At 34.2% G+C, this 72,089-nt stretch overlaps 1 long non-coding RNA gene across 1 annotated transcript; it reads right to left on the minus strand.

The window, feature by feature from the left end:
- Positions 1–9,120: 9,120 nt before the first annotated feature.
- On the minus strand, positions 9,121–23,518 carry LOC139702236 (uncharacterized). Its single transcript, XR_011704826.1, has 4 exons — positions 23,448–23,518; positions 22,641–22,778; positions 18,183–18,299; positions 9,121–9,193 (listed from the first exon to the last, which is right to left on the minus strand). It is a non-coding gene; the product is annotated as an uncharacterized lncRNA (long non-coding RNA).
- Between the last annotated feature and the right edge of the window lie 48,571 nt (positions 23,519–72,089).

A 72,089-nucleotide genomic window follows, 5' to 3' on the forward strand; every position in this document is an offset into this window, starting at 1 on the left:
AATGACTTTGATATTTTTTACTTTATTGGAGTACAAATTTTCAGAATAATTTCTGATTATCCTCTATATTTCTGTAGTGTCCATCATGATATTTCCTTTTTCATCACAGATTTTAGTAATTTGAATTTTCTCTTTCTTTTCTTTGTTAACATGCCTAAGCATTTATCAATTTTATTTATATCTTAAAAGAACAAATTTTTGTTCTGTAAATTTTTTCAGTTGTTTCAATTTCATTGATTTCTGCTCTAATTTTAATTATTTCCTGTCTTCTACTGCTTTTAGTGTTGACTTGTTCTTCTTTTTCTAGGGTTTTGAGAGATAATGTGAGGTCATTTGTTTGTTGACCTTTTCTTCTTTTATGGAATGAACTACATGCAATGAACTTTCCTCTTCTTATAACTTCCTTCATAGTGGCCCAGAGATTTCAATACCTAGTATCAGTGTTCTCATTCACTTCCAATAATTATTTAATCTCCTCTTTCATGTCTTCTGCAATCCATTGTTCATTCAATGGATTTAGTTCATTCAATTTATTTAGTCTCCAATTGTTGGAGTAGCTTCAATTTTTCATTTTATCATTGATTTATAATTTTATTCCATTATGATCTGATGGAATGCAAGGTAGTATGTCCACTCTTTTCTATTTGCTGAGAGTTGCTTTGTGGCATAATATATGATCTATTTTCGAGAAGGATCCATGTGTTGCTGAGAAGAAAGTGTTATCACTCATTGGTGGATAAAATATTATACATATGTCTATCAAGTACAGTTATTCATTGTATTAGTGAGTTCTGTAGTTTCTTTAACTTTTGTTTTGAAAATCTAGCCAGTGGGAAAAGTTGGTGTAATAAATTCACCAAGTATTATTGTGTTGTGGTCTATTTGACTCTGGAAATTGAGAAGAGTTTGTTTGATGAACATAGATTTTTGATTATTTGGGGCATATATATTTACAATTGTTATGTCTGTTGATATATGATTCCCTTAAGCAGTATGTAATATCCTTCTTTATCCCTTTTGATTAACTTTGGCTTGAAGTCTACTTTATTTGATATGAGGATTGGAACCCCTGTTTGTTTATATGGCCCATGTGAGTGGAATGATTTTTTCCAACCTTTCACCTTTAGTCTGTGCATGTCTTTTCCTATGAAATGAGTTTTTTGATGGCAGCATATTGTTGGGTCTTTTTCTAATTCAATATGCTAGTCTATGTCTTTTGATTACCACTCAGGGTAATTATTGAGACATGGTTTGTATTTGCAGCTATTTTTTGGTATTTAACTTGACTTTGTTTCTGCTTTGATTTTTTTTCTTTTATATAATACCTTCTTTTGCTGATTTTCATTTTTATTTTTCATTTCCTCCTCATGGAATATTTTGCTGAGGATGATGTGTAGTGTAGGTTTTCTAGTTGTAAATTCTTTTAACTTTTGTTTAAAATGGAAGGTTTTTATTTCATCCTCAAATCTAAAGCTTATTTTTTCTGGAGATAAGATTCTTGGTTGGCATCCATTTTCTTTCATAGCTTGGTATATGTTATTCCAGGATCTTCTAGCTTTCAGGGTAGAAGATATCTGCAGATATCCTAATTGGTGTATTACTATATGTAACTGATTCCTTTCTCACATGGCTTTTAAAATTCTCTCCTTATTCTCTATTCTAGGCATTTTCATTATTATGTACCTTGGTGTAGATATGTTGATTTTGTATATTTGTTGTCCGGTAAGTCTCTTGTATTTGATTTTCCAATTAATTCTTCGTGTTTGGAAACTTTTCTGATATTATTTATTGAATAGATTGTTAATTCATTTGGTTTATAACTGTAATGCCTTCCTCTACCCCAATAATACTTAAATTTCATCTTTTGATGATATCCCATAATTCTTGAATATTGTGCTCATAGTTTCTTACCATTTTCACCATGTGATCAATTTTATTTTCAAGATTATATATTTTGTCTTCATTGTCTAAGGTTCTGTCTTCCAAGTCATCTAATCTGTTGGTTATTATTATTGAGTTTTTAATTTATTGTTTTCTTTATTTCAAGGATTTCTGTTTGCTTGTTTTTTCAGAGCCTCTATCTCCTTACTGAAGTAAATTTTTGCTTCCTGTATTTGCTTATGTAGCTCTTTATTGAAATGATCTTTTGCTGTCTGTGTTTGCTCTTGTATATCATCCTTTAATTCACAGAACATTTTAATTATGTATATCCTGAACTACTTCTCTGTCATTTCTTCTGCTGTGCTGGTCATGATTCTAATAATGTCATATTTTGCTTTGTTTGGGGCATTTTCTTCCCTTATTTTTCATGTTGTTTGTGTGTCTTCCCTTCTAGAACTGAGGATGTGAGGTGTCACAGTTTTTACCTTATAGGCTTATAGTGTCCCTGCAGGGTTCCAATATCTCTCCTTTAAAGGGAGATCAATGTCGATAGATCCCAACACAAACAATATACAGTCTTAAACCAAATAGCTGCTATTAAGACGTTTACGGTTTTTTCAAAATATATAAAAATGGAGAGTTCAATTATTATTTACAATATAGACAGTAGGTTTGCAAAAGGGTCTACAGTTTCTAATGGTGGACAAAGAGAGAAATGGGGATGGGGTGTAGGATGAGATGTTAAGGATGTAGGAGTGAGAATATAGCATTATTTGATCTTAAGAAATGTGAAAAAGGAATCTAAAGAAGTTGGTTAGTAGTAGGAAAAAGAGAGAAACTGATTTTTGGGCGACAAGTGGGAAAACAATAGAGTACAACAAACAAACATAAAGATTAAGAAAAATAATAAAAATGCAAAAATAGAAGTTAAAAGAATATATAACACAACTATAATATGCCAGACCTCAGTAGCTTAATTTATGAAAAGTTCTTGGCTTCATAAATGTTGGAGATATGAGGGCAGGAGAAGAGAGGAGAAAAAAGAAAAGAAAATTTAAAAAGGAAAGGAAAAATAATTCTTGAAGGAAAATGCAAGGATTGTTTTTGTTGGAGTTCAGTGTCTTTCCTGTTTCCCTTCTCATCCAATAGGTGGGGTTGTCTGTTGTTTGCTGGTATCTCCACCCTTAGGATGGGGAAGGTTAATAGGGTGGGAGGGTTGGTCTTGGGGACAGAGCTCCTGCATGGTATAGCACTTCCCAATCCCTGATAGGAGACTCTACCCCAAGGATCTCCTTTGAGGCCAGCTGGTGTGATGTAGGTTCCTGGTCTTATCTCCTGATATCGCCTGTACACCTCACAATTCCTGGTTTCTAATTTAGTCTCTAAACTGTATCTCTTTCACCTCCTCCTTTTCTATGTCCCAATCAGTAACCTCTCTCTCTTGGAGCCCTATGGACTGTGCTCTGGGGCCCAAGCACCTGTCGCCTTGTTGCGGACAGCTGTTTTATATTGGGCGGTTTAAGACCAGGCTTTGCAAGCTAAGGACTGGCTAAGTAGCCACAGTCACTATGCTGAGTTAGTGGCTGTGGAGGAGAGAGGATAGTTGAGGACTTTTGGGTATTTTGATATTATTTTTAGGCCCCATCTAGTGTCCCAAGCTGGGAGTTGCCCCAACTAAAGACGACAACAATGGTGTCCCAAGATGGAGACAGCTGTTTTCAAAGATGAGGTGTCAGGTCAGGTGCGTCCAAGTGGTGACATTTTCAGAGATGCAGCTCTGTGGTGTGCAGTTTTGTGTGGGCAGTCTCAAGTCCCTGTCCAGTGTCCCCAGGTGCAGGTTACCATGTGTAGAGGACTATGGCAATTTTTGGTTGCAGTGTCCCAAGATGGAGGCAACCAGAGGAGACCCAGGTTGGTAGATGGGTGTCCACCCAGGAGTGGCAGCCAGAGTTTCTGCATGTGGGCAGTGCCCGGGATTCCTAAGGGGGTGGGTGGCCAGGGGTCCTGTGCAGGCGCTGATGCCAGTGGGCCTGCTAGGGAATGGCTGCAAGGGGTCTTACATGAGTGAGCAGCCAGGGGTTCTGTGCTGACGCTAAGGCCTGGAGACAGCTTAGGCACAGTAGCAGGGATTCTGCATGGGAGGATCAGTGGGGGGTGGGTCCTCTTATATCTTGTAGAGGAACAGTATTCCCACTGCTTAAGTCCCAAGTCACAGAGTGACACTTGCTCTCTAGCCTGCCATCTTGGATCTGACATTCAGTTTTTCTACAAGCACTTATTCAGGCATTTGTGACCATGTGGGTGAACCTAGAGGGTATTATGTTAATGTATGTAGGACAGGTATAGAAAGGCAGAGACAATGTCATGTCAGTCACTTGAAATGCATTCGTGTAAGAAAATATCACACTTACCCCACGTATCTGTACAAATGTTATGAGACAATTGAAAGCAAAAATAAAACTTTAAAAACATTTTGTTGTTTATCTGAAATTCAAATCTGAAGCAACAAGAAAAAAGAGAAAAACAAAAGATGCCCCAAATTTCTTAAGATACCTTATTTCCGTCTGCTGGAAAATTGATACATCATTCTAATCTCCCATTGCTGCCTTAATAAATTATCAGAAACCTAGCAGATTAATCCAGAATCGTTTATTAACTCACAACTGTGTTGTTCAAAAGTGTGTGCCCAGAGCAGCTTGGCTAATTTCTCTGCTCTTGGTCTCACAGTGTAGCTATCAAGGAGTCACCCTGCAGAGCTCTTGTCTGGAAATTGTAGAAAAGATCTATTTCCAACCTCATTCAAGTTGTTGGAGGAATCAAGTTTCTCATGGCAGTTGGACTGAAATCCTTCTTTTCCATGGTTTCTATCAACTGCACTCCCCCACCATTTTCTAGGGGCCTCTCTTTAGTTCTTGCATGTGGATCAGTACAACTCTGGCCCAGGGACCATACACCTAATCTTTCTCATGCTTAGAGATGGAATTTCCTTTTTGTTGCAACTTTCTTTCCTATTCCTAATCATCCAATTCTTGAATTATAGTCAGATACATTTTCCTGCTTTTAAGGTTTCTTGTAAGTAGAATAACATCATCTGAGTAATCCAGAAAATCCCCTATTTTAAGTTTGGTAAATGTTTATTTCATAAACAAAGTCCATTTGGCATATAACATAAGATACACAGTTTCCAGAGGTCATGAGCATTTTTGGAAGAGGAAATTCTTCCTACCACGTTTCTTGACCTATTAGAACAAAAAACAGAATGTCAGAAAAATTTTGAATAACTAAATAATTATATAATAACTAAAACATAAAAGAAGCCCCCTTGCATGTTATGTAGTCATTAAGTTGAGCATTATGTACAGCTCAACTGTGCACATCAGCCCTAAACTCCAGACAATTCAACAAAGTCTTGGATTCACCCCTGAAGCTAAGAGGGTTGGGGACCTAATGCAGCCTAGGTTTATGTAATTATCTTCTATTCTCATGCCATTTCCCAGAATAACTTGGCAAATCACACAGCTAATAAATGACAGAGCTAATATTTGAACTTAAGAAGCTTTCTTTTCACAATGCCAAACCATGTGACTCTGCCCTATGGCATTAATCGTTTTTCTTTTTTTCTTTCAATAAAATAATGGTCAATAGTGAAGTAATAATAATGTCAGCTTTCCAAATGCTCTTTTTATAATAGGTCAGTATTTATAGGATAGATACAATAATGCTTTACGAAAAACCCATCAAGAAACTAATAATTAAATCAGGTAACATCATTTTTCCAGAGCTTACCAGTAGAGTTTACTCTTTAAACTCTTTGAAATTGAATGGCATGTTTCCATTACACGATGTTTAGAATACCAAAACATTAGGTAAACAACCCAACAAATGAGGTCATTAGAAAGCAGGATACATAGATGTAGCTAGCAAGGGACAAACTCAATAATATAGCACAAATTTCTTTATTTCACTCATTCACAATACACCAATTCTACACCATTTATTCTTCACTAAAATGAGGTTGTCCCCAAAATATGTGTTAGTTTTCTAGGACAGAGGAATATCCTGTTATGCATATTAAGAAGTATGTTTCTAAGGAGGTCATCAGCATTTTTCTTTTCTGTAGAAAAAAACTCTGAACAAAGGGGAGAACATAAGAATTGATGCTATCCATCTACTCCCAATTATAAGAGAGAAGAAATTAGATGAATAACATAGTAAATTATTATTACCAGTGAGCAATTAATTGTTTGGGTTCCCCATTTTTCTCTTAGTTACAGGATCTATTTGTTTGTGCAAGGCAGTACCTAAAAACATTGAACTTTTCAAAACTTTCTTTTTTTTTTTTTTTTGCGGGGGCGGGGGGGGGTTGGTAACATCATTCATTGGTCTTATTAAAAATATCAGCACATGGACTTCTTCAGATCTTCCCAATGCTTACACATTTCCTTATATGATATTTTAAAAATCACATTAATAATATCATCATTCATCTCACCAGAAAAGTATTTTACTACTGGGAAACTGCCAAACTCATCATGGTGGATACAAATTTCCAAACTTCTAATACTTTCTATATATTGCTATATCATATTACTACAGAAAAAAATAATTAATTTCAAGATCTACTGAGCCTTTATACAGTTGCCTCTTTTATGGCTCTTTTAGGAAAACATATAGTAGATACTGAAGAATTATACTAGTGGAAGGGATGTGCAATTAGTTACTTGATAAAGTCCAGATTCAGAGCCACATTCTCTACAGAGCTTTCTTGAACTCTACCTCCCCACTCCTGGGTTTCCCCAAACATACAGCCTTTTTTTCCCCTCCAGATGCCTGTCATTTATATGTACTTTTCTTAAGTCCTATTAGTTAAAAGAGATGGAGAATATACAATAAATTAGAAAATAGGAGAGGGGGAAGCTAGAGAACAGAACAATCATCTTCCCCTACTAGATTTTGTGACGTTTTAGTGAGGCCCTGAGGTGCATCTTGATTTAGCACAGAACCTATAAGAGAGCAGGAAGTAAGAAGCTCAGTGAAGGCAATACTTGAGTCCTTTCTGTCATCTTTCACATTGAGAAGCAAAAAGTCTTGACAACAGTTATTTGTAAGAAATATTCTAAATGTGAACAAAACTCAGTCATGATTGAGTTTGGAGTCCTGGATGACTACAGTGGACAAGAAGTCATCTATTCCTGTCAAACATGCATGAGCACAGTCAGACACAGGGTCTCCATGAGGTAAACAAACAAAAAAATACCTAGTGGCAAGGGGAACAGAATTCAGGTGTTTGGACATTAATAATCTTTCAGCAATAGTACCTTGCTTTGTCACTAAAAGTAGAGGAAGTATTTTCAGAAAGCAAGCAATGGTGTCTACAGGATCTAACACTTCCAAATCATTTTTATTTACATAATTTTTCCATTATTTCCTTAAAATTAACATTTCTATAAACCTCGGAAACAAGAGAGACTGTAATGTAGTAGCTCCAGGAAATGGCATTCTGAAACACCTCAGGTGTTTGCTTCAGCTGCCAGTGCATATGTTTCTGCAAGTTGATGGAGAGTCTTATCTCATCTGCAATGCTCTAAGGATCTGACAACCTGAGAAACAGGAGAGTCAGAGGTGTTTTACATTGCAATAAGTTTATTGTCAATTTTTTCAGATTGCAAACACCTTTTAAAACTTAGGAAGAGAAACAAGTCAACTTGTATGCTATAAAAGGCAAGTTGATTTGCATTCTTCCTACTTACTTACCTTAAAGTCCTTAGGTAGTGAATATTACACACAAGCACATGTTCATGTTTAGTTTAGAATACATATTTACCATTGAGTAGAACAATTATCACTAGATATTTTAAAATGTATTTTTAAATTCAGTTTAAAGGGCATTCTTAAAAAAAATCCCAGCATTATTTGAATAGTGATTTTGTTAAATTATACTATCCTAAAATTTGACATTGTAGTGCATGAATTAGAAACACTATGGAATATGATTTATTAAGGAAATAGAGAAATGTTGTACTGAAAAAACTTATGTTTCCTAGTGTCTATTCTATTTGGCAATAATATAGTTTGTTATAATTTGTTTTCAATACATAATTTGATAAAAACTTTTTATTACTTAATACAATCAGCAGTTGTTTAGAGAAATCCTTTTTTTGGTAGGACTGTATATTTTATTGAATATTTCTTCTTACTGCATATTATTTCAGATTAAATGACTGAGAATTGTGTTTTAGTTTGTTTTGCTGCTTGCACTTTCTTTTTATTAGAATTATTTATTCAGGCAAGAGAATTCCTTTTATAACCTTCTATATGTTTGAAAAATTAAGTGTATCACTACAGAACAGAAAGTTGAGATTTACTCCATGTGGTGGAAAGGGAAAATAAACAAAAGAAAGAAAAACTAATGAAATTTTAGGAAGGAAATGCATAGCATGGAATTGTACTGACTGAGAGGGAGGGTGCTTTGGGCTACCTCATAGAGCATGTTCCAGGAAACTTCTCTCTGACAACTTTGTATTCAATACAGAAAATTGAGAATAAGAAGTGACCAGTAATAAAAAGAAATTGGGAACGAGTATCTTAATCCCAAAGAATAAGGAAAAGAAAGTACATTATGTAAGTGAATTATGTTCTGATGAGAATTTTCTGATTTACCCAAGTATATCTACAAAATATCTAGAAACCTACCTACAGCCCCTCCCACACACCCACAGATACAACCTACCATTACACATATGATCATAGAAGCTTGGGAAATATTGTAGAGACACGTGTTCTTTAGCAGATTAAAGAAACTAAGACATTTTTTTCAGGGAAACAAAACTTCATTTTTGTCAACTTTCTCAAAATTTCTTTAGCTATGAAGTTTCCCCAACATTTTGAAAATTATTACAGGTTCAGATCTGAGATAAGGCTCTTCTAGGGTGGGGTTTGGGAAAGGAGTCATGGTAGAAGTCATTTCAAAACAATCAAATGTATCAAAACAAGATGAACCAGCTGAATCACATCACCGCCTGACTGTGAGAGCAGAACATGTGAAGGAAACAGAGGGTCCAGGGGAAGACCCTGAAATACCTAGATAAGAATTAGAACAGGGAGCTACAACTTCTCTAAGGAAGCTCATAAAAGCGAGTGTGTCATCATCGGATTCTAATGGCAATCCTGCCCTTCCATGCACACTGTGCTGGGAGTTCTGTACTTTACCCTCCTCTTAAGAAATTTCTTGCTTGCTTGCCTTGGCATTGGTGGTGTTCATTCTTCGACTCCATGAAACTTGGTCCTGAATCAATCTCTGCTGGTAACACATCTAAGGAAACAGAGAAAGCACGCTGGTGTGCCTGTTGTCACCATCATTGTCATCATTTCATTTTGGCTGTGTGAATGCTTCTGTGCCAGGTCAATTCAAAGCAGGAAGATTTTAATAAAAAACAGACAAAGTTTACTGCTATACAGTCAGTCAAGTGCTATCAAGGCCCTGCTGTAGTCACATAGGTTTTCTCTCAGGTATTTTCCCACTGATCCATACCTCCTGGCTTAAGCACCAGTTCCTTCACTTCTCTCTTCTTCCCTAGAGGATTGTAACCATTCCCCCAATCTTTACTTCTATTTATTTTCTTTCTTAAATGTATCCTTTGCCACGTTCCAGAGTCATGTTTTAAAGATGCTAATATGACCAATAATTTTCTTCCTTTGAAACATCTTGTTGAAACTGAAGTTTGAGATGAAACTGGATTTCCCATGTCTGTTCAAGGATGGGGTTTGTGCAGGCTGCAGCCTTCACCAATTTCCTTCTGCATTCTTATAAAATTTCTAAAAATTATTTATTTTTTCTAATTTGTTATACATGAAAGCAGAATGCATTTCAATTCATAGTACACATATAGAGCACAATCTTTCATCTCTCTAGTTGTACACAAAGTAGATTCACACCTTTCATGTATTCATACATGTACTCAGGGTCATAATGTCCATCTCATTCCACCATTTTTCCTATCCTTATATCCCCTCCCTTCCTATCCCTTTCCTTTGCCCTATCTAAAGTTCCTCCAATCTTGCCATGTCCCCCACACCCTATTCCCATTATGGATCAGCATGCTCATATCAGAGAAAACATTCAGCCTTTGTTTCTGGGGGTGGGGATTGGCTTATTTTACTTAGTATAATATTGTGCTCCAACTCCATCCATTTACCTGAAAATGCCATGATTTCATTCTCTTTTAATGCTGAGCAATATTCCATTGTGTATATATACCACACTTTCTTTACCCAATCATCTGCTCAAAGACATATAGGTTGGTTCCATAATTTTACTATTGTGAGTTGTGCTGCTATAAACATTGATGTGGCTCCATCCCTATAGTATGGTGTTCTTAAGTCCTTTTGATATATAACAAGGAGTAGGATAGCTGGGTTAAATGGTGGTTCCATTCCCAGTTTTCCAAGGAATCTCCATACTGCTTTCCATATTGGCTGCACCAATTTGAAGTCCCACCAGTAATGTATGAGTGTGCCTTTTCCAAATCTGAAGAATAAAATCATGGACAATAACAGAAGGCAAGAGTAAACACAGCATGATGTATTTAAGTGAAAAGAGAAGAGATAAAACTCTGAGAGTGTGGAGGGGATCTGATAGCTGGATAACACTTTTTTTTTTTTTTTTGCATGTGAGAGTACAAACCTAGAGGCTTGTATGGTTTGGGGGTATGATCATTGATCAAAACCTAAGTTAAAAAGCACTGGGGAAAAAAGAATAGAAGAAAGATCAGTCAAGTACACAACGGAAATGACAGGATGGGAGAAGGGATGGGATAGGGAAAGACAGTGGAATGAATCTGACTTAGCTTTCCTATATACATATATGAATATACCACAGTGAATCTCACCATCACATACATCCACAAGATGCTAGTTAAAAAAAATTTTAGAAAAACTATAAGAGCAGAAATATTAGTAGACACTGGGAAGGGAAGAGGGGGAGGGAGGGAAAGGAAAGTAGCATGGACTGATTTAAAGCAAATTATATTCCATGCTTTTATAATTATGTGTAAAAATGAATCCTATTGCTATGTATAACTAAAAAGAACCAATAAAAAAGTGTTCAAAGTTCTTGTGCTATGTCAAAGGACTAAAACCCAAAGGATAAAGAGACTTTGAGTTTGAATCTTCCCTGTAACTCACATTTTGGGTTCACCCCACCTTTCATTTTTCAAAATTTTGTAACAAAGAAGTTAGCTGGACTGTTTCCACAGGTTGTCCTCATGGTGTGGTCTTTACATATGAGCAAGACCTAATTTGAGCCCATTCTCTGATTGCCTGACCATGTATCTATTGACTATCTATTCTTATCATTGTCACTTCTGTTAAATCCTCATTCTTTATCATGTTACATTTGTCTGCATGAGCCTGTGGGACACACCTCTCTCCTCATCCAGTGATTCTAGGAACTCTGGACACATTTCACAATTCCTTGTGCACACACCTCTCCTGCTTCTGTGCTCCCATCTGCTAGGAACATACTTCAGGACAGTTTTCCCTACCATTTCCCAATATAGCTAATCTCTTCTGACCTATCATAATCAGCAGCAGCATTGTCATTAATATGTACATTGGTGGGTTATGTAACAGATCCACAGGGGTGGTGCAGTGAATTGATTACAAACCAAGCTCTAGCTTCAGACTCCCTGTTCAAACCACAAATCTATCTTACTTAACTCCCACTTACCTATGTTTCTTGACTTGTAACAGGGGACATAGTATATTTTCTACATAAGGATGTGTTTAATAAATTAAATAAAATAAACACGCAAAAATTTAGAAGAATACTTGGCATGTATTTACAAGTTACTATTATTTTTCTAAATTCTTTATATGCTTTATTCTGTTTCATCCAATTATAGGCATGCAATTGATTGATCTTTGCAAATGAGGAGGTTTAGCACTTTCCCAAATGTTAGGGTGATTATGTCGTAGATAGACCTAGGTTAAGAACCTGGATCCAACTAATGTCAAAACTCGGGCCTGAAACTTCTTTATTGTCCTTGAGATGACATTCAGTTTTAAGTTGTTTCATGCAGAAAATGTTTTCTAATGTGTTTGTCTTCTTGACTTCTGCAAGCTTTGACCATAGCCTATTATTCATTGCATCATAATAACTATAATTATCTAATTGTGTGACTGTCTCCATCAAGGATATTTTAGTCTTGAGAGTAAGAGCAATGTTTTTTTTTTTTTCTTTTCTGTGCTCTCCTCAGATAATAAAGCAATGTACTCGTAGTAAGCAGTCAATTTACTATTTAAATTAATGAATGGATGAAGGGTTTGATGAATGAATGGATGGCTGGTTCAATAAAGTTATCAGGAATCAGCCTTCAGGGTAAATGAGGAGTTTGTTAAGGGTTGTGCATGTGTGTGTGTGTGTGTGTGTGTGTGTGTTGTTTGAACTTAGCATAAATATCTTTCTGTAAAAAAATACTACCTTTTCAAGTTGATTTATGAAATGTTAGTTATTACAGAAAACATTTATTTTTACATGAGCTTGTATTTAGCTTCATTACATCTATATAGAAATTACCCCTAACATTCCCCAGAGGTGCACAGTCAAAACAGAATTTCCATTGTATTAAATGATAATTTCCTGAACAAACTCAGGCATTTTTAAAAGAAGACTAATTAAGTTTTTTTTTTCATTTTTAACCTACTTCACCTACTCTAAATAATAATCTTTTATAACCTTGCCAGTACTGTGAATGTTAACAAGCTTAAGAGTGAAATAGAAATGGAAACCTTTATTCAATAGTGGAAAAATCTAATACTCAGCATAGTTTTCTAATTATATTCAGGCTTTTTATAAAGTAAGATACTCTGAAAATACCACCAGTTACATACTATAAGTTGGCTGCACTATATTTTTTCCTCTGAACTCTGTTGTTATCAGTTCTATTTTTTATCTACATACACTTCCTTATTATGAAAATTAATTTCTTGAATTTCAACGAGAGGGCATGTTAAGTGAGACGATTCAGTAATGTTAGCTCCCTCCCTTCATTTCTGACCTTGATAATGTAAAAATTCCCTACATTGGTCAGTTTTCAATGCATTTTTGATGCTTAATTAATAGAGACATCCAAAAATGTCATAAAACTATGGAAGTTTGCAGAAGTACTGTATTAATTCACTTAGTTACCAAGTAAAACATCTTTTCTGATCAATATTTCATGTAAGACAAGGAGCATTTGGCATAGAATGTAACACCCTAAGTGGCTGCCATTGTCAATGGCCTTCAATAAATCTGAGACTTCCTTAATGAACATAAATAAGTTATGGCACCTGCTCTTGATTTCTTTCAGGCCTTGCCACCCATGATAATAACATTATTTCATTAAACAGAATGATAAGTTTGAATACTGCCTAATCCAGTGCAATAATTATTTTAAGTATACAACTTTATCAGTTACATATTATCATAGATAATACAGATATTCCTGAGATCAATTTTTGCAAAGAAATACTTTACATCCTTTAATCCAGCAAATAGGTATGTCTGTTATAACACTCAGGTCATGTATCAGGAAAATTGCCAATAAGTATACACAAAATATTTAAAATGTTTATGTAGATAAAGGTGGAATCAAGAAAATGTCTCCCAATAGTACTGCAGCATGCTATACAACAGTGAGAATTAATGAACTACAATTAGACACATCAACATGCATCTCAAATTATAAGCAGAGCATCTATGCACCGTGGCTGGAAAATGTATACTTTCTATTATGGCCTGAGTCCTAAATGTCTCTCAAAGATTCACATGTTGCAGGTTTGGTCCTCAGGGCAACAATGTTCAGAACCAGGGCTTTGGGAAGAAGTTGGGTAATGAAGGCTCAATCTCATCTCATCAATGGATTAACCCATTGATGGATACATAGCTGAATGGACTACTGTGAGGTGTTGCAAACTGTAGGACGCAGCACCTACTTAAAGGGTCATGCCCTTGGGGACTATTTCTTATCCCTCTCCCCTAGCCTCCTGGGCTCCATAAGCAGTTTTGATTTCCACATGCTCTCTGCCATGATGTTCTCCATCAATGAAGTTGATTAACAGCAGAGTCAAGTAATCATGGACTGAAACCTATGCAACTGCGAACCAAAAATACATATTTTCTCCTTTTAAGTAAATGTTCTCAGATATTCTGTCACAGCAATAAAAAACTGACTAACATATGCCTTTTCAAACAGGAAAAAAATATCAGTGGTATGAGAAATACCCATAGCACTTGTTTCTGAGAGGGGAGAGATTTCAAGGAGGCAGGAAGCACTGTGGATTATTAGAATGCTATTTTCTTGACCTGAATGCTGGACAGGTATGCACACTTTGAAAAAACTTCTACAACTACACATCTTTGATCTTTGCACTCTGTGCATATATGCTATATTTTGAAAAATGTATTATAATACATACAACTAGCTCAAGAAAGAGACATCAGTTAATTTAGATGTTTATAATAAAAAAAAACTTCTTACAAGTTAAGAGAAACAATGTACATTTATATAATCATTAAACTCCTTTGTCTGTTCTCTTTCAGAAAATCCTATCTGTTAAAGACCAAGTGAACATTTCATACCACATCTTCTGGATTTTTGAGATATATAGTACATTATTGTTATATATGTTCTACCTTCTTGTGGATTAGCATAGCATAACTTCTAAGTTCTACCTAATTGCAACTTAGCACCATTGATAAACATTTCCCTCCTCTCCACTCTCCCCAGCCTCTGGGTACTGCCATTCCACTCAGATGAGAGTGGTTAAGGAGACAGGTATTTAAACATTGCACAATGTATACATATGTCAAAACATAACATGGTTCCTCATTATTGTGTATAACATTTTATGCCTACTAAAAATTTAATCAATTAAGATATTAATGCTAAGAAAAGTGATAATATTTGAAACAAAAAACTGTCATTCAGAAAATAAAATGAATCAAAAATGTAGAAATTAAGAATCATATTTCAGTATTTTGTTTATCGACTTGAGTACAAACAAAAATTGTTTGTCCTTATATTATTATGCTGAACTGCAGAGATATGAGATGTCTTTCTCATGTTCCACCCAATTGACTTCTAGATTAGTAGATTGACCTCATTTTATTAGAAAACAAATCTTTTTATGGTGCATTAATTTTTATATTTTGTGAGTTTGCATGTGATTTCTAATTAATTCCTCATAAATGCACTGACCTACTTTTTATTAAATGACATATATTTAATGTGTTTACTGAGTAGCATTTTTACAAAGAATGATCTAAAAAACAGTGATATTTCATTGAATTTACTTTTTAAGGTTTGCAAGTCAAATTTTCATTTAAAATAATTCTTCTTTAGAAATATATTAGAGATTTAAATAAGCTTACTAAACATTTAAATATTGAGTCTAACAGTAAATGGCCAGACTAATAGCAATTTTCTTCCAGTAGAATGAAGAAAATACACATAAAATACATACATGTATCTATATTATCCACATATATTACATATGCATTTTGTATTATATTGACAAGGTATGTTAATAACTAGGTAAGAATATGCTCATCAGAAATGGAATTATCAATGATATGATATTTGTGACTCAATTTCTAGAAAGGTCTAAGTTTCCAAATAATTTTCTTTGCAGAATTTCAGGAGGAAGAGACTAATAATCTCAAAAATTTCCATCCACTTCAGAGATCATACAGTTAACATGGTGAAACCAGTTTCTTCCATTTATTTGGTTTCAATTTTGAAAATATTAATTTTATTTAATGCAGCTGTAATTGTCTATTGCAATTTCATGTTCTTCTTTTCATTATGTACTCACTCTTTTGTTTATAGTAGTGACCATTTTGCCCAAAATATTTTGAAAATATTTAATCAACATGCTGCTAAAGTCAAGAAATCACAAAAACTCTATAGGGATCTCAAACATTTTTTTAACCCAACATTTATTAGTGTTTATTTTTCTAAGGTAAGGACCTATTTTTTAGTGATACTACTGCAGATTAAAGTTCTGACTCATCTCCCAAGCATCCATCATCCATAGTTCATCATCTATAATTTCTAGTTTTGATTTCTTTAAAGTGATGTGTGAGTGTGTGCAATTTGCCCTTCAAAAGTTGTGTATCACAACTAGTTTAACAATTTTAAAATCACTGTCATGGTTTATTATGAATTTGTAAATGCTTCAGCCTTTCAAAAATGAATAATTTTATTCTTTATCTTTTTATTTGGTTCATATAAGATTTAATCATGTAATCAAAACAACAAGAACAGCTGTCATTAGCAAGTTTAAGTACAAATATGAGTAACTTTCCATAACCATCCAAAGCAAATGCAGAGAACAAAGGTCACCAGCACGTTTGAGAGGGACCCTTGAGCCCTAAAGCAGCTGGTCAAAGCCTCTTTCCACTTGCTTTGCAGAAGAAATGGAAGGGCAGGTTGATCCAGAGATTCATTATGCCAAGGTCAGGTAGGACTAGTTGCAACCTAACAACTCATTTTCATTAAAATCCAAATTTGTGTTTCTCCCTTTGGATCAGAAATGTGACTATATTGCCCTACAATATGTCTCAAAATCCTAAAAGGATAAGGAGGATTTTATAAAATCTTTACATGTCAGCTCCTGTGTCTGACAGATCTGTTAGTGTTAAGTGACAGTGGAAAATTGAGAATCACCTTGAGAGTCAAATCCATGTTCACCAATAGGTTTGGTTGATTCTGTCATCTCAGGGATTGGTTGATTCTGTCCCCACACACAGCAGGGTGAGAATCATGACCAGGCCAGCACAACTCTAAGGAGGCACTGCCAAGAGATCAGTGTGGTCTGGAACACTTCCTGCAGAAGAAAACCTCTGCTCTCCTCCTTGTTTGCCCTTTATACTTCTGCAGATAACAATTTAGAAGACATAGCCAGAGGTGCAGCCACATGACATTCTAAGGAAACACTATCACAAGGTAGTACTGTCTGGTAGTTAAAAAAATAAAAAAAAATAAAAATAAATAAAAAAATAAAGCAACCATGAAAACACCACCAAGTCTAAAAACACATTTTAAAATATTTGTTATGTTGTCAATATTGTAATTTGTCTAAGACCAGAGAAATTGAACAAAATGGCAACATTGCTACATAGTGGCAATCTAGAGATATAACTTTAGTAGACTGCAGATATTATAAATTAAAAGTAGAAGCAATATCCATAGAACTCAATGTGTAGAATAAGGCTCCAAAAGGATTCTGTGCAAATCTATGCAATGGTTCTTTCAAGATATAATAAATTTCTTGGGTATTCGTTCTTACCATCTAGAAAAGAACATCTTCATACAAGCAATTCTTTTTTCTCTGAATCTCTGAATCTTCAGTATATACTTTAATGCATAATAGATGCTTGTTTGCATAAAGAAGAAATTAATTCTTGGATATCTTATCAAGACATTCAAGGACAAACCTATATCTGTTGAAAGCTTAGTAATGCTATTATAATATTCTAGGACTTTCCTAAAAAGATGAACAATTTATGTGAAAACTCATTGTAGACTTGAAGAAAATTTAAATCATAATGTTTTTTAAAATTATATGTGTGTAAAAGTTCACACAAAGCACTCATATTATCAGCTCTTATAAAGTAACAAAACCAAAATAACTTCAGAACAACAAATAAAATATAAAGTCAATTAAATATATTAACTTAATATAATTTTCAAAATAATAATTTTAATAGAATTTAAATTAATTAGTTTGATAAAAGCATTCAATTTATTAGTTCAATTAAAAATTAATGTGATCAGCTGGGATTTATTACAATTTAATCACAAATATCCCTTTGTATTTATATATATATATATATATATATATATATATATATATATAATATGCATCTGAGTTTTAGATTTCTTTTGCTTTCAACTTTTACTCACAGAGTTATTTATATTAACATTATTTTATTTCTTCTTTACAATGTCATGTTTAACTATTAAGCCATCTGTTAATTCAATAGTGCTTTAAAAAATATGGCATTGAAAAACCATTATTTCATAAATTAATAATTTTAGGATAATAAGATTGCATATGTAAATGAATTATGAAATTATTTAGCAAAAATATAATACTTGTACTCACACTTTTCTTGTAATGGTAGGTATTACTTTTTGCATTTTAAGATGAGAAAACTGAAACTTTTGGGATTTGGTAGAACACACTCATAATCCCAGCTACTCTGGAGTAGGAGGCAGGAGGTACCAAACTGGAGGACAGCCTGGGCAACTTACCAAGAATCTGTGTCAACATTTAAAAGAAGAAGAAGGAGGAGGAGGAGGAGGAGGAGGACGATGATGACGACGAGGACTAGGGATGCAGCTCAGTATTAGAAAGTCCCTGGATAAAATCTTCAATAAGGAAAAAAAGAACACAAAGAAAACTAAGACTTAAGAAAGTGACTTAAGTAAGCTAATAAGTGCCTAAACTGAAATTACAAACCAAATTAAAATGACTTAAAATGGATTTTTTTTATGAGTAATTCTCTGTAATACCTTAATACTTAGCTTCCCAATATCACACTGCCAATAAAGAATAAAGAGCTTTTGTCTCTAAACTTTGAAACCAATACTCTCCCATACACTGTCTTCTGATCTAATTTATTTTATAGTACTTTTATGGCAGCTGAGTTATGAATATGCCCTTTTTATTTGGTCTATTTGTTCTCATGGAACAGAAATTATTTGCTAATTTTATCTGAAATGACATTTGCAAATAGGATACTAGAAATAGTGGTAAAAGAATACAATAATCAGCTTTTGGCAGTAATGGAAAATGTATTTAAATTTCAGAATATGTTTCATTACAAAATGTTAACATAAAATATCAAAGCACACCAAATAGTCTTTTTATTTGACTTAATGCTACTGTCATTGGTCATCCACATGACTCACTAAAGTGTATAATAAATGTGTAAAATTTGAGATGAGAAATTTACATAGCATCTACTATGTTGTGTCTGTTTCTATAACAGAAGTCATTGTAAACACATGTCAAACAGTGGTTGAGTGTGAGTATAATTTTTATTACTTTTATTGAGAAGAATTAAAAATTCTAAAGTGAAAAGAAATGAAAAGAGAAAATGAATTTCTAAATAAGGCCAAATAAATTTATAGTTCAGTTTGAGGATGTGTGAATGAATCAGGTAAGCTTGCATGGAAGTTTAAGGATAAATGAATGAATTCATGAGTTCCCATTTTATATAATATGTCAAAGAGGAAGAATTATAGTTTTAAGTAGATCTAAATATAAAATAGTTCCCAAGAAGATGAGAAAGTGGAGCAATGAAGTGGGTTTAAAGGAAGTGAATGGGAACAACTAGGTGTCCAAAACATGGTCTCAGATGCTTCATCGATATTATCTAACTTAATGGACATAAAAAGAGAAATTAAGATTTTGTGATGTAGCTTCTTCTCACTAAAGCGATATGGCAGAAAATTATAAAGCATACAATCAATAGTAAATGTACATAATATCTCCCATGGTTTTTGTTACAAACTACTTCCCGTTGCCTTTCTTTGTTTATAGTGTAAAAGCCTTGTGGAGTCAAGCTTCCTAGGGGCTGGGGTTCAGGATTAGATGTGATCTCTAAGACAAGACTGTGAGCACATCCTTGTATAGAGATGGAGGACAGGCTGGAGAGCAAGGCACTGGAGAGGAAACCAAGTAAGACAGGATCAGAGGAAGACGGGGACAACCAGGAGCAGAAGCAAAGAACAACCATTTTAACTGAAGATACACAAATTAATGAAAATGTGTTTTAAATAAACAAAATAGAACCCTTTGACTTCTATCCCCACCATGTTAAAATCATTTTACCCTGATCAGTCCCATGTCCTAGTAATTCAGGTCTTCCACCATGACACATTTTTGGATTTTACAGATTTCTAGTCACAGTTTGAAGGACTATTACCTCTAGACTCTCAGTTTGTGACCCAGATGTCACTATAGGAAGATATGTTAATCACCTCATACCTTTTTCTGTTCAAACCTCATCATATAAAAACATTTTAAATCTCAGCCATACAGCCTTTCTATGAATAGAAGCTAAGCAGATGACAACATTTTTCCTTGCAAATTTTTGGCAAACCACTACCTTTAGAAAGCCAGGAAGCAGAGTTCTGAATGTATTTCATGCCCGTTCAACCTTGTTCTTCTTTTGCTGAGAAGTTAATCTTGCCCTCGTTGTTATTATAAGTCTGTGTTTAAAAGGGTTTTTTGAACTGGTACATCACTCATTATACAATTCATATTAGAAGTACATCTAAGCTTATTAATGGTAATTTAGGGGAGAAAAATTTGTGTTTTGGAATATTAGTGAGCTCTATGCCACAAAACTCAATTTTAAAAAATCTGCTTTTGTTATTCATCTAAAGAAATACTCCAAAGGACAAAGAAGCAAAATGGTTCTCTTTGGAGAAAACATACTTGATGCCAGCTTCTGAAATGCTTGCCTTATATACAGGTAGGCTGGAAGTTGGGTAAAAAGAGAAGTAGGTAGTTGGGGTGGTGTTATTTACATAAGCTGCCATAGGCAACAGGATTCCATAACCCAAGTCTCTTTGCATGATTATATTTTGTGGTCATGTGTCACAATAAAAATTAATTAAAATTCCCCTTTCCCTTTTCCAGATAGCTCAATTCTTTTTCTTTGAGTTGTCCTTTGCATATACAATGTCATTTCATGAAGGAAGAGTCACATTGATTCAAAAAAAAAATAAAAAGGTATATTTAAATAACACAATGCCTCAGTACCAGCGATTTAAGAGACCAAAATGCAAATAAAGTCAGAAAAACAACTGAAAATGCTAGAAATATATAATTAAAAGGCCAATGTTTTACTACAATGTATAACTCAACATATTAGAGTTTAACTGATTAAAGATCAAAAGCAGCAAAAAAAAAAAAGAATTCTACTGAGAAGTTATTTTTGTTTCTTCTATATTCTTGTAAACTAAGAGTTACTTGCTAAAAATACTATGACAAGCTTGACTGAATTGAGGGCCATGATTGTTTGTAAAGAATACAGTTTTGTTATTAGTAAAATTCAAAAGGATGTCTTTAGTGGCTGAGTTGCCAACTATTTAATTTTCTTTTCATTCTAATCCTCAATCCAATTTAGCGTTCATCAAATTGGCAAACAGCATAATTAATAAGGAAAATAAACCACGACAGTCTATTAACATAACATGCAACGGAAAAATGGCCAGAAACATGCTAATTTGAGCCTATATCAAGGTTTCAGAGTGACATATCATGATGTTGTTATTTAATCATTTTAATCTGTATTCAATAGTCCCATTATCCATAGGATATAGTGATCTATCTAGGTGATGGCTAGTGGCCCAATTCATCAAATTTGAAAATCCAAGAAATGTTGTGTCATCAGATTAAGAGAGAGATGAAAACATTTGTACAGGAAGTTGTCCTTGTTGGTAGTGCTGGGGATCATGAATCTATTACACCAGAATGCACATGAGAGAGATTTAAAGAAAGAACAATCACTGGTTTATGTCATTTGTACACATAAAAAATTAAGGCAATGCATTTGTCTGACATTGGGATCATGCTCAAGGAAGCTGGGTTTTACAGACTCTAACCGTGTAGGTAAATAAGGCTTAATAAACATTTGTGAAATCAAGTTAGACACTAATAAGACAAAGAAAGTGATTCAAGACTACAAAATGTGTACTGGTGTTTTGAAAGTAAGGAGAGGAGATAAATGAGAGGGAGTAATTACTGCATGCATAAATAGGCAATTGATTCCAAGGAGCTCTAGATTAAAAATGAAGAGACATTGTTGGAACACAAAGTAGATGAGAGTCTGTGCATGTTGGGATGTAGCCATTAGCACACTGGTTTCCCAATGCCCAACTGCTGGAAAACAAATTATTATCGAAACTTATGCATCCAATTGGAATTATGTCTTTGTGACCAGATCAGACACTTCAATACAAAACAAAGCTGCTGTCAATTGCTATGAATTCATGGCATAATAACAATAATGCAGAGTACTGAGCATTTGGCCACGGCCCCCCTGTTGTGTGCTTTAAGACATCTTCTTTCTCCATGGGTAATGTAGAAATGCTATTGATTTTTTTTTCTTTGAATTCTATGTAGATGACCTATATTTACTCAGTTACTTGTGGGGGTGTTGGATGGTCATGCAGGGAAACAAAGCTAGTGGAGGATGATTCACAGCTAAGAACAAAACTGATGAAATCATTCTGAAAGCAGGGTTCTCTGTAAACCTGAGACTTAAGAAGTCCATGTTTTGTTAAGGTTTCATGGGGGCATTTTGCTGAAATTGCTGAAGAACATTTGGAAATCTACAACACCAGGTTTTAAAAATCCATGAGTCTGAAACCTGTGAACAGAGCATAACTTCTCACCAATAATGGAATTGAAAATACCCAAATCAAGTATAAAGGAATGTCTGTCTCTATAACAGCAGGAGGGCTGAAAGTATCCATAAGCCAATTAGTTTCTCTGTGCTGTAGATTTCCTCTGCTTTGCTATTTCAACAGCTCATTACTACATTAATGAATATGGCTTCAGAGCCAGGCATTTGTACAATTGGTGATAGTCTGACCTCTCCAAAAGTGAGCACCTAATTACTTCTTCACATAGAGTACAGTTTAAAGGTTATTGTTCATTCTCTAAGCCTGTTATAAAATTTCTTATTGACTCACCTGGTTTTAAAATAACAATCAGGGTTGCTTGTGCTTAATTAGTAGATTCTCTTGTTACTAAAATATATTTGAAGTATTGAAAGCTGACCAATCTCTGTATAGCAATTAAGTTCCAAGTCTAGTATTTGGTTATTAGGCCTGAGAAACAAAAATGCAAATTTTCAGAGTGTATGACATGTACCAGGCAAATAATATTTTTAAATGAAATTATGAAAGCTAAGTTAAAGACAAAAATAAATCATACAAAAGAAAATAAATTATAGTTATTTTGTATATTATAAAATGTGATTGAAAATATAAAAAGTTTCTATAAAAACAACAAAAAATTGAGTGGGAAATTCAAGAAATAAAGAGCATTGTTATGTCAGTTATTTGGGTTTTTCTAATTTAAAAAAAAATTACTATCACAGAGTTTTTATTTATTTTCTTTCTTGAAGTGTTACAGGGCTTTACACTCTACCCTGAACCACAAACACCCTGCCCTACTATTTCTTTTTCTTTTGATCCTCTTATTTTGAATCATATGTGTCCTTTCATATCGTCTTACTTCTTTTCTAAACCAAAGGTTATGACAATATAAACATTTGGGATTGTTTTCCTATAATTGTTAATGAATATAATGAAGAATTCACTGTAATAAACCACTTATCAGAAGTTAAAGACCATGTCCTTTTCTGAAATACTTTGTATTAAAACCTTAAACATTAATGAGTAAAGTGAAAATGCTTCAATGAAATTTTATTTATTACCATAACTTTGAAATTCTTAAAACAAAGTGATTTCTACATCAATATTCAATCTGCTTACCTTATTTTTTTGGCATTCAAATGATCTGTGCTGAAGAGTACAATTTTGCTGACCCCTGGCTTACCTCCAAGCCTTCAGAGTTAAAGGAATCAAGTCCAATTGCAGATTTCAAGTCAGTGGCCTTGAACCAGCTATCGCAGTGCTTATTGCCTGACACATCCATCAGGCACTACATGTGACTGATTGGGCTGTTTCTGAGGCTTTGGAACTGAGCACCAGAGTGAAGGATTTTTCCGTCTGCATTAAAGCACAAAGTCATTTTAAAGACCAATTTTAGAAAGGTGAGCAATAACTGTCATCAACAACTAAAATTTTACAACCACTTGAAAAGTGGTGCAAGAGCCTAAAATATGAAAGGAAGAACAGACTTTCAGGTGGCTGTCTGACACCTCTCCTTTACTGGGAGTTCATGATGCATTTATTAATATTTATTAATACACTTAATTAAAGTCTCTTTTTATAATGAGAGCTTTTCATTTTGTGATTTTAGCCTGATGTTTTTTCCCTGGGGGAATATTGGATACTTTCTTGAATAAGGATATTTTTATAAAGGCTTGATTTTTGCACTATTTTTCAAAACTGAATAAGATCTTCCTTTGTTTTAATTATTATTATCTATCCTCAGAAGTCAAATCTCTTTATATTTGGCCAGTTCAAACAGACATAAGGTTTGCACAGTTCATGTAACCTGGCACAAAACATTCAGGTTTGCAGATCCCTCTCATAAAAAGTAGGTATGTGGATGAGGTAGAGTAGAATAAAGTCTCATGCTTCCGGATCCTTCTGCAAGTACCACCTGTAAGTAAATGTGACTGAGCTGACTTTCTGTTTTTTCCCTATTTTCATTGTCTTATTTTTTCTTCATTTTTCTCAATTTTCATTTGTACACATTTATTTTGAAACTCACTTGTATCTGTAATTTCCATGCCAATCAAACTGAAAGACTTTTGTAATCTTAATATTTCAGGTTTTAAGAAGTTTTATGGTGTTTATGGAAATATTGTAGCAATCATTTCATCATAGAAGTGTAAATAACAGAGAAGGAAATACTCTACTTACACTTATCCATTAAGTTATCAGCATTCAATGAGTGAAAATGAGCTGGATAATTAAAATGAATGATAGTTGGACTGTTGAGTGAAACAGACATGGGTTTGGAGCATGGATATAAATACTCATATTGACATCTCAAAACAGTTTATCTGCCTTAATTTCACTTTCTCCTCCCTAAAATGAGAAATATAGTCATGAATGTTACATGGTATCATATATGTAAAAATGTGTATGATATATATATATATGTATATGTATGTGTGTGTGTGTGTGTGTATATATATATATATATATATATATATATATATATATATATATAAAGTATCTGGTAAGGGGGCTGGAACACATTTAGTGCTCAATAATTGCTTCAACTTTAATTCTTCCCAATAGTTTTTAAACAAAAGATATTTTTGTTCTTGTTTAATCTATAACATAGTTTATTCCACAGGCCCTATTTAAAATATAAAATCATAAAAATATTTTGAACTGGATACCAGTAAACTAGTATAGTGAGTGTTGAAATCATCTTTATATCAAGAGTAATTTGTTTATGCAGGCTAGAATATTCATATATGAATATCAGACATGTAAACATATATACACTCCTTAAAATTATATGAAATATGTATATCAGAAAGAAAGTATATATATATATATATATATATATATATATATATATATATATACATTTACTCAAAAAGCTATTATCATGTGATATTTAAGTTAGCCTGATTTTATCCAGACACAACAAAGAAATCATCATTGAGGAAAATATGTGTTTGCACATGAACATTTGCAAAAATAATGACTTCACATGTCACACTAACAGTAATTTAAATTCAGTTTTTAAAATTCCATTTGTCAATATGAATCTATAGGATAAAATGTCCACTAATCCTTAGCTAGTAAAGAAATCTGATAATCATGTCTCAGATGGTAAACAAATGGGGTAACACTGCTTAAATTCTGTGGAAAATAAATATTCCAGGTTTTAAGAAGATCATTTGAAATTCTGTTCATATATGCATAAACAATTTTAAGAGAAAATTATTCAATTCTAAGTTGATTCAGAAAAGAAACATAAAAATAAAATGATTAAAGAATAATTCAGTCTTATATTATTGAAACAGTATGTAATTAAGTCCATAAATATAGAATTATACATTTTAAAGGAGTATCTTATTTCAAACAGACAATTCTTATTTATAGGTATTTAATAGCAAATTTTCATGAATATGGAGCTGCAAAACTTATATATATCTTGCAAAGTAAGTTTTTAAAATACTATGTGCGGAATGGTCATTGAGTTGTATTTGGATCAGGCATTTATTTCTATTAATAATCAGGCACAGTTCCCCTGACACTTGTCATTTTAATTGAAAGTCACAGAAAGGGGATGATTTAATTCTTAAAGTACAGAGGAGACCCAAGTATTCAATTGAGGTTGTAAATTTATTTATTGCTGACAGGACTCAAACCTAGTTCCAGAATTTTGAAAAGCTACCCCAATTATATATGTAAATTAGTAAAGCAATGATCACTAGGTTTAGGATTATTATGCATTTAAAAAATATTTTATATATGAGAATATGAAAAGCATTGCAAATAACTTTGCCAAAGGAGAATGAAATGATTTTTTGTTTATATATTTTGTGTTCCTTCCAAAAAATAAGCATAGAGAATAATAGTTTAATTTGTACCCTCAAGAAAAAAATTTACACACACTAAATTCTTGAAGTTAACTTCAGAATATCACAGTGGGCTAGAATTCAGATCATAGGACTCCAAATCTGTATTTTCAACAATTTTTTGCAAACCAAATAAATCAAGAAGAAGCCATTTAATGTTTTTGAACTTCTCTTCCTTTTGTATCACTAGATAACTTTTGGACTTCACTCTTTTCTTTGCATCTATAAAAGATAATGAATGATTTCTTAGAGTTCACTTTAAATCTATAATAATTTAAATTAATAAATTATAAAACCTAATAACTTAGCCATGACATGAAAGACATCTCTTCTGCCCTACTTACATCATAGGAAATTAAAACTTTACTTAGAAGATCTGGAACATATGCCTAATATTTCCTTAGGAAGTAGAGCTCATTTATTTGTTTGTTTATTTTACCTTTGGAAATGGAGATGTTTTTGTCCAGCATTCTTACACTTGCTGGAATAGTAGCAATCAGCACACTCTTACATTAGTTTCAAAATAGTGACATCATTTTTTCCCTGAGTTGGTCCTGGAAGTCCATGCATGCCCTGTTGAGTTCCCATTCTGTTATAAACTCCTGCTAAACAATATTCAAATAAATCCAATTTCACACTGCATGTGATTTCCACTCACTGCAGCACTTTAGTTATGAATGCCTCTTTCTGAATTGAACTGAATTTTCATTCTTAGAATATTGATGCCAACCCATCTTACCTTTTAGGAACTAATTGTGTCAATCATTTTCCTTCATGCTCCTTCTTTTAACATTTCTATTTAACAAATACCACACTGCTAAATACTTACGAAAAACTCAGCAATTAAAATAGAATTTATTAGGGACTGGGGTTGTGGCTTAGTGGTAGAGTGTTTGCCTAGCATGCCTGAGGCACTGGGTTCAATCCTCAGCACCACATTAAAAATAAATAAGTAAATAAAGGTATTCTATCCACCTACAACTAAAAACTATATATTGAAACAAATAACAAAATTTATTAGAAAAATTCATATTATTATTTTGTCCCATCACCTATACTGTCGTTTAAAAAGCCATAGTACTTTTTAAAAATGTCCCATTAATCCCCCAGAATACCTACTCTGAAGAATGGTCTCTGCTTATCAGTGGCCTCTCTGCCACAGTTCTGTTGAATCTCTGGAGACCAGGGTCCTCTGCTGCCACTATTCTGATGGTGGCAGAAGAAGCCATTCAGTGTTTTTGAACTTCTCTTCCTTTTGTATGCCATTGGTCTTCAGATGTTGGATGACTAGTATTTTCTTCTGTCCTCAATGCTTTGGTGCTCTATTGAATCGTCCTAGTGAACATGACTCCCTCATTAAGGGGCCCTCCACTTCCACTTTCACAGCCCCACCCAGTGACAATGGGTATCAATCTCTTCAATACTTCAGGAGGAAGAGAGGGAGGGTCATGGCTCTTTCATTTTTCTAACACATTTATTGATTATTACTTGTGGGTAGTAAGTGTCTGTCTCCCATGTCCGGCTGCTATTGTCAACTTTTTGCATAAACCAGAAGGGCTTTGGACATAGACCTGTTTTCACACATTTGCCACTGCAAGTACAGTCTCCTCACCACGTTGCAGTTCGGATGCTCATTCTGATTGGTCCCATTGCGGCTGATTTTCTTTTCTTTTTCTTTTTTTTTTAATTCACACATACTGCTACAACACTGTTCCCAAACACACTGACAGGGTGGCTGATTCTGGAGGGCTCCCGGGCATCTCTGTCCATAGACTAAGTTTGGAAGTTTGTATCTAGATAATTTATATGATTTTTTAACTTATTTCTTAAAAATCTAAGATCATTTCTCCTGTATTTCCTAAGTCTAAAACATGCGAATCTCAAAATTTTGACACTACTGGATCACAGAAGGGAATGGTTGATCTCAACCCTCAGTGTTTTAGGAGACTTCTGGGTTCTTATACAGATGCTGCCTCTCCTTCCCCCAGAATCTGATGTGAGAAAGGGAAAGCTCTGTAAGAGAGTACCTAGTTGGTGAAAGGACCCATGACTTACTTCACTGGCATTTGCAGATGGGAAAGGAACCAGCATCCTGAGAGCTCACTTGGGGTTTTTGGATTTGGTTCTGTTTCCAATCACAAAGGAGAAGTAAGAGCCATCACATACCACTGTACTGGAGATGGCCTTTGTCATTGAGACTGCTGCTCCATGATGATATTCTGTATCATCCCAGACCTAAAAATTTAGCTGGAGACAGAGAGAGGAGACACAGAGAGAAAAAGGGCTAAAAAAGAAGAGTGGAGGGGACTAAACAAAGGAGATGATATACATATATAACAGATATACAAATATAGATAGATATCCTAACAAATTCTGTGTCAAAGGATTATATCTTTCCATCTTCTTTCTCCTTTCACCTTGGCATACTCTATGATTCTATTTCCAATTCCACTTACTAAAAACATTTATTGTTCAATATTCTGTTAATTACACATTTCCTTTTTAAAAAATTTTCCCCAAATTTTACAATCTTTTACAATTGCAGAGCTTCAAACCACACCTATACAGCAGAGTCTCAAATATGCTTCTAACTTCAGTTTGCTTTTGAATCTCATCTCTAAAATATCCTCCCGTAAGTCAGAATCAGACATTTTAGTGCTACTAACTCAATGTATCCCAAGACAAACTTAGTGAAACTTCACCCATCAAAGTAAGTGAATGGATTCACAGGTCAGTAAGATGACCTGTGATTCATCTAATCAAACAGATTAACCCAGCTAATCAAAGAACGTTCCACTGAAAGGGAAGAAAGTTGTCATCCATAAAACAGAAGGATAGTGATTGAGAGAAGTTTGGTAATGCAATGAAAACCATGTCCCATGGGAAGCATGCCATGGGAAAAAGATGTGACTAGAGTGATATTAGGCTGGGCAGTCCTTTGATCAAAGATGGCACCAGTAGTTTATTTTATGCAATAGCATCACAGATTGGAAACATACAGCTTCTCATCTTGTTTTGTTTCTGTGTTTGTTTCACCAGCTAGTTGTCTAATTATACCTATGTCCCCATGTTGTGTGCCTATAGGGAAAGAAAACGCTACTCCGAAAAATGTGTTTGGTCCCCCTGGAAGTTATATATCTCATAGGTAATTAAAATGTTGGCATTCTGATTTCATAGATCACGCTTATGAGATTGATAAATGCAAATCTATTACTAAGAGATGATTCTGGTTTCTACTTAATGACAAAATTCAACCCCCAAGCATCAAGATTGGCATCAACATGAGCCATAAGACATTCAAGGAAACAATATTTCTTAAAATGCATTCTGTGGAACGCCAGGTAATAAAACACTATTGAGGGTTTAAAAACTACACAGACTATCTCCCCTTTTCTAATAGCTTTTAAATTATTATGCATTAGCCTATTAAAAAGAAAACATCTTGCTAAAGACATCCAATACTAAGTCATTGTTTTCCAAAATCGGTTTTACTGAAGATGTATTTTCTCTTATAGTCCCTGGGTCTCAGGGCAATTTTACACCCTGGAAGTCCAAGAGACACAGCCAGCTGTCATACCTAAAGAACACAAGTTCTGTCCCTCTGATACATCTATAACAATGGCAACCATATGATCTTATGCCACTCAATTCTCACTTAAGGGCTTAGTAACATTTCTCTTTGCCCAACTGTATGTTAACTCCTTCATGTGTGTCTCCTTACCACAACTAGAGAATAAAATCATTAAGAATGAGAATTTGATCCAATATTCTTCCTATACAATCTGAAGCTTCTGGAAAGAGAATAGGCATACATTTTCCACAGATTCCTGCTTTTTTAATTGTAGAGCTAGTCATTACCCTTAAAGTAGGAGTCACACATACTATTCTCACGGTACAACTCAGGAAGAAATATGTAGGACTATTAATGCTAAATTGTATATTCAATGTTGCTGGCAGATTGCACTCTTCCTGCCACCCTTAACTTTTTTTTATAAAATGGAAAAAAAAATGTTGTATTTTCTCACCATCTAGTAAATAAAAGAAAGCATGGACAATTTTCATGCACCATTTATTTTAAACTATAGTTGATATTTGCATCCAAACCCATCTTCAAAAACTTAGTATATCTGTATCTAAAACCTAGATCAAGGGCCCTAAATTATATCATAATATGTGTGCAAACAAAAACAAATTCATTGTTGACAAGCAAATCCATCTTGCTTACCTGAAGTTTAAAAGTTCAGGGAAAATACAAATTTTTGTGTTGTGAATTAGTTGTGTAATAATTTTTGCTGTTTCAGCATGAGTTGCACTGGTCATAATTGAATTGTGACTTTCTCTAAATTAGTAGAAGGGAGATAAAGAGCTTTTTATTTCTAGGCAGCACTACAGAAGAAGTGTCAAGAAATTGAGAAATATGTGTTCTTAGCTTGAACAAAATCGCATTAAAGTCAGAGCAAAACATATATGAACTATTAGCCAGAGTTTTTATGTAGAAAATATCTAGTAATTCTTTTGAAATCTGATTTTACAAAATTTTAATTTGAAAAATATTTCAAAGATAGGGAATACCTTTGAATTTCAGATATTACTAATTCTTAAGACATACTTAGAGCAGAGTTTTAAATTCTGGCTTATCTTCAGTGATTCTGTCAGAAACTTTTATTAAATACCTGCAGTGCAGGGGTAATTTAGAACTCGGCTACAATATAAGAGATTTATGATCATATTATGTAGTTTATTATTTGTGTACAACATTTACATCTCATTCAACTGCTACTAAAGATGAATAGAAACAGAAGAAAGGAGGTTTCCTGGTCATGTATTTGACAAGGCCTGAAAGCATCTGATATCTGTGTTTGAAAAAGCTTTTTCACCTATTGAGTAAAACTGGCTTACACATTTTGTGTCCCCTGACACTTTTTATGAAAGAAATAGAATATGCAGTACCGATAATATCTATAAAGATCTCAGATCATGATAAAATGTATCAGAGAAAAATGTTAGCAATAAAGCAATGTTACCTTCAGGAATTTGCAATTTGTTTAGGAAAAGCGACATAGTAATAAGAAGATACTAAACAGTTATGGAGACAACGTACCCACGGGGGTCGATCCAGATCTTGCAATAGCACATTATGATGTTCATTATACAAATGAACAGAAAGCAAACAAAAAGAACATTGTGCTCAAGGCCACAACAAACACAAAGGCAGGAATCTGAACATGGCTCATAATGAAGAAAGGTTGTAGCTGCTCAAAATGCTGTTTTATATGTTGAAACCGGGCAAGCACACCATTCAGGGTAAATCTGGCTAGAATGATTTTCAGCATATAACACATTTTGTTAAATTTTATTCTACATGTTAAATAGGTACTGGAAAACCAGAACAAAAATAATTTCAGAGATTATTTGTAAAAGAGTGTGTGTATTGAATTTGAGCTTTTTTCTTGTAAAAGGAACCTGTTCATAGATCTCACTCACTGGTGATAAAAAATACAAGTGTGGTTGATCTGTCTAAACAATCATTCATATTAGATATGTATATGTATATGTATATGTATATTGCTAATATGAATTATTATGACATTATGATGAATATATATATATATATATATATATATATATATATATATATATATATTCATCAACATAGGAAAACAGAAGTTTGTCACTTGGAAATGTTTGACCTAAAATATCAAAGAATCAGGACTCTTGTCTCCCAGTACTGTTAGAATAGGTAATAAACCAGCGCGATACCTCTTCATTTTCTATGGCTACTCTATGCTCAAAGGTTTCCTAAAGCAACTGAAATATACATTATAGGTTACTTTAAACAAATCAATGTGTGTCTCTGTGTATTTAGGTTTGTGTTTATGGAACACTCATAGAAAATTTATGAAAACAGTGGGTCAAATCTCCATCATTTTACATGGAATAAATGGTGTTATACTTTGCTGGACTTAGTTCTGTCTCCACAGTTGAAAAACTAAACTCATTTTCTTCATTGGAATTATTTTGATGATAAGGATAATCTGTCATTCAATGGCTTGGACAAATCCCACTAACTTTAATGTTAGCATTCTAATAACTGCATTGTCAACAATGAAGATTTTGTATATGATGTCCCATTTATTTTAAAGAAGTAGAATACTGAACAGGTTGAAACCATTCCTACAATCCATTGGTCTCCTTGCACACATTTTAAGCATGGCACAATTTAGGGTTTGTTGTTGTCACTGTTATTTTAGTTCTAGTTTTAGTTTTATAGACAGTTCAAATCCTAGGAGAAACCTTTAAAGCTCCAGATGTACACCACAGAAGTTTATTAGAGTGACATTATGAGATAATAAGCTAGAAATGGTGTTAAATATCAATTACAATTCAATTAATAATATAGAGTAGCATTTTCCATCTGTCTTTTCCTGAGATGCGTATGTTTACTGTCAATAGCATAATCTATAAATCTAGGAGAATTACAAAGCCAACCACAAATTGGTTGGGTGTTGCTAAATATTGATTCACACTCATTTTCCTCATCTAGATGGAGAATTTTGAATCCCTTTGAACTTCACCTTAAAATACACACACTCACACACATGATTTTCTGAATTCTAAACATAACATATACTTTTATAATGTGTGATTATATAGTCATAAGGTTGCATCATCTAAATGGAATATTTTCCTGCTGTGTCAGCTGCATTAATTGGTTTATGCTGGTTACTACAAAGCGGTTGCTTGACTGTCTTTTCATTCAATTACCTACCCAGTTCTGAATTAACCCCATGAACTGTACTGCTTTCTCTAATGAGTTTTACTAAATGGAGGCTTGGGCACAACTGCAGGCTCACATGTGCAGTGCATTTTAGAGTTATTTGCTATTGATGTATTCAATATTCAAGCTTTTCATTTTTCCTTTTGGCTTTCTAAATATTCATGATAGAACTATTCAGTGGGATATCAATATATCCTCATATAGGCAGAATAAAACAATAGGCTGTTCCCCACTACTGCCAATGATGTTTCAGTATCTGCTGGAATGTGGTTTTAAAATGATGAGAAGCTCAACAGGAAAGACTGTGATGTCTCTTGTAAGTACAGGACGGTGGCCTTTGATATGAGCTCATTATCATTATTTCAGATTCTTCTTGGTATAACATAGCCCTTGCGCTAGGAAAAAAAATTAAAAACCAAAAAAAAAAAAAAATCCTAACAACTTGGATTCCATATTTTAACTACTCCTACGTATGGTGCTAGAGAGTTTTGAGTTTTTCATGTTTAGTTCTTTTATTACCACTTTTTATTCGTGTGGTCAGTTTCCTCAACTGAAAAATTAAAAATATTTCACTGACTTCAGAGGGCTACTGTAAGGATTCAAAAGACATAATATTATAAAGTGCTTATAAGACAGCTTGGCCCATAGTAAGCCCTCAGGGATGTTGGTGTCATCAACACCATCATCATTTGCTCAAGAACACAGTCAAGACATAAGGAAGTGATGGGCAGTTGTTCCCCATCTCCAGCTTGAAATGCGGAGACTATAGATTTATGTCGATTTATTTTATCCCTTATGGTACTATTTCCCCTATCTCTATCATTATGCCATGTGGTGGTCTTGTTAAGAAAAACTTGAAATGAAAATAAGATTCAGAATGCTGCACTGGGAAAAGTTCACTTTTCTTCACCCATATAAATTGGTATGAGGATTAACAGCGGAGACTTCAAGAGACTTGAGTACTCTACCAGCTGTCTCTAGGGTTGCTTTTGGCTCCACCAGTATAATATGATTTTCTGAGTTGTGTTCATTCAGACTCCTGTTTGTTTGTCTGTTTTTTTTTTGCTTTTTCAATGTATCCCATCTCGTGCAAATTGTTGTGTCCTTGAGTTACCCAACACAATTCAAACACACTCACTTATGTTTGAGAAATCTGCAGGCTTATTGATCTGGCTCCCTCAGGGCAGAATCCACAAAACTCAAATACTCAGAGTCATTTGCAACTAGATGTGAGCACTTTAATTTGGTTTTGCTAGTTAGTCATAAGCTTCTGAACCTTTGGTTCAGAATCAAGCAAATTAAAAAGAGAGGCACTGGGATTGGTAGCAGCAGAGGCATACAATATGATCAGAGGCAGCCAGAGAAAGGTCTTCCCCAGAAGCAGTTGGAGTTTCTTCATCTGTGCAGTGTTGATCCAAGACACTAGGATTGCTCCCATAAATTTAGACCCAACCAATCTTGTAAGTTTACCTTCAGTCTGTGAACGAAAATACCAAATATCTTTATAATAAAAGACTTTTATGAATTTAAAGTGTGTGAGTGTGTATGTAATTCACAAAAGGAATGTAGTGCTGTTTTCACATTTTAATAAGATAAAGTTATATACTGAAATGTTTAAGTATAGACTCAAATGATGGAAGCCTTATTCAACTTTTAATTCTGAGAATTAGAAAAAGGATAACAGTGTAACAAGAGTTATATAAACTTATAATGGTGATCTACTAACATTAGTCAATTTTCCTGAAAAAATAACAATGTACTTTTCTTGGTTGTGTGTATTCCCCGCTACTGGGAAAAATGAGCAGATTTTGCCAAGCGACATCCTGAAAATGTGCAGAGCTCTGCTTCAGTCCATATCATATTTCACGGAAAGCTATTGGCCTTTTTTTTTACAGCACAGTAAAAGAAGGACAGATTAAGGATAGCTTTTATGGGATTTATAGGTTTGGTTCATTCATTTTTGTATGTGTAGAAAGGTAAGAGAGAGAATGAGAATGAAAGAAGGATAAGAATGCTAAGAAGATTTACTGGTTCTTATTCTATCTTAATTCTCCAAACCCAACTTCAATGGCACTAGCTCTACTACTTATTAAAAAAAAAAAAAAAAAAAAAAAAAAAACACCAAAAACCAAGTGCAGTCTAGGCCCTAGAGTTTCAAGAATAGTTTTTCCAAGTAGACTGTGGTAGCTATCTTCATGAAAAGCTATCTGGATTTTGTCTTTTTTCCTTGTGTGGAGATTAGGAGCCTGACCTAATTCTGAGCCTGACGTCCATTCTAAGTTCTACCATGTAAAGTATAAGGCCCAAGGCCATTTGCTTACCTTTCCTTGGAACCTAATTTTATCATATTATGTTAATAGTATCCACTCCTAGGGTTGTTGTGAGAATAGTAAGATAATTTGTGACACATAATAACCTCCCAATGCATTTCCACTACTATATTATTATCACAGACATGTCTCCAAACTCTTTTTTAATGCTTCATCTTTGCTCTGCATTGGCATTGTTTTGAACAGGGAGGGATGGGCATTTCAATTGCACTGTTACAGGGCAGCTTGGGGAGAGGGCATCAGTGAGAATGTGTTTACCTTTGAAAAGCCATACTGTCCAATTCTCAGCTCCACTGAATGTTAATGCATAGGTAGGGCTCAACATTGAAGCCACATTGCCTTCATAGGAAATTTTCATTAAATCAATATCAAAATAAGTTATAAAAAATGAAGTTATACCATCCTGACAATTTTCTTGTTGTGAAAGTGTGACTTCTATATCCCCATTTTTCTTCATGTATGAGATGATCTTTGTATTGAAAGATAGATCCTGGAATACAGGTATCCCACCAAGCATTCATTGTCAAATTACAATTGAAACATAAAATCTACAAAAAAAAAAAAAAAAAAAAAACTACTATTGAAACATAAAATCTCTGAGGGCTTTACTTTCTTAAGTTCTCCTTGGTTTATCCACATATATTACACTGTTGGTTTAATAACATTTTCCCTAAAAGCCATTTCTTTGAGACAACAAATAACTTTTCATTCATTGCAAGGTCATGGAGATGCTGGGCAAGATCAGCCTTAGCAGGAAAAGCATTTCTTGAGTGAAAATGCTGTTTCACATTGTCACTGAGTGCACCTGAGAAAACATCAGTTTCCCTCTATTTTTCTGTCCCTTTTATTATTTAATCTCAGCATAATCCTATTGGTGTATAGCTTACTTACACAAAACGGTATATGATGGCAAGCACAGGCAGGCAGGCACTTACCCTTATGTTAATTCTTATGATATGGCACTCAGGCAACAAATAGTCAGAACCACATTATCAAGAATTATGAAAGACTCACTGTGATGGGCTGATGATTTGAACAATTAAATGCTCTCTGTCCATGTTTACTGCCTCCGTAATTCAAGTAACATAAAATGAAACGTGCATATAATTCTTCAAAATGTGAAGACAGGTGTTCAGTTTCATTATGCTCTGTGCATATCAACTCGTATTTACTAAAAAATATGAAAAATCAAGTGATAAAATCTCCAAGTATTTTATGTGGACAAACACTTTAGGAAGTGTTTTAATATTCATGAGAAACAAAACCAATAAGGAATAAATATAGATTAGCTCACAAGGGGTAGGGGGGCTGAGATGCTCCTCAGTCTGTCACCTGTTAGCTAGAGAACCAGGAAAACCAGTGACATTATTCAGCCCACTTCTAAGGTTTGAGAATGGGGTGGGCTGTAGGTCCTAGTCAGAGTCAAATGTCACAGGGCAGGAGAAGGTGGTAGTCTCAGCTCAAACACTGAAAGCCAATGAGCGCTCTTATTTTGGCTTGATTCAAGGCCCTAACACTGGTGAGAATAAATCTTATTTACTCAATGTAATGATAAAAAATGGTTCCTCTTCAGGAGACACCCTCAGGAACCCACCCAGGGATAATATTTTGCCAGCTATCTGAGCATTCTCACTCCAAGTCAAATTGACATTTAAAATCAGATGTCAAAGGAACACACACACAACATGTGCAAAATTCCTAAGTGCTTAAATACGACCATTAATATCTGTATGCTGGGAAACACTTTTAAGCAACCTACCTAGGACCCAGACCATTTCACATTCTTGCTTTTGGTAATTAAAAAGAAAAACAAATGATAAGGATAACTAGCTTCAAGGGAAGCAATGTTTCTTTGTTATAAAACATCTAGTTATTCAATGGACAATTATTTGGATTATGATTCTCTATGTACTAAAAGCCTATGGAGGATGCTGTGGTTGGAGGAATGTAACCCCATGTTCAAATTAGAAGTGCTGAGATATTAAAGCAAGCTTGTATTCATTCAACAAATCTCACTTGCACATATACTAAATGCTAGGCTCTGTCCCAGGTGCTACAAATAATATAATTGGAACAACTAGACAACATTTCTGACTCCCTGAGTTAACATGAAGAAAAATAGGCTGTAATGAAATCACGAGTTAAATTTGCAAATTCTGATAAATGTGATGGTATAAAAGCAGAGGACCATTAAGAACACATGAGAGTAGAACCTGCTTTTGAAGAGTCTGGGAGGATTTTGTAAGAAAGAAGTGTTTGCACTTGGATGAGAAGTGAAGAGAAAAGGTAATTGGGAGAAATGGGTGTTGAGAGCAGGTTGGTAAATGATGATGGGACTAGTTCTCCCCATTGCCCAACAGGAATATTCAGCACATTAAGGTGAACAGAAGCACAGCTTATTAAAGAATTGAAATAAAATAATAAGTTTGAAAGCCAAAGAGCCAGGGGGAGATTATTTCAAGTCAAAATAAGTCTAGAAATTTCAAAATCTACAACTCAGGTATTATAGGTCACATTTAGGATATTTAGCCTTCATGCTAAGAGCCAAGGGGGACACAATGGGTCATAAAACAGATGAGTGCATATCAGATTTATGACTTTAAAGATTTCCAGCATCCTATTAACATGGAAAAACCTCAGGGTCAGCAACTTTAGATTTTTTTTTTCCTGTAAGGATCTGTGAAAATATTGGAACAGATTTCCCAGAAACATGAACATTTGCACAGATATCCAGAAATGCCTGCAACCTGATTCCATAGGGTTCCTGAACCCACGGATCTTCATGTTCAATGTTCTTACACTAGAGTGAAGTACTTATTTGCAATTTTAGGGCTAATGATAAACCCTGCACATTAAAAATATTAGTAAGAAGAAGACCTGATAGAAAAGATTTATGAAAGAAGCCTTCAAGACTAGATAATTTATTCTGGGAAAATAAAGAGGCTAGGATGTTAATTTTACTTAAAGATACAAAGAAAGAATTTTAAGGCCAGCATGGCTCAAACTTGGCTAAGTGCACTGATAACAAATCCAGATTTAGGTTCTGTTATGGTGTGAGGGATTCAGGCAAAAAAGAGCCCACGTGCACTGCAACTGGCAAGGACAGAGAGACAGGGCTACCCAAGCCCTTTCAAGAGTTACCTGCAGGTCCTTGTATCCTGGATACTGTGCAGAGAATTAGAATTACAGGCAGTGTTATCAGTCCTATTTGCCTGGCTGGATTTCAATCTTTTTTGATCCCACCCCTTTTATCTGTGCCCCCATTCTTCCCTTTTGGAATGGGAATGTTTACTGCATATTGGATATATATACACACATATATATAGCTTGCTTTTGATGTTTATAGATTCACAGCTAGAAGTCTGCCTTGAAGCTCAGAGAACACTTTGAACTTGGACTTTTGGACAATACTGTCAGTGTAAGACAATGGAACTCTTGGAGATGAACTAAATGCATTTTGCTTTGTGAGATGTACATGAGCTTTTGAGGTTCTGGGTGGAATGTTATGATTTTCATATGACATGTCCCTTTACAACTCCTGTGTTGATGCAGGAATGTTCAGAGGTAAAATGATTGGATTATAAGAACTGAAACCTAATCATTCCATCCTAGTTTGAATGGACTGCTTGGGAGGTAACTGAAGGCAGATGGGGCATGACATTCCTGTAGGTCACTGGGACATGCCCTTGAAGGGTTTATCTTCCCTGTAGCCACTTCCACTGCATCTGTCTGCTTCCTTATTGCCATGGACAGAGGAACTTGTCTCTGCCATGCCCTTTCCTAATGATGTTCCCATCTCACCTTAGGCCCAGACCAATGGAGTCAGCCTTCTATGGACTGAGACCTCCGATACCATAAACCAGAAAAAATTTTACTTCTCTAAGTTGTTCTTGTGTGGAATTTTGGTCACAGCGATACAAACTCTGAATAAGTTATAGTTCAAAACTTTTTATGGTTCCAAAAAACTGAATGCTCAATACATAAGTTAAAAACATAAGGAATATGTAAAATCAGGGCCACCTTGCCCTGTTCACCTGTCAAATTATCTTCTATTCTCATATTTCTAGAAAAGCTAGTTTTGGTCTGAAACCTAAACAATTTCACTTCTTGCAGATACCAAATTATTTTTTATCTTGTTGAAATCTTTTCAAACTCTGACTCTCTTATTTTACCTTTCTTGACATTCTTCTTCTCACTACTCTTGTTTCTTCTTCTTTCTTGGCCCATAGGTTTGTACTTTCTTCTTGAATATAATGACCAAAACTGTTTTTCCAGGACTGAATTTCATTCCTCTTCTTTATGTAGGACAGATGGGGCTGGACACCCAAGGAATTTTCAGGAAGCACCTTTATTTAAGCTGCAGCAGTTCAGAGGGGCTCATGCCTAAAAATCTCTGAATGCTGGTTACAGAAATTCTTTTAGATTTATACTCAGTGGGGGTGGTTACATGATAGTAGGAGGGAACACACTCTTTGTCCCATATTCTTAGGCCAGACAGAGGTTTTTCAAGTTTTGACCAAGAAAACCGAAATAATACCATTTTGCACAACAAGCTTCATTGCAGATTCTAAGTCTATTGAATCTTTTGTCTGCAAACCTGGCCTTTACAAGAAAGAGGAAGCTTCAAACCACAATGTTCTCTGCAGACATCCTGCTGATAATCTTCTTAATTTTTTTTCTGACAAAAGGAGAAGCTTAATTATGGCAAGAATCTTCTGGATGGAGGTACTGCTTCAATCCCAGTAACACCACTTCTTCAACACTCAGACCTCATTCATTTAAATTGCTGTACACACAGCCCAGGCTCAGCCAACAGAAGTGGGTGGGGGTGAGACTCGTTTCATATTCTCTCTGATCACAGTGATGGAGGCAAGAAGTGTGAATAAAGGGGCAGAAAAATGGACATGAAAGCTGAAGTAATTTAGAGATGATATTGAAGTCTAATATTTCACAGAATCATCTCAGAGATTTCTGGGCTTCTTGTGGATTTTTAAAATAGTCAGAACAGTAACATGAATTTCTACAACTGGTTTCAACAAAGACATCAAAACTCTGAAGGCACATGAAAACCGCCATCAGAATAACAGCCAGTATTACTACATAGAGGAGGGCTAAGTAATTCTAAATTTATGGGATTGCTGCAGTTTGTATATGAGGGGCCCTCCCAAAGCACTTGTGTGAGAAAATGCAGGAACATTTGGAGGTGAAGGGATTAGAATATGAGAGCTGTAACTTAATCAGTGGATAAATGCATTTGATGGATTAATATTTTGAAAGGACTGTTGACTGTTGTTGCCTATAGGCATGCTGGGTGTGGCTGGAAGACGTAGGTCCCTGGCTGTGCCTATGTTTTGTCCCTGGTGAGCAGAGCTCTCTCTGCATCATGGTTTCCACGTCCTGAGCGCTTTCCTCTGCCATATCTTTCTGACATGAGATTCTACCTCATGCGGGGCCTGGAGCTGTGAAATCAGATGACCATGGGCTGAGCTTCTGAACTCATGAGCCAAAATGAACATTTCCTCCTCTAAGCTGTCCTTGTCATGAATTTTGGTCACAATGGCAAAAAGCTGTCTAACATATACATGCTTAAAAAATATGAGATACCATGGAATGAAATGACTGCCCATTTCTAGGAGAGCTCTGTTTCTTGAAGGCAATACTAGAAATGGAAATGAGAAGGAAGAAAAATCTTTAAACAAATTTGACAGATCTTGAATATAGAACAATGTTTTAGGGTCAGGACAAATATTAAACCTCTGTGAAAACATGTGGGTTCATCATTGGCATGGACAACTCTCTGGAAGAGTATCAGTTCATGAGATGAAGAGAATGGGTTTACTTTTGGATAATGAAAATCTGAAATGCTTATAGAGGGTGCTGGTAGACATTAATAGCAAGCCATGCTTAGTAGGGTGACAGTTTTTGTCAGGAGTCCTGTCTAGGACACAGGTAAATTTCAGAGTCTTCATGAATATGGGTGATTTGCAAAGACAGAGTACATAGATGAGTGGACAGAGAAATCTATATAAATAAAGAAGTAATAGGATGAGCACAGTCTGAATAGAAGATGGGTTATTGGTAAAACACAGAACCAGATAAACCATCCCACTGAGGAGATCAGAATAATTCCAGGAGATTAGAATATTACAGAAATCAACAAAGAAGGATTTTTAGGAAGTGGACATTCAACAGTGTCAAGTAATTCAGGGATATCAACAAACATTGAGCCCTCAGAAATTCTATTATTAGCAATTAGGAGTTTTTAAAAGTCAGTGTCAATGGAATAATGGTGATAGAAATGCTAGAGACTTGGTTGCTAAAGAAAATGAGGCAGTGGGTGTACACAGCTTTTGAGATATTTTTAAATAATCTGCTGTGGAAAAACACAGAGAGGATAATGTATGTTTCCCAAAGTCTGTGAGATTTGGGTCAATTTTGAGTGGCTAAATAGGAGGATTGAAAAAAAAATGTCTTTAAAGAGGTAAACAAGAACAAATATGTGAAAAAGACAAAAAAAATTATTCTAGAAAGATTAGGTTATCTAACAAAGCACTAACTATGGTGCACAGATCAAAAACACACAAGGAAGGATCAAATATAAGCAGAATAAAATATATTTACATATAAATATGCAAACCAAGCATGCAAAATAGTAGTCACCTGGATGATAAAGAATATGGGAAATCCTCAGCAATAAAAAAGGGACATTTCAAGAGCTGATATGATTGCACACAATAGAGTATTCTGCTTTCTTGTGTCAGTGCCCTGATTTCTCCTCTTCTGAACTCTACTGATTTGTATTAATGTAAGGAATCCTCATCTCAGTTTTTCATAATTTCTTACCAAATGCTGTGATTTAAAATAATTAGGTAGGGACTGATAACTAGCAAAGTTAAAAGACTCCATGAAGACCACTAAAGGGGAGATGGGCGTGTTCAGCAGGCATCATTTTAAATCTTCCCTATTCTCTTTCATGAAGAGAACCCAAAAGCACACAATATGGCAGGTCAGAGGCAATTCAACTTAAGTGAGTCAAAAGAAATTTTTAGGAACACCTTTCAAGGCAATACAAATCCCAATAATAAAAGTCCTTTAAATACATCAAAAGGACTGAGTCATTCAAGAAGCATTTATCTGGTGGCTATTCCATGAGGATCAATAGGACCTGGGGGAAATCATTGATTTAAAGAGTCCTAAAAGGGAAAAATGAAATGAAGAAAAACTGTGAAAATTTGTCCCTATCTTTACTGAAGAAAATTACCAGAAAGTCTACCAAATACGTTTTCTTTAGGGTCACATGGTACATTGTTAAAACTTTTTTGAAAATAACTTTAGATTTACCAAAAACTTTAAAAGAGAGTTCCCATGTATCTTTCTCCAACTTTTCTGATGTTAGCATGTCACATAATCATGAAACATGATCAAGATTTAAAAAAACCAAATTTTGCTCAATATTATTAATTAACCTAGAACTTTTACTGGGGTTCAACAAAATTTTTGTTAATGTTCTTTTTCTACTTTTGTGAATCAGATGGCAGAGATACGCTTCACAGTACAAAACCTGTAAGAAATCCACCAATCCTGGAGAATGCCACAGATGGCAGGTCCATGTAGGTCACCATGTTTGCTGTGTCTGGCAAAATGGCATCTTCACCACACCACAGGAAAATTGTGTGCCTCACTTGCATGTTCTGTGAAGTTATCAAATGCATACTGAAGCATGGTTGTCTTTAAACAAAGACAGAGGAGATTATGACCATTCTATACAAAGAAATTGTGCCTTCATAATTTCTTTACAAATAATTGTATTAATGTCACCCAGGAAGTATTATCCAATATATTTATAAATGCCCAAAAAGCAACTCTAAACAAAAGTTTGATATTTAATCCTGGTCTGCTGAATTTAAGCTACAATATCTAGGCATAATGACCCTATCTCCAAATAATGAAAAGGACCCGAAGTGAGGAGATGTCAAAGCCTTGGGGCATCCTAGGTGAGGGTGTGTGCCGTGTTGCTAAATTCTGAACACAGGCAACTCACATGCCTTTCTGCTTTTTGGGGGGAATGAAGAGAGCAGTATGGATCTCTAATACCAATTTTCAGCTAAATATGATAGAGAAACAAATCAGTGAAAAGAGCCTTACCTATCTATCTTTTAATCTTTGCCACATCTCAGGTTCTGGTAGCTATACTGCATTTACTTAGAAGATTTTTCTATTATTTAGTAACACAAGGTGTCTGTTTTTCACGGATACTTATTTCTGTAAGTCTCTAAAACATTGTTGGCTGTGTTGTTAGATCATTATGGTCTTTTCGTACTATAGAATACCTCAAGTTACCTCTCTTCCTTTTAATCTGATACAGTCTTTTGAGCTTGCTGTGACAATTCCTTCCTATAAGTCTGGCCTATATGTTATTAACTCCAAGTTTTTACTAATATGATACATATTTAGAAACTTATAAGAAAAAAAGTCATTTGAAAATTAATCATGGTTTTGTGGTTAAGTTGGCAATCATTTCTCTTTAAGTTTGTTGTCTTCAATTGTATATGTGAAGCTCACCTGAAGAACTTAGCAATGAATTTCAAATCTCAGACCCCACATATATTTTCATTTTTAACCAGCATTCAAATTTATACTTTATTTTACTAAACTCCCTGCTATTGCTATGAGACTGTGAAAGGGTAGTTGTAAATGATAAAATGACATTTCTGTCCAATATCTACTAATAAAAACTTCAAATGCAAAGTGATTTTAAATCAGAGACAGGCATCTATTTTAAATAAGATTCTTTTCAAGGATATGACTAGAATCTTCAACTATGTTTTTCATATACTTTAGAAATGAATTTACTGAAGGTTTTTTTTTGCAGTGTTCCTAAGTCATATAATGCCTTCATGATTCTATAAAACATGCTTAATGTTTTACATGATATAAAAATGAGATAGTGACTGGACAAAAAGAAAATAATTATCTAGTCTTTCCTCCATAAAGTATTACATAATTTAGAAAACACACAATTAAAACTCCTTGCTGTGTTCTCACACTTCTAAAAGTATACATCAATCAATAAATGAAGTGTAAAAATTTTACTCAATGGGATAATAATTGGCTAGTAATTCCAAGAGAACTATACAACATCACACATGTAAATGTGGTATAATATTCCTGAGGGTGGTAATGATGAAATTGTTTAGTCAGGCTATCACTCCTGACCTTTCCAATTATAGATTCTAAAAACCAATAAATAAAAATCAAGTCAGTACTACCGAGTATACAAAGACAGGCAGGGAGTGAAGGATATATGATTCTTAAAGGATGAAATTCATACAGTGTAAGACCAACATTTTATCTAATTATCCTGTACACGTGGTCACTGATTTGCATGGTACTCAGTTCATGCAGAAAGTTAGAGATTATTAGAATGAAGAAGAGAAATCAAGATTCAGTCCCATTAGGGTAGCTGCGAATTTAGGCAAGAAAATAAAAAATAGAATTCAAAATAAAAGATACCACAGTGGGGAAACCTAACATTCCTATGTACAAATCACTCAACACTTGCTTGGCTCCTCATTTGCACTATGAAGAACATGAATCTAAAAAAATTAGTTAAAATGAATGGGTAAAAGGTCTGGGTGAAAATCTAAAATGATGGATAGATAGTTCAACAGCTAGTAAGTTCCACGGCAAGTTACACTTTAAAGTTTAAACCTAGCTGGGCATGGTAGTATGTGCCTGTATTCCCCATTTCTTGGACAATATAGGGAGTCCCTTTAACAACCAACCAATCAATTAATCAAGATTAAACCTAAACAACTTAAGGAATAGATAAATGCCTTAGAATTTAAAAGAACAACATAAAGGAGCCATTCTGTAAGAATAAAAGTCATATCTCAATAGTAATAATTTCTGAAGCAAAAGAAATGAAAAACTGAACAAATCCAAAGACAACAGATCCTTCATAAGAGATATGTGTTTATAGATTCTTTTGACTGAAGTTAAAATAAAATTTCAGATCTCAGGAAAGGTTTAAGAACATTGTAAGGTAAATGTTGGTAAATGTAGATGATTAGTTTTTTTTTTTTTTTTTTTTGATATGTATGTTTTTAAACATCAACTGTGTATAGAATTAAAATAATCAAATGTATGGAGGTTGCTATAACTGTACAAAAAATGTTAAGATAGTGATGTGATTGATAGAAGAAAAGCAGAATTCTGGTGTTATAAGTTTATTTAGTACATGATACATGATGCATCTACAAATTAATTCATATATTGATAGGGGTCAATTTATAAATATTTTAATTCTTAGATTAACCACTAAGTGCAAGAATGTATAGTTTATTAACTAATAAAACATATTGAATGATTTATTAATGAAAAAAATTCATATTTGATTAGCCCAAAAGAGAGAGAAAAGGCAGGAAATTCCTACTCTGAGAGTGGAAAATCAGAAAACACTTAGGTAATTGGTAGATGTAAACCTAAATATATTAATTACTATATTAAAATATTAAACATTTAATTAAAATAGAGTTTTTCAAACTAAAGAAATAAAAATTGACTACACATGGATTGCAAGAAACTCATTTTAAATACAATGGCACAGAGGACTTGATATTAAAAGAATTAGAAAACATGTAACATAAAAACATATGTGCATGCAATACTGGTGGCCCAATCAGTTAAGAGAAGACCCAAAGTCCTGCATGCAGTTAATAGGTGAGCCAGTACCAAAACTGTACTTTCAGACAGTTAATTTTCATCTAGAACTGTCTTCAATAATTTATTTCATAATATCCCTATCCTAAAGGTGAAGAAGAGGGCAAAAACTTTCTAGGTTCTACCTTTCATATTTAGATGTCATTTTCCAAATATAATTCTGAACACAATTTAATGTAAATTGGATAAAGATTAAGGATAAATTATTTGATAAATATGAAAAATGCAAATAATGGAACACAGATTATGAAATGCAACTTTACAAGATATATGTTCCTCTTTGAATTTTACTTCATTCATGCATTCATTTGCTAAAATATACTCATCAAATGTTGGTAATGTATTGAGGAATGGAGCTAAAAAATAGTGCTCAAGATGAACTGGATTTTTAATTTCTTCCATTCATTCATTGTGCTTAAAAACTCATTGCAATGGTTCTTCCATATACAATTTTTCTGCATATTCCTGAAGCTCCTTCCTTCCCTCATTACAGGTCTTTTTTTCTTAAATGATAGCTCACCTCCTTTATGAGTGCCTCCTTGAATACCCTATTTAAAATTGTAGTTATCCATATTGAACTCCCTACTTCCCCCAGCTTCCCTCCCTATTATATTTAGGACTAGCTGACACATTTGTATAACCACTAATTCATTGATCTATGATGTCTACAACTATAAGGCTGCACTTGATGTAGTCTCCAAAAATGTTTTGGTAAATTTGCCCCTGCATTTCAACTTTCAATAATACCTGGCACAGAGTTTACCTTAAATAAATACATGTTAAACAGGTGTTCATACTGTATATCTTCAGTAAGTATTGAAGGGTGAGAGGAGGTCAAAACTTTGACTTAATTAATTTAAATCACAAATATAAATTCCAATTTTCTGCATGATTATATTTTTGGAAATAATAAGGCATATGACAAAAATAAAGAAGATGAAATTTTTCACTTATTATAAAATGTGATTTCATTTAATGATAAAAAGTAATTTACCATATAACTATTTTCTTTGAAATATTATACACAGATGACATTTAACAATTGAAGCAAACACAGTTACAGCAAATGAATCTCAATAGAATATAGATCATATTACATTGATATAAGAAAATGTAGCCAGTGACTGGGAAAATGAACTGACTTTTAATACTTAGTGATTATCATGAAGCAAATGAAATATAATTAATAGATTCATGTGTTATAAGAAAATGAAGCATATCAAAATTTTGTTTCATCTAAATAGTGGTAAACAAGATATTATTTGCATAGTTTCTAGCAATGTGCATTATAATTTAGGGTCTTGATCAGGGAAATAAAAATACATTGTCTCCTTAGTAATGAACAACACAAATTTTAAGTGAAATGAAGTAACAACTGTTCAGAATTACATTGAGAACCTCTTCAAAAGTTTAGTATGTTGTTACTAGCAAATATTTCAAATTATTATTAAAGCACTTTAAAATATGAATGTAAAACAGATGAATAAATCTATCCACAGAAAAATTATTTGACACATGAACGTATACAAAAGACAAGGACTCTTCCTCAGGTGCCCTTAGGTACTTAAACTTCTGATTGACTCAACTATTAATTCTGGAATTTTATGACTCGGTTAAAAGCTGATTTTAATTTACAGATTTTTGCTTGGTGGAAGTTAAAATATTCTTTATTTAAAGTTAATCTGAATTTAACTTTTGTACCTTATCACATGTTAACTAGTTTCATTTCTAACTGAGCAAATATGTTACATTTCTTTATTAATTGGTTGTTCAGTTCCTGAAATGCATTTTGAAGCAGTTTCAATATCTTAATAATTCCTTCATTAATTAATGAGTTGGATAAAATCTTTGAGATGTGTTCAGTTTCTGTTTTCAAGGGACTCTATTTTATTTTTCTGCATAGTATACACTTTATATTAAAAATTATGCACAAAAACCATATAAATATTTATGTATGCCTACCCATACATTTATATAATTGATACACAATTAATGTTGCTTACTTAATCGGTACAGTTTGATATATTTGACATATTCATACTGCCATAACATCATCACCCAAGTTAGTGAACATATTTATCACCCCAAGAATCTGTGTTTAAATTCAATCCGGCTATATGACTTGCCGGCTACATAACCATTAATCAGTTCCTTAAATCTCTGAACTTGGACTGGTTATCTATAAAGGAGGATAGGTTTCTAGCTATTAAAGAGGAGTGCTGTGAACAAAAAAATAAATAGGAATGCAAAGTACAAGGTGCCAAAAATATATCTATGGCATAAGAATTAGCTACTATATGAATATAACCCATTCTCTAATTTTTTGTTTATGCATATAATTAAATGTTAAATATGTATATTGATGGGAGTGTATTGACAGTATTGTAAGTATTTACCTATATTAATCTATTTAGTTTTTGACAATTAAAATAAGCCAATTTAATACTATTACTGGATGAGACAAACAGAGAGAATAAAAACAATACTCAAGCATTTTGATACAGTGTAAAAGTATCTGACCAATTGCATTTTTGTCTTAGTTCTCTATAATTCTCCATAATAATGTTGTATGCCTGCTAGTCTCAAAAGCATTTCTAAAATCTATAATGTTGATAATAATATACTTTATTAAGTGTAATTAGTTCTTAAATATTAGCCTTATTTTCTTTACATGAGATGTTTTGCCTGAAATTTTATGATTCATTCTAAAGCTAATTACCACAATCTTGACAGATCCTATTAATTTTTAGAGAGAAAAAAACCTCATGGATGATCAAAATGATCAGATATTGACAGAAAGTTAATTCCAATTTCAACAGATTTCACAGTTTTAAAAAACTATGTGATATGTCATCTTTTTTTAGGTGGCATTTTTCATTAAACATTGTTAAGGTTCATTCCCACTGTGGCAAATGACAATAATTTTCATTCCTTTTAAAAGTTTAACGATATTCATTGTATGTACATTGATAATTATTTGTTCATTCGTTGGTGGGTACTTAGACTATTTCTGTCTTTTGGTTATTGTGTATGCAGCTGCTATTAACATGGAGGTATAATTAATTACTTGACTGAATACATGTTTTCAATTTGCAGGGGAGAGGGGCAGTATTTGCCTTGGTGTAAATGCTTGGATCCTATGGTAATTCTTTCTTTAAAGAATTACAAAGACATTATATGAACTTTTCAGAATTGGTAAATCCTTACAGACAAAAAGCAGACTGGCAGTTGCCAGAGGCTAGGAAGAGGATAGAATGGGAAATAATTGCTTAATGAATGTATTAGTATGAGTTGTCTTTATCTATATCTATGCCTGTATCTATCTGGGAAGAGATTTACTGTGAGAAATTGGTTCACGTGAGTGTGGAGGCTGAAGAGCCTCCAATCTGCTTTCTTTAAACTGGAGATCTGAGAAATGTGTGATGTAGTGTCAGAGCTGGTCCAAAGCTGAGAACGAGTAGAGCTGGTGGTGTAAATTACTAAGTCTGAAAGCCTGAGAACCAGGAGGACTGGTGGGATAAGTCCCAGTCCATGAACACAGAAGTCCAATAATCTACCTGGACCCATCAAGTAGAGAGAGTGAATTCTCTCCTCCTTCTATTTCTTGGTTTATGCAGCTCCTCGGCAGATGGAATGTTTCACACCTATATCAAAGAGAATCATCTTATTTATTGGTCACTAATTAACATGCTAGTGTTTCTACGAACATCTTTACAGACACAATTAAAAATAATATTTACTCAAATATCTGGTCATCCATGATCCAGTCAAGTTGACACATCACAAGTCCACCAGGCATGGTGATGCAGGCCTATAATCCCAGTGGCTAGAGAGACTGAGGCAGGAGGATAGCAAGTTCAAAGCTAGCCTCAGCAATGCCAAGGCACTCAGCAAATCAGTAAGACTCTGTCTCTAAATAAAATACGAAATAAGGCTGGGGATGTGGCTCAGTGGTTGAGTCCCTCTGAGTTCAATCCCTTGTACAAAAAAAAAAAAAAAAAAAAAAACAAGTCCATGCTTTCTTATCATGGCACTCATAGCCATCTTTGTAAACCATACTTAATCTCCAAATACAAACAATATTGAGAGATGATTCTGGCTGACGTGGAATAACTATCATACATACTAACAAAAGCATGCTAACCCTTTCCCCAGAGAAGAAGGTCATGTCCTTCTGTGACACTTTTCTATGTCTTACAACCTAAGTGTTATGTTGTAAAATTAACAATATTTAAATATCATGCTAGAAAATAAAGTCAATATATCTTATTTTGCATGATAAGATAATACGAGAGGAAACAGTGAGTTATGTGAAACATGCAGAAACAGAGGATGGACAGGAAGAGAGAGAAAGAAAGAAAGAACTGTATTAATAACCATAAGAAATATTATTGCCTTTGCCATCAGCAAGTACCTCAGCTGGTTAGTTCTTTGCACAGCATGATGACTTAAATTCTCTTCCATGTGGTCGAAACCATTATTAGTCCTATCTTATCTGGTCCTGTTTAATGTGTCATTGACCTTTAATCACGAGACATGGTAATATTAAGAGAATCCTAAGTGAGCACCTATATTCCAGACACATTCTTTGTTATCTTCATTGTGGAATAGTAGTCTGAGTTCACCTTGGTAGACAGGATCAATCACTCTAGCCAACACTGTAACTTTTTCTTGGCTCATTAGACACACTTAGATCCCAAAGTCACTGGAAGGAAGTATTAACTTCCAATTCAGTGGAACCATTTTTGTTTCTTCTGATGGAGAATTTCTCTCTCCAGAACTAAAACCTCTATGCTTGCAGTACATAAAATCATAGCAATAGAAAGCAAACATTTTTTGAGTGAATCACCTGTTGATTCTTGAACCTGTGAATTCTAGGTCTGAAGAAAGTAGCAAAATAAATTGTTAAGTGATTCAGAGAGTATACAGCCCTTTAAACACTGTCTCAGTCCTGCAAGGGATTAGCACCTTGCTGGCACTGTAAATGAGTTTTCAAAAGGCCATAGGGCAGTTCTATCAAGCCAGCTGCTTTAGGTTAGGATGGATGAGTCACATGGAAAGACCAATGGGATTTTGGGAGTTTAGAACCATTGCTGTGCTTTTTAGTTTTGTTGTGTGTCTCCTGTGGAGTGAGTTTATTGGTGAGAAGCAATGCTATGTACAATACAATGAAAGTTGATATGAATTCTCTAAGTCCACAGATGTTAGTCTGGGTAGAAATGTTACATTATATAGAAAGAAAACCTCTACATATTTGGTAAGGACAAAACATTGACTCTTCCATGATAGACATGGTAATCAACTGGACTGGGGTAACTGGCATATCACCACAGAGAACATTACTATGCCAGGGAATTTATGCAGTCACCTATTGGCAGATTGGCCACTCAGCAGTGACTTACCAAGGTCAGCCATAGTAAATGAAAGTCCATGTTGTTTAGCCCAAGTATAACCTCTGTCCTTGTCACCATGGCCACATTTTTCAGGAACTCATTGAGGGCTGGAAGGGTATCTGGGAAAGAAGCTGAATTTGCCAAATAGGTTACAATTATACTTGATTATTCCAATTGTTCTGTGCTGATGTCATCCTTTGGTGAACCATTCACACTCTTCACACTCTTTGTTCATACAAAGATGTTTATCTTCATCTCTTCCCCAAATTTCCTTGTCACCAAATTTTCAATCATTTTTCTTCCGAGTTGTTTACTGTACAAAAGAGTGGTTGCAATTAATGAATTGCTATCTAATTGTGTATCCATCCACAAAACCAATTCCCTTTACCAGTGTTATTCAGGGATGTACAGGAAAGGTGTTGCGGAGCTATATTTCAGGTGGGGCATGCATTTTGTGCAGAATCATCTGTCAATTGTGCCTGAGTCATCTCTTTCAGCATCAGTTGATCATAAGAAGTTCTTAATATGTATATAAGAGACAACTGGGAGAGAGAAGGTGGTGTAGCAGGATTGGAGACTAGGCATTTGGATGGCTTCTCCACATAACTTATTTGTGCCTTTGGATCCTATTCAGACCACCGAGTATATACCATTCAAAGGCTATTTGATAGCAACTACTGTCATTGTTAAATAAGTAAATTTTTATTTCTGTTTAATATGCTGTATCATGAAAACAGTATGCTTTGGTGGTTAGTGACAATAGGAAAATTCTCTAATGATGTGTGTGTATATATATATATATATATATATATATATATATATATATATATATACATATATATATAATTAAATTTTTCTATTTGCTGATTTCTCATTATTTCTATTATACCAATCCAGAGTGTAATGCATTTCATTATTATAATAGTGTTGCAATTTGAAAATATTATAGAAGTCAGACTAAGTTATTAACAAGTAGAAGAGTTTCCAAATTGAAATAAACATATGGAAACATCTTCTTAAACATAATTAATTTAATTTTGCATATTTTTAGAGGGAGAGCCACACATTTAAAAGAGGTAATCTTGGTTTCTCGAGGAAATCATTAAAAAGATTAAATAAATATACTTCAAAGCAGTCTATGCACATGTAAATGGACTACTGTAAAATAGTTTTATATGTAATAATACGGACCAATATATCTTTGTATGTCTTGGATTCTGTATACCTGGTCAGCAGACAAGAGACATTAGAAAAGAGGGTATAGTGATTTTAATGTCACTGATTTTATTACCATTTTTGTGTATATACTTTATAGTACTTCTACAGTGCAATAATTATCCAAGAAAGACAAGACAAACAGCTTTTCCAAAAAAGGTTTCCCTGTCAAATTACATAAAAATGATAAATATTCAAATTTAACAGGGTATCTCAATGTACTATGTTAAATATTACATATTTTATGTTATTTTTTTCTGTCACTGTATTCATGCAAAACACTTCTTATCATTGTTTATATTATCATGCTTAATATAGATTTCTTTTTTAAATATGTATGGAATTTCCACATTTTTTCTGTTCTCATATTCTCCATCACAATAACATTACCTGGCTATAATCACACAGCCCACTTTCATAAATTCTCAATAATATATTGTCTCTTTCTACTCAGGAGCCTCACTTCTATTTGCTTTTCAAACCTAAACTGCAACAGCAGGCTGATATGATACCATGAAGATGATAGAGCAGAGCTATTAAAATACTACATATGCTGCTAATTTAGGTAATTACCTGTTATGTCTTCCATAGGGTGAAAACCCATTTTAGACCATTTGGTTTTCTGAGAGGAATAGCATGATTCAGTGTTTGGCTCAAAGAGAGATGCTAACACAGTGTATTTATGTCTTGTCCTTAGTGTATCACTAGTTCCCATATGAGTTTTCCCTTGATCATGTTGAACTGATCTAGACTGCCTCAGGATAAAAGAAAGAAAATACTTAGAGCCTCCATATGCTTGTGGGGATAATAGGGCAATATTGGCTGCAATAGAGTATGTGTAATAAACACAGAATTTGATAATAATCAGTTGATTTATGGCCACTCAAAGAAGTCAAACTTTATTTTTGAAAATATAAAATTTGCCTGTATATTTAAATACTTGCTTTGTAAGTATTTTTTAACAAAAATAGAATATTTAACTAGACTTCTTGATGAATGTTCATAACATTAAATTCCATTCTAAATAATGTTAATATTTTGCTTTAAATAATGGTCATCTTTAAATTTGAATAAATTTGGTATCAAAATTAGAAAGAGTTTACTTAAAATAGCACAGAATTCTTAAAAAGGCCACTTGCTCAATTAATTCAACTTTGTAAAACTAGAAAATAGGTTTCTCAGTACTAAGTGTAAATTAGTCCTATTATAAAGGCCTATGGGGACAATAGAGAATTTACCATCTGTGCATCACTACCAACAAGGACACTAATTTCATATGTGAAGTCAACACAAGAATTATGGCAAAGTACATGATGATTCTGGAATTACATGAATAATGGAACTATGAAGATTAACCTGAGAGTCACCAGCAGACAGAAGCTCCTCTGTACTGTCAGTCAATTTTAATTCAATTAAGATATTCTAAATCAACTGCCTCCCCAGAGAGAATCCACTCATTTTAACATGTCAGTCTCATTGGATGTTTTCAATTCCTCCCTAAAATGCCACTGTTTTGCACACATTTAATTAGAGACAGTCAATTTTTTTTTCTTTTCCTTATACCTAAACATGTAAACCATGGGAAAATTAGGGAGTAAAATTAAGGCTTACTTCCTAAATAAGTTTCAGTGACAACATTGAAAAGAGAGAATAGAATTTATGATTAAAAACGAGAAGGTGTTGAATTTAATTGGCATCCAGTCTGTAATGTGAAAATTATGGCATCTCCATCCTAAAATCAGTTACCACCAAAGTGGCTAAAAGTAAGGCAGAGAGTTAGATGAGCTTTATAGAAATATGGAAAGGATTAAAATTGTAGATCTCTTCAGTTATTACTTTTTTGATTAATTGAATTAGAGATAAAGATTTCCAAAGATGTCATGAGAATTTTGGTCAATTTATGCAATTGACTTAGTTATCTCTACGTGGGTAATCTTTGGTTCTAGGGTGTGGGCATGGGCAAGAAAAAATAAGTGGTCTAACTGTGCCTGTTCAGTCTAATTTGATGGAAGTGTCATACAAGTACAACTAGGATGTCTTTGGAGGTTTCCTTGGTTTAATACATGAATGTTTCAGCTTCAATCTGTTGGCTTTGATCATTTTGAACTACTGGTTTTCAACATCAAGTAGAAGTACATTGCCTAATCTAAAATATCTGCAGATCCCTCCAGGCTTGTGTCATCTGCATGGCTTTCAGAGCTTTTTTCCTGCTTCTGCAGAAAAGGTGAGCTGATGAACTGGTCTACTCCCTTGCTTGTTTTTTCCTGTCTCTGTAGCCTATAAATTAGGTCCAGATATGAAATCTACCCACATGTCTCCATTTACTGGTACAGCATGCCATGCTTCAGCTTTCTCATGAGATAATTCTCTGCATAGCACTTACTAAAGGTCATTGACAGCTAAGGTGGCATGTGGCATAGAGGGATTAGAGGAGGAAGGAAGAATACTTATGGGGAGGGATTATCTGTAGAAATACAAGCAATTTCATATCAGAAGCTTCTGTTCTAAAAGGTCTTTAGAAAACACACCAGGTTTCCTGTCAATCTGTCTTCTCACCTTCCTTCCCTTCTCTGCTACCTGAAATTTCTCAAAATTTCAAATGCAGATATATTTAACTATTGTTTTATTTTGCTAGTTTTCTTCTCACAGTTTTATTTTCCACCTGAGTCACTAAAGAACATTTAGTGTACTATACTTTTAGACAGGAGGTTACCTTAAGAGCAATATCTCAAAGTAATATTTGGTGATGCTCACGGAGTGATACCTTAGTCATAACTTCCCTACACAGTCAGTTAATACTAAATCAGAAAAAAAGATAATGGCACTAAAAGAAGAGAAAAGATCCCAAGAATGTTACCTCTCCAACGTGCAAATGGCAGTGGAAGAAACAATGAAGAACTCTCAGTGGGATACAAGTGGAGAATATCTGGTTCTATTATTATAGTGGTCCATTTAAATTCAGAGATGACCCTTGACAAATATATTTTATTGTAAATAAGTCAAATAAGCAAGTGTTTGTGTTATTTTATGTAATTCATTTATTCACTAAGAATATTTCAGTTTTGATTTTGATGGAGCTACCAGCAGTGTTTTGTAGTTATTAGATGTTTAGTAGTGCATTGAACTGGGAGTTTTAGAAAGTACTTACGTCTTTTATGTAGTCTCACTATAAAAGTAGGTATAGTTTGTCATAACTTCCCCTGACTCTTTGATGTTCACTAAGGAAATGGCTTATCTTCATTTCATGTTGTGATGGAACAACAAAATCAATTTTAGACAAAATATATCCACAATCATATTTTATATATGAATACATGAACGTTTGTGTGTACCTTTGGGTATAACTGATCAGACTAGATTTTCAAAACAAAAGTTTGGCTTCTGTGGAGGAATTTGTTGTTGGGTTTCAAATTTCTTGGCTAACCTGATAAAGTGCAATGCAAATTGCATCATAAGCTGATGATTTGCAGTATGATGAACATAATCTTGGAATGGCATCATCCAAATGAGACTTTGTTCTTATCTCTTCATTCATTCAGTTAGCCCAGTCTCTTTCATCTTGGACTTTAAAAAGTATCAATTTAAAGATATACCATTATTATAGGAGTCGCTCAAAAAGGAAAGATTCTTTCTAAATTCAAATCTGGCATAAATTAATAATCCTGTGGAATACAAGAATCAGTTGCATTGTCTTCTTATCACCTTGAGGTTTGTTTAATCCACTCAAGGGATTTTGCAATTTTTACCTTCATCTGATTCCCATTCACTTTTTGCTGGGTTGGTGGTCAATTTGCATGTGTATCAATATCTAAGTGTCATCTACTTCTGAGGATTTTTCTTCCTTATTTTCCGCAAATCACTTGGATGTGACTTTGTAAAACAATGTGCAATCGCTGTCATTCTTCTTAGGAAGACTGCTTTTCTCACTATGATTGATGTTATGACCCACTGTTTTCTCTCTCCCTTCAGAGAACATAACAACTCTTTTAGTTGTTAAACATTTTGAAATCCTGGAAATTTTTAAAAGGCAATTGAAATCAAAACATAAAGTGACAATCATGCACACATCCTGATTGTGGCTATGAGAAAAGGTACAAATTTGACCAAGTTCTCACATGCACAAGCAGGGACAATTGGCTTACACCTGTCTCTTAGCCACTAAAATTGAAAATGCTACTGATTATAATCATCCTCAAGTTATATCATAAAAATGGAAACTCCTAAATAAAACTGCACTGTTGTATTTATTGAAATTCACAAGGTGCCAGAATCTGCTATGTGTTGAAGGTTATCAAAGAAATGTGCTTGGGGCCAAGTACTAACTATAGTATGTGGTCAAGTACTATCTATAAGTACCATATAAGAATATATGGTGTGGTAGTAAAATGCATACTTAAAGAATATAAAGAAAACAGTCCTTCATGCAGGCAAAACCTACACACACTTCAATGGAAAGACATCATTTTATCCAATGTTTAAAGAGTCATAGAATTTGAAAAAGTGGACATGGTGAAGGGAAAGACACTTCAAAACCAAAGCAGATTGTGACAAAGACTTGAAAGCAGGAGATAAATTCAAGAGATGATGGGCAGATTTATTTGGTTTAAGTTTAGCATGTAAGAAGAAATAATTACAAATGAGATTGGAAAGGACTGTAAGTAGAGAAGAATCACAGATTCAGAGTTAGAAAACAAGGTGAGTATTGTATTTTTCTGATGTTGGTACCATATGAGTAGAGCAGTACTTCAGGAGGCTAAACCTGTGTTGCCAACTTAAATGAATGATTATGACCACAAAGGTGAGATTTTGGTGCCTATCAGTTGCCTCATGCATAAGCAAGTGGGAAATGGCCACAATAAGGTAAGACATGGTGTTTCTCTTTACCTGTCCTCAATAACAGGTAGTACTTAGCAAGTTAGAATAAATACCTTTCTACTGAAAATTACTCCCCACACCACTCCCACCAAAACTGTGGATGGTTCACTCCAAGGGAGAGTAAGGATCATTTTTCTAGAAGAAGTGCCACACACATTTCATAGTAGGAGCTTGGATGAAGGGAAGTTAGAAAAAAATCAACTACTCTAGAATTAAAGGGTTTTGTGGAATAAGGTGACTTAGGTGATTTTTATGTTTTCTAAAAGCAAGCCCCACAGGTTCCAGCATTCCCTAACTACTTCTAAAAAACAATCAGAGAATTTTCATAAAAATAAAAATTAACTTGTTTATGCAAGCTCATTTATAGCACATCACTCAAACTCAAATGGTTTAAACAAAATTGATAAAAAACAATTTGAAAGCAATTTAACCAAGAGATTTGAAGCCAGAACAAAGCTAGTAATAGGGGTTTACCATAGTAAAGTGTTATAACAAGCTGATATAAAAATTGTTGAGAAATTGAAGTACAACAATGGTCATGATAAATATAAAGGGTAGAATATGTATTTTAAAAAACCTCTAGAAATAGTACTGTTAAATTATATAATGAAGTTCTAATTACATGCTGGTTTTGCTACAAGTTGAGATAAATTGTATATTCAGATAAAACTCTCCCCAACATAGTTGGACTCTATTTCCCATAAATGTAAGAGAATTCAAAATTTGTGAATTGAAAAAATAGAAAACCAAGTATCAACTGAGTGAAAATGACTCCCCTTTTACATGGACTTGGCATAATGGAAAGCTTTAGCAAAAAAGAAAAAAAAAAAAAAACTAGAAACAGAAAATCCCTAAATTAAAATAAAGACACCACTAGGAAATCTTCAAACCATTTCCCATTCTGAAGTGTTCAAAAAATTAAGATTTTCTTTAATCAATTTGAAAAAAAAGTTTTCTTTATTTGTCCATTGTCTTTCTTCTCTGCATGTAATAAAACATCATGGAATTTAGAAGAGAAAGTAATTGTTACACACTCCATGAAAACAAGTAGGTATGCTGCCTTGTACCTGCCAATTTGGAATCCATATCCTTAATTACTATTCAAATGCAACAATCCACTTACAACACGCATTATACTCTTACTATCAAAGAATAGGGGTTTGATAGCACTTTATAATTTTGATTCTGTTGTATATCCATTGAAAATCCATTTGGTCAATCAAGGATCATGTGGTTGTTTTATTACTAGAATACTAGATATAGGGTAAGTCAAGTATTGCTTGAAATTGAAATATTCAAATTGTTTATTGAGAGTAAACTTTTGAAATGTCACTTCAATCTGAAATCTGTCCATCTATTTTTTAAATTAACTATTCGCCATTATTATTGCAATACAGTTTTCCACGAGCTATCAGATGCTGTGGGCTCCCACATCTGAACTTGCAGACCCAGCATTCCATCAGGCCAAGTCACAGAGCACGACCTGCAGGGCCTGAGGACCAGCTGGTCCTCACTGTTGAAGCACTCATGCCCTAAGACGCAACAAAGAATCGCATTAATAGGGATGTGTTTTATCTAAGTGTCTACAAAGACTGAACCTGACGAAAACCTTTGGATATGGATACAATCCATGTAGACAGGTTAGGATTATAATTGCTTTTTAAAATATGAGGTTTTTTTATTAGGGCATAATAATTATACATAAAAGTGAGATTAATTGTGACATACCATACATGCAATAACATAAGATCTTCACTCTGTCCCCATCCTGTATGCTAAGGTCTCTCTTCTATTTACTACTTTTTAAATCAGTGCATTTCATTGATACATAAAAGTGGGGTTTGTTGTGCTATATTCATAGATACTCATGGCATAATTTGCTCCATTTCATTCCCTAGTACCTCTCTGTTCCTTCCCCATCTCCTTCTTCCCAGATCCCCTCCAGCCCCCAGATTGCAGTAGATCTTTTGTAATTCCTTTTTTTCCCCTCTACCTACTCCATATGGGAGAAAACATTCTGAAGTGACCTAGAATGCTTCAAAAGTCTTACAAAATAACATTCAAAAGCACAAGGACCTGTTCTCCAAATTGATTGGGCAGTGAATATATTCAAATTTCAGTGGATACCAAATGTGAAAATAGGTTCAAAATTATAAAATACAGAAAATACCAAGTGATGGCACCTATCTGGTATAAAATGTGTTTTCTTTTTTTTTCCCAGTCTTGGAATGCAATGTTATATTATTGTTAAAAAAATAAAACAACAACAAAATATGCAAATCATACTACACAATAATGCCACTTCTAGGTATGTACCCAAGGGAAATCTATATTTGGCAAAACAAGACAATGAATAAAATGTAAAATTTGTAATATCTGAAAACTAGATATATTCCAAGTATCCATCAATGATAAAAGGAAAAATGAATTATGAAATCATTTACATAATGACATACTATATTTTAAACAGATGACAAAATATTACAAATGCATGTAGAAAATTTAGATGAGCCTCTTAAAACATATAGTAAAAAAAGCCAGTCACAAAATTATTTATAAAAATATTTATATAAATAATGAAAATGGGCAAGCAATATGTTGTCAGATGTCAGAATAGTGACTGCCTTTGGTTTTGTGCATGCAAGGGGACTCCCCAGACGCTTGTGGTATTTAAACTCGATTTCTATCTGATGCTGCTTGTACAGTGTGTCCAGCATGATAGAATTCAGTATGTACATTTATAGCATGATAGCTCTGTATGTCTGTATGCATGTTAATATTTTATTAAAATGTAAAAGAAAGGTTTAAAAATGTTTTCAGGGAGGTTAAAGTAGTAAAACATCCTAAGTAGCTGTTCAGTTACCTAAGAGCTGAGATTAGATTTTCAGACCTTTGGAGTTCTTGACTGTAGAATTAACAGGGCAAGTTAAACATGTTTTGATGGCCATTCCATTCACCATTTTGTGGTGAATATTAACAAATATGGCATTAAAAAGCCAAACTCAATGGCAGATTATGTTTAAAAAGAAAGGGAAATTAGGATTCTAAATAGTCCGTGCTAGTGATGAATGATTAGCAAGACTCAGGTATATTGGATACCTGGGCACAGATTACCTCTTTATAGCAAGGTGGGCCTAGGGGATTTTGCTATAAGAGTCTTGGTCCTTCCAGACTGTGATAACCATATATATTGGTTGCTTCACACAACAGAAATTTCTCATACCTCTGGAGTCTTGAGAGTCCAGGATCAAGGTGCTGGTAGACTGAGTCTGATGAGGGACATTACCTTGGCCCTTGTATGATGCCTTTTGTCTGGGTTCTCACATTGAGGAAGGGGTAAGGGAATACCTACTGTCTTTTTTCCAGGGAACTGACCCCATTCATAAAGGATCATGACCCCATCAACTGACACAGGACACACTTCCTAATACCATTGCCTTGGGAATTAGAGTATCCAGAGGTGCATTTTTGGGTGACATGAATACTCAGACCATAGGAAAGGGAGGCTGGCATAAAGCTGAGGTAGGGATGACTCTCCACAGACATTTGAACTTTGAAATACTTAAATGAAAAAAATATGATGAGCTTACCTAAGATAAGTAAATTGTGAAATACAAATCAAGGGTAATGGAAGACAACACAGAAGAAATTATCTGTTAGGAATATGTTGTATTGCCAATTTTGCTGTTCTAACTCATAACAAGTAGAGAATCAGAATATTTTACTCATTAGTTCCTATCATATTATATTTTAAAAAGTGGAGTTAAGATCTATGTAACTCCTGCTCTTCGTCCCTACTCTGTTCTTAGTTACTCTCAAGATTAACATTTAACAGGGATGAGAGGTGGGAGGGAAAGGGAGAGAGAAGGGAAATTGCATGGTAATGGAAGGAGACCCTCAGGGTTATACAGTGGAGGGGGTAGAGAGAGAGGAGGGGAGGGGAGGGGAGAGGTGGGGAGGGGGGAGGGGGGAGGATGGGAAAGGCAGCGGAGCACAACAGACACTAGTATGGCAATTTGTAAATCAATGGATGTGTAACTGATGTGATTCTGCAATCTGTGTATGGGGTGAAGGTGGGAGTTCATAACCCACTTGAATCAAAGTGTGGAATATGATATGTCAAGAAATTTGTAATGTTTTGAACAACCCACAATAAAAAATTTAAAAAAAGATCTATGTAACTGATGTTAACTTATTTTAAACTACTTTGTTTTAAACTATGTTCAAAACAAAGCACACAAAATTTCTAAATTGTACATAACTTTGAGTGTAAAAAAATGATTGTGTAACAAAATCAAAAGTGTACTAAATATAATTAATCTACTTAAATTAAGATTTTTGTTGTTGGTATTGTTGTTAGTACAGTGAACCCTCCAAACATGGTATAGTATAGCCATTTAAGACAGGAAACATTTTGTCTGAAACCAAAATTTAAGTGTTCATTACACTTTACCAGATGTTGGTATTCTCAAAATTGTTTGTGCCAGGACGGAAAAAGGACTATTTTTCCACAAGTATTATTTATCCTTTCCCCTAGAAATGTGTATTTAGAAACACTAGATCTAAACATTAGATGATATCTAACAATAACACTATACTTATGTGTTGTAATCTAACAACAAATACAATAAGGTTTGTGTATATAAATACAACTAACACAACAGAAAATACTGAGATTTCCAAATAATGTGGAACATTTTCACTGGAATGAGAAAAGAGCCTATTATTGAGCTCAAGTCCACAAAGCTATTTAATGGGAAATTGTTATAATACACAGAGAATTAAACCATCCCTTCATATTTAGTTGCTAGCAAAGGAGAATAAGTATTTAATAGTTGATTTATAACCTCATTTCACATTTTCCTTTTTGCTTGCACCAGTTGCTTGAGCTATAAGTTCATTTTGTCATAAAGAAATGGGAATATAATCACATCCTAATTACATAGCTTTGGGTTATTTGTACAATTAAGTTATCTGTTACAAAGTTAATGAATGTTAATAATGCAATTCTCTCTGGTGACCTGATTGATATACTAACATTTATTGTGTACCACAGTCTATTAATTGAAGCATAATTATTAAATGAATATTGAAAAAATATATATGTATACATTTATCTCTCAAGTCATTTATGACAATTGCATTTTTAAATACACTCTCAGTTTTTAGAGATCTAAATTTTAAAAAGAGCAGTTATGCTAACACATTTTATCTTTTTTGACTAACACGTGGGCCTAAGTGTAAGCTAGTCTCTTGAGATCTGGGGAGAATATGCCCTTTATCCCAAATGGGGACAACCATGGGAAATTGAATTGGAAAATGAAATTTAAAAAAAAAAATGGAGCCTTAAACATAAAATGGCACTGCAATGTGATGTAGAGAAAATTGGAGAATAATGGAGAAAATCTTTATAAAACAAGGTTTTAAAAAAAATACATGCACACAAAATTAGCACTGAGCACTCCAACCACTGGAGAAAATCTCCTCGCCTTTATTTCTTTTGCTTAGACACTGTCAGCAGTCACAAATCAGGTTAGGTTTAGATCACAGTGTGTTAAATTATATTTATGCCCTTGTAAAGCTTTGCAACATTGTTGCCTTGTGTAAGAAATCTTTAAATCACATGTTCTGCTTAGTAAATGTTGATGTTTACTTCCAAAATTTGATCAAATTGCAATAAACAATGACCTTTTAAAGAGCTCCTTTCTGAAAACCTATCTCTGATGTGCATACTCCTATTACAAGTCATCAGTGCCTTATATCTTATTGTGATAACTTAGAAACTGTCACCCTAATCCTTCAAATGCCTTTTGATAATTAAGATTTCTGGATTTAATTTATCGCATAAATCTCTATCCACAACATAGTGTGTTTAAAATATCCCCTAACTTTGGAATTGGCAATGAGATTGCATTGAGATATAAAGTTTATGGATGTAGAAAATGAGAATATAAAAAATATTTTCATGTAAAGTGTCCACATATGGAAGCAAATGTGAGTTCTGCTCATGGGAATTATCTCAATTTTTCTATTCATGTTGGCTAATGTAAAATTAAAGTTAAAGAATAATGCCATTTTATTTCGTCAAGCAATTAATAGCAATGGGATTTTGGGTTTTTTTGTTTTGTTTTGTTTTTCTTTTTTATTTGTTTTGCAGTACTGGAGATAGAATCAGGAAGCACAACCACTGTGCTATATCCTGAGCCCATCTTACTTTTTATTTATTTTTTTTTTAAATTTTTTATTGTTGGCTGTTCAAAACATTACATAGTTCTTGATATATCATATTTCACACTTTGATTCAAGTGGGTTATGAGCTCCCATTTTTACCCCATATACAAAAGTACTTTTTATTTTGAAAGTGGAGTTTCACTAGGTTTCCCAAGATGAACTGAATTTTTTTATATTCCTGCCTCAGCCTCTAGAGTAGATGGGAACCCAGACAGACATGCTCCACTGTACCCAGCTAGTTTTTGACTTTTTCATGGCCTTGTCTTTAGCAATGAAAATACATTCATTGTTTAACTTAAATGGTTAAATAATGTTTTAGTGTTAAAACTCTCTTTCTTCATTTTTCTATAATTATTTATTTCTTCAGAATTCCATTTGGTTACATTGCCATGGGCTGGCTGCCCTTTCTTGGTTTGGAAATTCCAACAATTTGGGAAGGTAGATTTATTTCTATTGTTTTTTTTTTTTTTTTTTTTAATTGGAAGGTTTCCTGAAAATGGCTTACTCTTGCTTGGAGACTTTGTTTACTAATCAAAAGAAATGAATGAAATGAAATTTGACTTGCGATATTTTTCCTGATGGGGAGTAAAAGATAATTTTACAAACATTTCCACTTTCATAAAACAAAGTTACTATTGCTTTTAAAATTAATTTTCATAATTAAGAAAGTCAAAAAAAAAAAAAAAAACAAGGCTACATTCCTCTTCGGATCTAATTAAAACGGTATTTTATACAGTTGTGCCTGAAGTTCTTTTCTCAACCAGTAAAACAGCAAAAATTAAATTGCCCCCCATGTGACTTTGTAAAGGGCCTCAGCTAATTTAATTAATTTATCTTGAGCCTCCCTAAATTCAGCACCAGACAACACAGGTCAGCAGGAGTAAGGTTACCATCACAGAGGTCTGTACAAGCTGGAGTCCATTTAGATAAAGTAAGTTGACAATTGAAAAATAATAACTCTCACTTTGGAGATGCAAATTAATTCTTCTGAACTATTATCACGAACTCTCCTGGTTCCCAGGTTAGAGAATTTCCTAGAAATGGGGGTCACTTAAATGACTATAATAAAAGTGAATATTTCCTCCAATTATGCACAATTTTAAAGTCTTATTAGTACCAATAGAGTGTGTCGTTGTGTAGGCAAAGAAATAGGACAATCTTTCTAAGAATAGCAAATTCCTTCTTTTTCTGGAATAACACCCCCCCCCAAAAAATAGTAAAAGCTTCTTTGGCAGCTACAGGGGGGTGGTCTCTCTTTCTCACTCTAAAATACTTACTTTTGTTATGTAAATGTGACATTGAAATTATATGTTTACATGTGTCTTAATTTTACAGAACATTTATAGCAATTAACATTTTCTACTGAGCACCTTATTTTAATAATTTTATTTATTTTTGTCAAGGAAGAGAAATTCACTGAAGTTATTTCAGTTAATGGAGTCTTATTTCAAGGTACCATCTGGGTCTTCAAAAATGATATATTTTCATATCTGTCTAACATTTTTTTTCTTCAATTTATTTGCCAATAATTCAGCTCAGATCATCTGGTTTTATATTGGGAAGAGCATCTCATAGTGACAGGGAACAGATATAGGTGAGCCGTGGGACCATGAGGTTAAGGGAATAATTCTATAAACTGGGTCCACTGTGCTGACCCCCAAATGCTTTCTTTTAAAAAGCAATATACCTGCATTCCTGCCTGGCTTAAGTTGACAAGATATGTTACATTTCTCAGCAAACAAGCTGTTATCTGCAAGAGAAATGCAGGCCCAAAATGCCAATAAAAAGAACACAAGTTACCCTAAAGGCGGGACTTTTGTGACCCTTACACAGACCAGATCCCGGAACTCAAGGAGATAAGAATAATTACCTCTAACCATAAATTCTGTAAGAATATGTCCCAATTAGACCTGGTAATTGTGGGCCAAAGTGACCTAGAGTTGTCATGGCAATGAACACTTGAAAATCTGATGCCATCAGTCAAAGTCAGGAGATGGGCTGGGCATCATGGTTGCACACCTGTAATCCATGCCACTGGGGAAGCTAAGGCAGAAGAATTGCAAGTTCAAAGCCAACCTCAGCAATTTAGTGAGGCCTTAAGCAATGTAGGGAGACTCTGTCACAAAATTTAAAAAAAAAAAGGGCTGGGGATGTAGCTCAGTGGTTAAGTGTCCCTGGATTCAATCCCCACTATAAAAAAAGTCAGGAGGTGGATCTAGACAGGACTCTTTGGAAACTTCCCCTGGACAGCTAATAAAACTGGAGATCAGGAGGGGCACTCCATTCTTTTCCTCCCTGAGAGGGCCCATCACTCTCTCTCTTCAAAGTGTCCCCTTTCCCTTTTCTTATGCTTTCAATAAGCATGCCTGCAATTCTGAATGACATGTCTAAAATCTTTCTGGTATGATTACAGGAGCTGGCAAGAAAGAATGTGCCTTCCCTTCCTTCACTGTGGCCTCTGTCGTATAAAAACAGTATTGAAGGTGGCTGGAGAGCAGCACAGTTCTCATTATCAACTCAGCCCCATCACTCATTAGCTCTGCAGCCATAAGCAAGTTACATAAGAATTTGAACCCTAGATTTCTTATCTGTGAAGTAAAGATTAATGCCTACACCCAGGACTATTTGGAGAGTTAGATAATTATAAATATATAACATTAAGTTATACTCAATTTTCCCTCATTTTCCTCCTTGGCAATTCCCAACTGTAGGACAAGAATTGGGGTTTCTAATAGGACCATAGCTTTTGCAGAAAATAATAGAATAAGCCAGGAACAGTTGTGCATCTCTGTAATTCCAGAAACTCAGAAGTTTGAGGCAAAGAATCTCAAGTTCCAAGCCAGCCTCAGCAACCTATTAGTGAGACTCTGTCTCAAAATTAAAAACTAAAAAGAAGTGGGAATGTAGCTTAGTGATAAAGTGTACCTGGTTCAATCTTGAGGGGAAAAAAAGAGAAAGAAAGGGAGAAAGAGAAAGAACAGATTATATTATTGTATCGCAAAAAAAAGAAAATAAATTGTTCATACATCTTATTTTGACCTGGTGATTATCTGAAGGTGGAGATAAAATACTCAACAGATCTGATCAAGAATCGAGGCATTCTCCTTTCCCTTTCTTCAGATAACTGATTGTTCTCTTGTGTGTTGCCTCCAAACAATGCAATCTCTCTCCCATTTAACCTTAACTACCATCTTGAAGGCCCTATATATAAACATCCACATGGAGATTAGAGATTGAACACTTTGCAGGGATACAGTTCAGTCTGTAACAGCCCTACCTGTTAATATATGGGTATGACACAGAAAGTATGAACACAAAGGATCAAATGAACATGGTTGTAAGGAAAAAATATATATATCCAAACTCCATATAAAAATGCCAAAAAATGGCTAGTTATTCCATTGTTTTCATTATGAATAAAATTTAGGAAAGATGTTTCCTCTTAGGATTTAAATACTGTTTTGCACAACGTGACTGGCTTCTAATCTTATTTGTGATGTTCTAGAATGAGCTATCCTCTGTATTTATTTCAGGGACAGCATCTCCACATTCATTTCTCAGTGTGCTCTGGACTCAATCTGTGGGTCTCTGCCAAGCTATCTCCCGTTATTCTGCGGATTTGACTTGCTGCTTCTTTTGAGAATAAATGCAGCATACATATTGTGATTCTCTTCGTGCCAATTGCACCTGGTAATAAGTTTCTTAATATTTCCCATGAGCTGGGAAGCTTGGGTATTTCTTTCTGAAGTCACAGATTTCTAGTACATGCAATTATTTGAAAAATGATGAGTCTACCTATATATACCATGGTTGTTATCACTCACATTTCATCCCAAAGGTTAAAAATTGAGGAGGAGTAATAAAATCCACATATATAAAAAACATCAGTATGTTATATTAAGGAATCCCAATGTAACTGTGAAGATCATCTCATATTTTATCTCCAATCCTCAAGCGTTCCACATAAAAAGAGTAAACTAAAAAACTAAACATAAGAAAGAAAATTCATGCACTTTGATGTTCTTTATCAGAATCCCAACACTGCTTATTAGAAAACAGCTGTCCTATTCTCACCCATCATACAGTGAACAAGAGCTTGTGGGGTATGACTAACTCGTGGGATTTTTAACAAACACTTCTGCTGGTTGTGAGGCCCACCCAGTATTCTTTTGAATAGCACTGACGACTAAACACATTTGAATAAGGCTCAAGATACATTATTTTTTGGCAATTCCAAACTCTTTGAGCTTCTTTTATGGGCATGTATTCATATTATTTCATATGTATGTGTTGGATAAGTAGGTGAGTGGTATTTGTCTGATATGATGTTCTAGTAAGAACAGAATTTTGTATAAGGTAAGGAAATATAGGGTAAATATTCTAATATAGAAATAAAAAGAATCTTAGCCTTGCTGAAGCATCAATTCTTTATTATTGACAGTGATTATAGATTCAGATTTGCAATTATATTGATAAGGCACGTGGACTGTACAAAATAGATTTACCTTAAAGACAGAATAGAGGGTAGAAAACACCACATCCTATTCTGGGCATCATAGCAGGTGTCACCTAACTCCTGGCCCCTTCTTCTGATGAACAAGTCAGGTTGGATTTGGGAGGTGTTGGCCATGAAGGAACAACTAACATGCTAACAACCTGACTTCAGAGCTCTGGAGTTGCTTAGTGTTCAAAGCTGCTTATGATGTGAGACAGGCACAGGGCTTTCCTCCCAGTCACGTAACTGCAGAAGGTCAACCTCTGCTTCATTTTCCAAGTCAGTGGTGTCTCATCAGCATCGATTCTTCGTCATCTATAAACATTGCTAACCATAAGAGCAATGCTTGGTCAGGAGCATATTACTGGCCTGAGTTACATTTACCTTGAATCTGGTATCAGTATGCTACCAATAATCTTTTGAGTTCATCTTACAAGGAAAATAGACCAGTATGCAAAGGCTTTCCTGGAAACATAAGGCTAGAGAGGCTTGGGAAAGCCTTCAGTCTTTAACTGGCTATTAACCTTGCCCCAGCACTTACAAGCTCTGTAACCACAAGCAAGTTACTTAAGTATTTGGACCCCTAGATTTCTTATCTCTGAAATGAGCCTAAAAGCATTCAGAACCAGGCGTTACTCCTCCCATTCTAGCCTGAATGTTGAGTATTTCTCTACATCTTGTTTATTGGCCACATAATTAGATAATAAAGATACCAACATTTCCAAAATAAAATGTTTGAAACATTTTCATTTTCTGAAGTAGAGAAGAAAATTAGTTCAATGTGTTTTGGAAAGGTGGTTCTCATATCATAGGGCTTGTTCAGAAATCATGTTTTCACACATATGTGAATAATCTTGTTGACTGAATTTGACTTACATTAGGTGAAATTAAAATATACATTTTTATATCATCCTTAATACCTGAGTTTTGATCAGCACAATTTTAAAAATACTGAATTAACCAGTTAGCTATCAAAATAAATAGCTAATGATATGTATCATTTATGTCTTTATTCAACTTTCAAACAAACAAGCAAATAGCAAATCAAAACACATTTATAGAAACAGTTTCTTCAGAGTTAGATGAGGTATTCCTTAATCATAATAAAAGTACATAGCTCTTACATTTCTGGCAAATACTCATTTTCCACATCTTTAATATATTCCATAAAGTGTACCACTTAAGATGTACAATGATCTTACAAGCAACCTTATTGGTTAATGAATTGAACATTCTTAAATTATGCATAAAAAATGCACAGCCTTTTCAGTTGTGCAGTTGGTGTTTATCCAAAGTTGTCAGGGTACTTAGAGTAGCCATTAGACTATTATTTCATTTCTTTCAAGCCCCAAAATGGAATATAAACTTTCTCTTTCTTCTTTTTTTACTGGGAAGCAAGAAGTTTTTCCTTCCAATTATAGTACCCCAGGTCTAATAAGAAATATATTAATTACATTTAATTCAAGGTGTCATCAGACCAAACCACTATGGAAGAAAGAGTCGGGGGAATGAAATGAGATCTTTAAGGAAAAGAACTGAATTGGAGCTCTGATGTGATCACAAGTCACTATTGTTTGATGCAAGTTATTCACCCTGTGAAAGCCTCAATTTTTCTACTTATACATTTATATACAATTTATATACAATCTTGGGAAGTAATTGGGAACAATAAAATACCATCTGAAAAGCCTTTGCACTTGTAAGACAAAATACTAAGGAACTACTGTTAATGGAAAATCTAATAAGACCAATTTGGGAAAAAAAAATGTTATATTCCATTCAAATAATAGCACACTTCTTGCAGGTCATGTGTGTCATTTGGTGCACCATGAAAAGTATAAGAGTATTTTACCCAATATTTGAGCACTCCGGCAAATGCAAACTAACCATAGTTGAACATAGAATGATACAATCTGAAAAGGAGATAGCATAGAAATTACAATTTCATGAACAGAATGATTAGTCAGAAGCAAAAACTCATACTTATTCCAAGAAAACACTTTTTTCATTAGGAAATGTTAATGAGATTGTCATTTATTGTGATTTATCCTCTCCTGTGGGAAAAAATAGCCACTTTAAAAACATCACTTTTTAAAATTTATTTTATTAATCTATATATATTTTTTTCAATTGGATGACTAGTTCAATTCCAATCAATTTGGTTTAGTTTTCTAAATAATCAGGAGCTATGACATAAAAATGTGTAGTTTAAATTAGTAGGGGTCCTCTTTTGAGTTTAATTTATAGTGCTATAAAATTATTTAATAGTTACTCAGGAGCTAGAATGTATTGACTATTTTGTAGTATCATTTTCCATAAAATCTTTTCAAAGCCATTACACCACACACACAGACACACACACACACACACACACACACACACACACTTTCACTATTTTGACTCTTACAGCTATTTTTAATAGGAAAAGGGTTAGTGGTTGTTAATATCTCCAAAGTACAAATGTCACCACAATCCCATGTCACGTATTGGCCCTTGATAGTGCTCATTCTGTTTGACCTTGATGTTGCACATTCTTTTACACTGCCCTAAATATCATTGCTAATCCAATCATGTATCCCTGTGCTTTAACTCCAAATGCCTTTAAATTCTTTAAATTCACTTGTATTTGTACTGTACTTTTATTGTACTAATACAAAAAGGCAGTAAAATAAGCTCTAATTTACATTACTTAAGAGGAAGAAAGCATACACTCTGGACACACTTCCATCTTTTACCTCATAGTGCCGACAAAGTTGTTGGTTTTGTTTGTTTTTGTTTGTTTGTTTTTTTACCAAACTCTAATCAAAGACTCTATAGCAAAGCAGGGGGAATGAAAATGATGCTGTGTGATTGGATGTTAGAAATTATTCTAGAAAGAAAACAAACATAAAGTCGGCAATCTAATTAAACTAATCTGAACGCAAAGCACTGTTTTATATTAACAATGACTGAGAAGGGAATGTGGGCAGATGTTAAAGTTCTTTTCTGTTAATGAGAAGGTGAATGCATGTATTCTGGTAATAAAAAATGTAGGTTAAAGAAAGTGTTTTGGTGACTTTCCTTGCATGTTTTTGTAGCTTGTCAATCAGTAACATATAGGTGAACGTCAATCTATACATTTTCAGTCAAATTAAAAGTGTCTAATAGAACTAAAAACTGATATGTGGCTTTAGAAGCATATCAAAGATAACATGAATGAAACAGAGCTACACAAGAAAATGGCAACAGGACACCCCCCAAAAATTATAAATAATAACCAAATGTGCCAATAACAATGATAGACACCAATGTGTTTATGTTCCTTGTGGAAAACACAGCACTAAAGTTTGTTCTTCCTTGCTGTTGGTGAAAACTTAAATTTCCCTATTCAAGTTATTGCATGTAGAAGTCTCAGGATTGATTCCCTTTTTCTTTCCTGTGGTTTTCCTTCCAGCCCTGGCAGGTTTCTTGTAGGGCACATGGATGGGGATCAGCCCTGAGGTGTCTGGAACTCTCTGCAGGGCTCAGTCTTCTCCCTCTCTGTCACTCTGCCCTGTGGATTCTAGTCACTGTGGCCTCCCAATATCACTCTTTTCTAGAATAGTGTGTATTCTTTAGTTTTCTGGCTCTTTAACTGCCTCCTGAAACCTCTCTCCAGAAGGTAAACTGGGAAACCCTCAATGTAACTCACTTACTTGCCTCCTGTCAGAAATTTGCTGTACATCACCAGTGGCCTCATGGCTGAATCTACCATTTTATATTATTTGTCTGAATATTTAGTTGTTAAACCTGAAAGGTGGTTCTTCAGCCATTAGAGCTGAAAGAAGAACATTTTTATAATACTTTTAATATTTCGTCTTTCCTTCATCTCTGTCATTTTCCC

The sequence above is a fragment of the Marmota flaviventris genome, chromosome 16 (genome assembly GCF_047511675.1).
Source record: "Marmota flaviventris isolate mMarFla1 chromosome 16, mMarFla1.hap1, whole genome shotgun sequence".
NCBI lineage: Eukaryota > Metazoa > Chordata > Mammalia > Rodentia > Sciuridae > Marmota > Marmota flaviventris.